The 72,089-nt window shown below is 42.4% G+C and overlaps 1 protein-coding gene across 1 annotated transcript; it reads left to right on the top strand.

Annotated features, from left to right (window-relative positions):
• The first annotated feature begins 19,881 nt into the window (after nt 1-19,881).
• On the top strand, nt 19,882-67,900 carry LOC145158746 (uncharacterized). Its single transcript, XM_079077598.1, has 2 exons — nt 19,882-21,281; nt 67,732-67,900. Exons 1-2 carry the CDS (start codon nt 19,882-19,884, stop codon nt 67,898-67,900), a joined length of 1,569 nt encoding a protein of 522 aa, XP_078933724.1.
• The last annotated feature ends 4,189 nt before the right edge of the window (nt 67,901-72,089 follow it).

The raw sequence follows: 72,089 nt of genomic DNA, 5'->3' as shown, positions 1-72,089 counted from the left end.
AATGAAGTGTGGGTGGGAGATGGAGAAGGGTAGGGTTGTGGTGGGTCCAATATTATTTCCACTTATTAAAACGTTTAAATAATATAAAATAGTGTCTAAAATAAATTAAAAATGATAAGAAAGTAATTTTACATTCGTAAAGGACCAACAAAAGAAAATAAAAGACAGAGATCCATGTCACAAAAAAAGATAAAGATTGAATGCACGATATTTTGTAAACCTCAATGACCTAAACCTCAATAACCAGTGTGATTTCATCTTGAATATATAATCCTAACTCATCTAAATTTAGTGAATCTTTGACTAATGATGATTACAAAGGTAACCCAAAACTATTAGGAGTGCTGAAAAATTGTATGTTAACATAAAATATTCAACATGAGTACAAAGTTATCTTAAGTATGGATTTCAAATTGATTCTGTGAATAGGTTCAACAATTTTTGTAATTTAATACATGTCCCATTTGACATAAACAAAACAATATTATAACAAAATAGTTATAACTGAAACACCATAAACCATTATACTTATATATGAACCTGAGTAAGAAAATTGGTATGCAACTAGAAGTTGGAAACAAATTCATTAAAACATTACAGAGGAAAGGTCTTCTACGTCTAGAAATTTTAATGCAAAGTATTGAAAATTGATATGGATTTTCAAACATGTATCATAAATTAAGTGACTTTGGTAACTGACTCAAATTCCCTTCTTGGTTCTTCTTCTAGAAAGTTTCTATATGCTTCTCGATGTATAGAGGTAGAGCGTACAAAAAAAAATGGAGAAAAAAATTGTATTTCAACCAGTAATTTAAAAGGATATAACATAGTAAATTTCAAATAAACTGTTATATTTTAATCAATAATATAAACTTTAATAAGTTAGTACGTACAATTAAAACGATGATATATACATTAGATATAGATTATTATCTATGTATAATGTTACTTGTTTGCTAAATTCATGTTGGATTGACGCATAACCCTACAAGAAAATTAGAAGTCCATCTTCCACATAACAAACCAAAAAATGAATAAAAGAAAAAAAATCACTATCAAAGTCAATACACCATATAAATTGATGACCGACTTAACTAGTTAACTTCTTCCTATTAATTGGTTTGACGCGTATCGTTAGTGGGTTTTTGACTTTTTGTTCAAAGGGTTTAAAGAGTCAAATAATAAACACTTGGGGGTTGGATTTTGCCAGTTATAGGTGAATGGCATAGATTAAGAAGGAATTTATTTATTTATTTATTTATTTATTTTGTATGTGTAGCAACACAATATCTAAACGCATAATAATTTACTTATCGAATAAATCTAACTTTTGTAAGTAGTTAACACATTACATATGATTAAAAATGTATTATTAATTTAGTAATTATTTAGCTGAATAATCGGATTTTCAAAGTTATGCATTTCAATTTTTCAACACTATTTGGACATGAAATATAGTTATATCACTCAATTTACATGTTCATTGATGGTTTATTAAATTAAAATTGCATGCTTGAAGGTTAATGGAAGCTATCTTTTTATTCATATTTTAAACTTTATTTTGGTTTTTTATTTTTTATTCACCCACTTAAAAGTAAGGTGTTTTGAGTTTAATACCCTTAATTTTAATAGAAACGAAAGAAAATATAAAACTCAACACTTTTTTGAAATACATTAATAAAAACAAAAATAAAAATTTCATCTCCCTATGAACATACACCTAGGTCATGCTACTAGAAACAAAGGTATAAGCGACTGATAATTCCGTCATTAAAGTCTATCAGCAATGGATGAACGATAAAAATGTCAGTCGAAAAAACTCTTGTTGCTAATTGTTACGGACGACACAAATTACTCATGGAACCTTTAGATTCCTTCGTTAATCCGTCTTTGATGTCCGTCACAACTTTGTATTTTGATTAGACTAAACTGCACAAATGGTCCCTGTGGTTTGCTCAAAATTGCCAGTTTGGTCCAAAAATGTTTGGACTAGCACCAGAGGTCCAAAGTTTTCATTTTGTTGCTTGTTTAGTCCAATATGTTCTCATTTTTTTCAAAATGACGGATTTGCCCCTGTTAATATGATTTTCTTTTTTTTTCTTAATTGTTTTTTCAGATTTTCAGATTTAAAAAAATAAAAAATAAAAATAAATAAAAATCTCTCTCTCTCTCTCTCTCTCTCTCTCTCTCTCTCTCTTACTTTACTGTGTTGTCACAAACACGCAAACCTAATTTGTGATTATACCAGAGATCAGGAGGATCATTGATGATCTCATTTTTCTTCTAGCTGAAAAAATCAAACGATATCCTAGTTGAAATCAAGCCACCTCGAAGCACCAATCGTTTGTATTTCTCAGTCGATCGAACCTAAGTTCCAGTACCCGACCCAGTTTTGTTCATCAACGGGTCCGGTCATGGCATCGTTCTCCACCATCACCTTCGTCGTTCTCGTCCTCAAACACATACAACAACAAAGAAACATCATAACAATGAATTCAATCAAACCCACCTCCGATGACCACATTCAAATGTCATAAGAGCCTCCAAACTTTGATTCGCCAATGTCAAAACTGCCCTTCATGATTGTTTCTGTAAAAATCAAAAGAAGAAAACAACATAAAAACTCAAATGGGTGTATTCGAAGAACCCTAAATCAACAAATTGTAGCATATAAACATACTGATCTTACCCTTAGATGATTTTGACGAGACCTAGTTTCCAGATCCATGATAAGACGAAGACCCAATCGAAGAAAAGCAGCAGAAGCAGTCATCGATCTCGGTTGTTTCTCTTCTGTCCAGCAGAAAACACGAAGAACAGGGGAGGGTGAAGCAGATCGAAAATAGCATAGCAGGTCGGGTGAACACACGAGTTAGGGAGAGAAAACATGGCGATGGTAGGAGGGTGGATCAAACATAGCAGCAGGTGGTGGTGATCGGAGTTAATGGCGGCGATAAGGCAATGGGTGTTTGGTGATTGTAGCGGTGGCTCTAGCTGCCCCGTTTCTTTTCTTCCAGTAGCGAACGAGAGGGGGGGGGGGGAGGAGGAGTAAGGGGTTGTTAGTGATTGGAAACAACAACAAGGTAGTAGTGGTGGCCGTTGGAACTTCCCCAGCAGCAGTGGTAGGCGACGATGGCAGCCGATGGTGATTGAACTCACGACAACAACATCGATCGGTGGCAGCTTTGCCTTTTCCTTCCTCTTCTTCGGTTGTGAACAACGAGTGGAGAGAGTGAAAGGTGACACCGGTGATGGAGGTGAACGGAGATGGGGACGAGAAAGGAGGTGAACGGAGATGGGGACGACGGAAGGAGGAAGCAACAGCTTTGATCGATGGTGGGGTGTTTGGATTGTTGAGTATTAAGAGAGAGAGAGAGAGAGAGAGAGAGAGAGAGAGAGAGAGTCTTTTTTATTTTTCTTTTAATCAGAAAAAACATTTAAATAAATAAAAACATAGAAAAAGAAAATACCAAGGGTAAAATAGTCATTATGAAAAAGTTTATAGAAAACTGGACCAAACTCGCAACAAAATGAAAAGTTTGGACCTCTGGTGCTAGTCCAAACCTTTTTGGACCAAAGTGACAATTTTCAGCTAACCACATGGATCATTTGTGTAGTTTTGTCTTTTGATTATTAGTAAATAAACAATTTTTGTGTTTTAAAAACGGTCTAGTAGGTGTCGAATATGTCACTATTCCATAACAAAAATTCACAAATGTAATTCAAACTATATATCCCAAAATCAAAACATTAACAACTAAGTACCAAAATAAATATTAACATTTTTATAGAAAAATAAAAATTCGTGTTCGATTTAAAAGTATCAAATCCAAATCATAAAAATAAAAAGTGTCAAAATATAGTTTGGTGGGTAATCTTAACAATTTCTTGTTTTTTGTTCATTTCTTCACGTTCTTCCTTAAGCTCTTCCTTCATCTCATAACAATTTCGATCAGCAATAACCTACAAAGCAACAATAACCAAGTTTACACATGATTAAACATCAAGTCATATCATTCGGTTAATAGCAACACATTTTCAAATAGAAAAATAAAACTATAATCAACTAATAGCAACATACTTTCAACTTATAAAAAACATGTAAATACCCAACAATATTAGATAAAAAATGATAACAAAAATATAAAAATGTCAAAGAAATTCTAATTAAGAAAACTCGAAGGATGTTCTTGAACCTTGATAGCTGAAGCACATAAACCCTAGAGTCGTGAAACCTGAAAAAGACAAAGAACTACCTGCATGAAGATGAAAGGGGTACAAAGGTCATTTAGAAGTCTTTTAAATGATATAACATAACTAAAAATAGATAACAAATAATAATAAACTTAATCTTTATGGTTTTCATGTAGTTCACAAGGTCACACAAAAGCCCTCCTTTTAGTATCTTGTGAAGTTTTGCTCACTCGGAATGGCATGAAAGATAATTACATCATCTAGGGAAAGTTCTTTTACGCAACTTTTGATGCCATTCCTCCCTTGCATTAATGATTCTTTTTAATATTAGGCATAAGAAACAGAATATTAGCTTTATGAAAATATATTGATGAAAATAAATTTAAGAACTCATGTATAATATTCTTAAACAATCAGATTTTCATCTCGGATGTGTTGATCGACGTCCTCTTCACCTCCACGTCCAACATTTGACAAGATTATACGAAGATGTTCACTATATTGTGGCTAAATTTTAGAACATGAAATGCAATAGCTTTCGTGTATGGCAACACCACAGAAACAAAAAAAGTTTATCAAAAGCTCGTTCTCACAAAGTCTGTCGTATTGTTCAGAACATCACTTTGTTCAAGGTCTATAATTTAGGTACCATTACTAGTTTGTTTTTTGTCAAAAAGAAGATAACGACGGTGAGTATACTAGAAATTATAATGGTAACTGAATTACCACTTTGTTTCAAGTTAAATAGAAAAAAGATATTTACTAATTAGGTGTTGAGTTAGCATATATGTTTTAATAGACGTGGGCTTAGAAGAATATAAATAACATTTTTATATTTAGAAATGTTAATTAATATTCAACTAATGTTCATATTTTGATAAATTCTGAACATTAGCTTTTAAGCACACAAAGTGAGGCCTTAAACTGTAAATCGATGTATTGCACTGTCATAATACAAACTACTTGCTAATTATCTCCAATCTATGACTTAAACTAAACTAATTAATAAAAAATGGAAATTAAATCAACAATTGATAATAATTTGAGTTAAGTAAAATAAAATCTAAAATACACAAAATTTGCTAACTATTTAGAGTGAATGAGCTATTAACCCTTGAAATCCAGAATTGTAAAATAATAACTGATCTAATAATAAGAAGTTAAAAAAAGGTGTGTAGTGCAACATCGAAAACTCAGATTCATCATGTGCAACTTAGGATTGTTCAGTAATATCCGAATCGAAAAATCCGATCCGAAATTTCGGATATCAAAAATTCGAATATCTTTTTTTTCGGATTCGGATGTAGATAATAATTTTGTTAATTTTCTAATATTTTAGATATCGGACATCCGAAAATAATAAAAAGATTTATTACAAAAGATTAAGCTAACTGCTTCAATTTATGTTTTTAGTTTTTACATGATTAGCATTGAAACCCAAGAGAACAAAAGATGAAGCTAACCAAAGGGCTTCTAGCCCATCAATATCAGGTTGTGTGTTCTTTTTTTGAGGTTGACGGTTCAAGTAAAAAAAATGTTGTTAATTTTTTGTTCCTAATATTAAATATACTTAATGGTTGTTTTTGGGTATTTATTGATACTCTGATTTAGTTACATTTTACTTTATTTTTGATAAGAAAGAATTCAGAAAATCCGTTTTATTTCGTATAGGCAAGGTTAATTTTTTTTGTTTGTGTTGACGGATATAATGCTAATCATATTAGTCCAAGAAGTTTAAAACGAAATTAAGGTGTTGTTTGTTTTTTTGAAGCAAAAATCCATAAAGTCTGCGGACCACCTCTGCAACCCTCTACAGTAGAAGAGGTGGACCAAACGGCTGCAGACTGTAATAAGAAGCGTGTTTGTTTTTTTTTAACATCTGCATGTTGCTGCAGATATTAAAAAATTAAAATAAACTGATTTTATAATCCGAAAATAGTTTTTTTAATACCGAAAATTTAATAATGTATGACATTTCGGCAAAAATTTATGATATTTCAGCAAAAAATAATTATATTTTAACAAGAAATAAAGATATTTTAGCATAAAATAATGATATTTCATCAACAAATTATTATTATTCAATATAAAAAAATAAATTTTTTTTAACAAGAATAAACAAAAAAAAACGCAAAAAAATGTGAGATAAGATTTCAGCAATACATAATCAATATTTTAGCAAGAAAAAAAAAAGAGGTAGGAAGAGGCAAAACAAGTGTTGCGCCAAGAAAAACACGCGCAGAGGTTTTTTAATCTGAAAACTTCTGAAAAACAAACAGCCGCGAGATGAAAAGTGTTGCGTGTGTGCTGCGCCATGCAGCATTAGGAGGTCTGAAGAGGTTTTTTCCAAAAAACAAACAGCACCTAAGAGGCGATAACAATTCTATGGGAATAGTTTTTTTTTATTATTTTATTTAACATTTAAAAAAAAACTATAAATTTGGTCCCTATGCTATGTCAAAAGTTGTTATTTTAGTCCAAAAAAATTTGGACTAACACCACAGGTCAAAAACTTTCTTTTGTTACGTTTTTTATCTAACTTGTTTTGAATTTTTTCTATAATGATGATTTTACCCTTAATTTTTCTTTTCCAGATTTTTTATTTATTTAAATACTTTGGTAACATCTGTTTCTCGAGGTATTGATTAATTATGCAAATTAATATTGGTTTTGGATTAAGGTTTGGGCAATGACCATTGTTGGAATGGACCTTAGAAGATTGGACCTAGGAGTGAGCATCCCACAAGCCGTACGCGGGGCGTAGTAACCACATTGGATGCGTGGGACTCGGGGGCGTAAGCGCAGCGTACCATGAGGTACGCCCAGCGTACGCGGGTAGATGCCAAACCCTAATTTTTAGGGTTTAAGACATATATAAACCCCATTATAGCCACCCCTTTGGCCTCCTCACCTGTCCCTCACTCTCAGAAAACTCTAGTTCATCCCCTTACTCCATTTCTTTGTGTGCTTGACCTTTGAAGTTTATTTTGGTGAAGAAAGGCTTGGAAGAAGTGAAGCAAGGTGGAAGGACGAAACACTTGAGTATCTTGAGATCAAGGATCTGGAACAAGTTCACCTTTAGGCACTCTAGGGAGGTATAAAGCTCCCATCTTTCCTTCTTGAATCATAGATCTAGGTTTTGGAAGATTTGGACCTTTTTAGGTCCAAAGATTGGATATTGATCATGCAACTTCGATTTTGAGCTTAGGGTTGCCACCCATGAAGCTCAATGTGTCCCTTCAGCTGTAAAGTTGCAAGCTTTGAGGCTTTTATGAAGCCATGCAAGAGATCTAGCTACTTCCATGGTGATTCTTTGTCACTTTTTTGTGTTGGGCTCATTTGGTGGCTTGCAAGCCACCAAGTGATCGACTTTATGGGCTAGGATGAAGTATTGGACTCAGATCTGTAGTTTGGACGTTCTGTCTTAAGAGATTAAGTCGTTTGGAAAGGATGGCTTAACAGGAGAGTACGCTGGGCGTACACGCCAGTATGCGCAACGTACAAGCCATTTAAGCAGTACGCGCAGCGTACAGAAGAGTACGCTCAGCGTACGCTCAGCCAGTGGACTTTTGTTATTGGGCCTTGGCTTGGCCCAAGTTTTGGACATAGTGGTAATGGGCTGTGATGGGCCTTTAGAAGTCAGTTAAGGGCCCAAGGATTAGTGGGCTTGGAAGGGAAGCCCATTTGAAGAGTTGGGCCCAATTCAGAAAATTAGGCCATTTGGGGACTTAATGGGCCTTAGAGAGGACTAGAAAGGGTTGGGCCTAGGTCATGGCCCAAGATAGATCAGAGGGGTAGAATGGTCATTTTACCCATGGGAGAGTTATCAGTTTTTGACTAAAGGTTTATTTGGTCATTATAGCCAGAGAGTAGTTGGAGCAGCAGACGGTGTCACCTTTGCACGAGTTTTTCAGCAGTCAGTTGAGAGGTGAGTTTCCTTCCAGTAGGAATGGTTTTACGGCCACAATTCCAGCCCGTTTAGATGATAGTAGTTCTGGACTTCGGTCCGATGCCGGGGTGGTCCCGAGAAGTAGTTATGTATGCTTGATGTCTTTGTGATTCATGCATGTTTATGTTATGTGTTATATGTTCCGGACTTCGGTCCGATGTTGGGCAAGCCCGATGCAGTATATATGATTATGTTATATGTTTATGCTCATGTTATGTTCAGTTTATTCCGGACTTCGGTCCGATGCCGGGCGGGGCCCAAGTTATTCCGAACTTCGGTCCGATCTCGGGCAGGGCCCGATGCAATGGGCGGGGCCCAAATTATGCCGGACTTCGGTCCGATGCCCGGCGGGGCCAGATGCAGCGGGCAAGGCCCAGTATCTGTTATATGTCTTATTGTATGGTATGTGGTAGTTTGGGGGAGCTCACCAAGCTTCGTGCTTACAGTTTCAGTTTTGGTTTCAGGTACTTCAGCTAGCAAGGGAAATGGCTCGGGATGATGGCATGGCACACACCACAGCTTTTCTTAGCCTGGGAGTTTACTCTGATATTTTATACGAGATTGTGATATGATAATAGTTTTATGAGATTTTGAGATACATGTTTCATGTTTTATACTATGGTGATGATATTTATACTGTTAAATGATTTTGAAAAATGAAATTTTTGGCTAGTATTTTTGGGATGTTTCAAGTTGGTATCAGAGCCTTGGTTTGAGGGATTCGGGCACACTTTCGGGTGTGTCTGAAATCAAACTAAGGAAGTGGTATGAAATTTTCAAAAGGAAATCATTTTTACAAAAAAAAGGATTTTGAAAATATAAAAGAACTTTGAAAAGAGAAAAGGGTGTGGTGCATGCAATCAGCCGAGCTCAAGTAAGTACTCCTAAATTACCCATACAAGTTTATGCTATGTTATGATTATCAGCTTTATTAGAGCAGCATGCTAGATTAGGACTAAGGATCTAGGGAGGATGCCTTATGTGCCTGTTATATGTGTTCAGCTTTGTGAGAACTGCATGCTAGTACAGATTAGTCAGTATGATAGCCAGAGTAGTAGACGTTTGATTATGTGTACTCGATGCTTGAATGCTGCTTGCTTTGTGCTTTTAGGAGTCTTAGTTATCTTTTACTAAGTAGTAAACGAATATGTTACGTTGCATATTGCAAAGACTAAATAATTTCAGAAGGTTAAGTCTAGCTCTATTTCACAGCTCTTGTCTGAGTCCAACCGTTGTAGAGTAGGATCTCTCATTCGAAGAACTATCTAGTATGACTAATATGTAATAGTATTCGCGAGCTGGTTAGGAAAAGAAAGCAGGGACTTCTTACGCAACTGATGGCGGAGAGTGGGTTGGTGATTACCCTAGGGAAAGCCTAGGAAGAGTTTAGTATGAGATCAATAGTAGTAGTAGTAGTAGAAGGGACTTGGTGGAGTCGTGGCAGTTCTTGAGGAAAGTATGGATAGATGTGGAAGGTAGTATGGGCCCGTACTACTGAAAGCAGAGGATCCGTACTCGAATCAAGGAAGGCTGAGATAAGACCAGGGAACTTGTAGTGTATGTGATCCCTCTAGTTATATTACTATTCTGATGTTTGTTATGATGTGTTTCAGAATGGTGGTTTTACGCTCTAGACCAGCAGTGGGTAGCTCAGGTGCAGGAGAGGAATCGAGCTCAGGCTCTAGAGTCGGGCAGTTATATGAGCATACCAGGAAGTTTATCTCCTCGGAGGTCACACGCAGCATATTAGACCAGACTCCTCTGATTTTCGGGTCGGTCAAGGCGGTCATCTTAGAGCTTCTGGATGAGAAGCTGAGCGCGTACCGTACTAAGATAGCGTCCATGATGGGATCGCACACATTGACTTTCAGGGAGTTCAGAGCTTGTGGAGCTCCCGAATACCATGGGGCTCGGGACCCCATTGCGAGTACCAGATGGTTGGCGGATGTCGCCAACGCGTTCCGCACCAGCAGATGTCCCGAGGGGGATAAGGTCAGACTAGCATCTTGTCTTCTGAAGGACAGGGCACGAGATTGGTGGGAGGAGGTCGGGAGAGCCATTGGAGATGACACTGTGTTGGACGCGATGACCTGGAGTGATTTCACGACTACGTTCAGGGCCGAGTTTGCACCTGGCATTGAGGTGCAACAGCTTGCTAGGGAGTTTCAGGACCTCCAGCAGACGACAGAGACTGTGGCGGAGATTACCGCCAAGTTTAGGGAGAGGGCCCTTCTCGTTCCACAATATGTGGCGGACGAGGAGATGAAGAAGGCCCGATATCATGAGATGTTGCAGAGTGATATCCGCCAGTTTGTGAGCCGCTCCCACTGCAAGACGCTGGAGGACATGATTGTGAGGGCTCGTGAGAGGGAGATTGACCTAGAGATGGAGAGGAAGAGGAAGCCAGAGGTGGCATCTGGCACAGCAGGTTCGGGTAAGAAGCCCAAGGTGTCTGATCATAGGTCTAGGGGACAACAGAGCCACAGTCGGTGTGGCAAGTGTGGCAGGTTGCACGATGGTTTGTGCAAGGCGGGGAGTTCCGACTGCTTCAAGTGCGGTCGGACAGGGCATATGAGTACGGATTGTACAGCTACTACCACTATCACCGCAACATCCGATCTGATTTTCTTTCAGTGCAATCAGAGGGGCCACAAGAGGTCCCAGTGTCCGAGTTTAGCAGCAGCAGGGAAGGTGTCGGCACCCGCCCCTGCTACTTTGAGGATTACCGATGGCCGCCGCCAGGGTCGTGCTGAGGCGCCAGTGGCGAAGAGCAGAGCCTTCCAGTTAACAGCAGAGGAGGCACGAGCGACTCCTGATGTGGTTGTTGGTATGTATTTTTCTCCATCTTCTCTTTATTACTTTTAATTATTACTCATGTTTATGTGTTGTTTATAGGGTCGTTCCTAGTGAACGGCATTTCAGCTATGGTATTGTTTGATTCGGGGGCTAGCCGATCGTTTGTGTCGCTTGCACTTAGCAAGCGATTTAGGAGAGCTCCGGGGGAGCTGGATTGTCCACTTGACGTTGAGATAACAGATGATAGGACCATCAGGGTCGCGAGAGTTCATAGAAGATGCACACTTCGATTATTTGATGAGCAGTTTTCGGTGAACTTGGTCCCTATTCCCCTGCGAGGGAATAAGGTTATAATAGGTATGGATTGGTTGAGCCCCAACGGGGCGATGATTGATTGCGAGCTGCAACTAGTGAGGGTTCGCGCTCCTAGTGGGGGAGAGTTAGTTATTCAGGGTGAGAGACCACAGCACGAACAGATTCTCTGCTCAGCAGCGAGAGCGAGACGTTACTTTCAGCAGGGTTGCGCGGGATATGTTGCTTACGTCATGGATAACCGAGATAAGGGTAAGGCGACGGTCGATGATGTACCAGTAGTGCGAGAGTACCTGGACGTATTCCTGGAGGATTTTCCTGGGATACCTCTAGAGAGACAGGTTGAGTTCCGGATTGACCTGGTTCCTGGTGCAGCTCCTATAGCCAAGGCACCCTATCGATTGGCTCCTCCCGAGATGCAAGAGTTGTTTGCGCAGCTGCATGAACTGCTAGACAAGGGTTTTATCAGGCCGAGCAGTTCACCATGGGGAGCCCCGATCCTGTTTGTGAAGAAGAAAGACGGGTCGCATCGTATGTGCATCGATTACCGGGAGCTGAATAAGGTAACAGTGAAGAACCGTTACCCACTCCCGAGGATAGACGATTTGTTCGACCAACTTCAGGGAGCATCTTGGTTTTCCAAGATTGATCTACGGTCCGTATATCACTAGATGCGGGTCAGCGATGCGGACGTGCAGAAGACCGCTTTTAGGACCCGCTATGGTCATTACGAGTTTGTGGTGATGCCGTTTGGGCTCACCAATGCTCCAGCCGCGTTCATGGATCTCATGAACCGCATGTGCAGACCGATGCTGGATCGGTCTGTGATAGTATTCATTGATGATATCTTGGTTTATTCCAAGACTGAGGAGCAGCACGAGGAACACCTGAGGGAGGTGCTTGAGACCTTGAGGAGGGAGAGACTTTTCGCAAAGTTCTCCAAGTGTGAGTTCTAGTTGCACGAGGTGCAGTTTCTGGGGCACCTTGTCAACCGGAAGGGTATATTAGTAGATCCGGCCAAGATTGAGGCCGTGATGCAGTGGGAGGTCCCGAGGTTTCAATCGGAGATTCAGAGCTTCCTGGGATTGGTAGGGCACTACAGGAGATTCATCCAAGATTTCTCCAAGATAGCAGTTCCGCTGACCCGACTAACCAAGAAGTTGGTGGTTTTTCGTTGGGGTCCTGAGCAGCAGATAGCCTTTGAGACGCTTAGGTAGCGACTGTGTGAGGCGCTGATTCTCACCCTGCCAGAGGGAGTAGATGACTTTGTAGTCTACTGTGATGCTTCGATCACAGGTATGGGAGCGGTATTGATGCAGCGAGGTTATGTGATAGCTTACGCGTCGAGACAGCTGAAGCCTCACGAGGCTAATTATCCGACGCATGATTTGGAGCTGGGGGCCATGGTGGTCGCCCTCAAGATTTGGCGGCATTATCTTTATGGGGTCCGGTGTACCATTTACACGGACCATAAGAGTTTAAGGTACCTCATGGATCAGCCGAATCTGAACATGAGGCAGCGTCGGTGGTTAGATGTGGTGAATGATTACGATTGTGAGATCCTTTACCACCCGGTCAAGGCCAACGTAGTGGCCGACGCCCTGAGCCGCAGGGCGGTAGCGGTTCCGATTCGAGATATCTGGTTAAGGATGACAGTAGTTACTCAATTGTTGGAGAAGATTAGGGAGGCGCAGGTTGAGGGCCTGAAGGAGGAGCGCCAGAAATGATTACGATAGTCGAGGATTGTTGACCCTGCATGGGAGGGTCTGGGTACCGTACTGGGGAGGAGTACGACAGGTGTTGATGGATGAGGTCTACAAGTCTCGGTTCTCCATCCATCTAGGGGCGCCAGGGGCGACGAAGATGTACAGGGATCTTCGACCCGATTACTGGTGGCCCTGCATGAAGCGGGACGTAGCTTGGATGTGGAGAGGTGTCTGACCTGTAGGATGGTCAAGGCAGAGCACCAGAGGCCTCACGGCAAGATGCAGCTGTTAGAAATTCCCGTGTGGAAATGGGAGGATATCACGATGGACTTCATTACTAAGCTTCCCAGGACCGCGGTTGATTCGATATGGGCCATCGTGGATCGGTTGACCAAGAGCGCCCATTTTATACCGATCCAGGAGAGCATCTCGCCCGAGAAGTTGGCCGAGATTTATGTGCGAGAGGTAGTGGCACGTCATGGAGTGCCTGTCTCGGTGGTGTCAGACCGAGATGTCCGGTTTACTTCCAGGTTTTGGAAGCGGTTTCACGATGAGATGGGTACTCGTCTCCATTTCAGCACCGCTTTCCACCCTCAGACGGACAGACAGAGCGAGAGGACGATTCAGACTCTCAAGGACATGCTTCGAGCATGTGTGCTAGACTTCGGTGGTAGTTGGGATACGTATCTTCCGTTAGCAGAATTTTCGTATAACAACAGCTATCACTCCAGTATAGACCGACCTCCCTTCGAGATGCTCTACGGGAGGAAGTGCAGGACCCCAATCTGTTGGGTTAAGGTCGGTCAGAGAGTCATGGGGAGTACGGACGTAGTACTCAAGACCACGGAGCAGATTCAGCAAGTCCGGAGCAGGCTTCAGACTGCTCAGAGTTTGCAGAAGAGTTATGCCGACAAACGGCGTTCAGACTTAGAGTTTCAGGTGGGCGATATGGTCCTCCTGAAGGTGTCACCCTGGAAGGGTGTTATCAGGTTTCGAAAGCGGGGCAAGCTGGGCCCCAGGTTCATTGGCCCATTTAGGGTTTTGGCCCGAGTGGGTCGGGTTGCCTATCAGCTAGACCTTCCAGCAGAGCTCAGCCAGATCCACAACACGTTCCATGTCTCTCAGTTGCGGAAGTGCTTAGTGGATGATTCATTAGTGGTACCCATTAAGGACATTCAGGTGGACGATAGCCTGAACTACATCGAGAAGCCAGTGGCGATCCTGGATCGCAAGACGAAGGAGCTGAGAAATAAGAAAGTCGAGTTAGTAAAGGTTCCGTTGCAGCACATGAAGGGTTTGGAGTGGACGTGGGAGTCCGAGGAGGAGATGAGGGAGCACTACCCGGAGTTGTTTCCAGATTCAGCAGCAGCAGACTTCGAGGACGAAGTCTGAAACAAGTGGGGGTGAATTGTAACATCCGTTTCTCGAGGTATTGATTAATTATGCAAATTAGTATTGGTTTCGGATTAAGGTTTGGGCAATGGCCCTTGTTGGAATGGACCCTAGAAGATTGGACCTAGGAGTGAGCAGCCCATAAGCCGTACGCGGGGCGTAACCCGGCGTGCGCGGGGCGTAGTAGCCACATTGGATGCGCGAGACTCGGGGGCGTACGCGCAACGTACCATGAGGTACGCCCAGCGTACGCGGGTAGATGCCAAACCCTAATTTTTAGGGTTTAAGACATATATAAACCCCACTATAGCCACCCCTTTGGCCTCCTCACCTGTCCCTCACTCTCAGAAAACCCTAGTTCGTCCCCTTACTCCATTTCTTTGTGTGCTTGACCTTTGAAGTTTATTTTAGTGAAGAGAGGCTTGGAAGAAGTGAAGCAAGGTGGAAGGAAGAAGCACTTGAGTATCTTGAGCTCAAGGATCTGGAACAAGTTCAACTTTGGGCACTCTAGGGAGGTATAAAGCTCCCATCTCTCCTTCTTGAATCATAGATCTAGGTTTTGGAAGATTTGGACCTTTTTAGGCCCAAAGATTGGATCTTGATCATGCGACTTCGATTTTGAGCTTAGGGTTGCCACCCTTGAAGCTCAGCGTGTCCCTTTAGTTGTAAAGTTGCAAGCTTTGAGGCTTTTATGAAGCCATGCAAGAGATCTAGCCACTTCCATGGTGATTCTTTGTCACATTTTGGTGTTGGGATCATTTGGTGGCTTGCAAGAGACCAAGTGATCGACTTTATGGGCTAGGATGAAGTATTGGACTCAGATCTGTAGTTTGGACGTTCTGTCTTAAGAGATTAAATCGTTTTGGAAAGGATGGATTAACAGGAGAGTACGCTGGGCGTACACGCCAGTACGCGCAGCGTACATAAGAGTATGCTCAGCGAGTGGACTTTTGTTATTGGGCCTTGGTTTGGGCCAAGTTTTAGACATAGTGGTAATGGGCTGTGATGGGCCTTTAGAAGTCAGTTAAGGGCCCAAGGATTAGTGGGCTTGGAAGGGAAGCCCATTTGAAGACTTGGGCCCAATTCAGAAAATTAGGCCATTTGGGGACTTAATGGGCCTTAGAGAGGACTAGAAAGGGTTGGGCCTAGGTCATGGCCCAAGATAGATCAGAGGGGTAGAATGGTCATTTTACCCATGGGAGAGTTATTAGTTTTTGACTAAAGGTTTATTTGGTCATTATAGCCAGGGAGTAGTTGGAGCAGCAGACGGTGTCACCTTTGCACGAGTTTTTCAGCAGTCAGTTGAGAGGTGAGTTTCCTTCCGGTAGGAACGGATCTACGGCCACAATGCCGGCCCATTTAGATGATAGTAGTTCTAGACTTCGGTCCGATGCCGGGGTGGTCCCGAGAAGTAGTTATGTATGCTCGATGTCTTTGTGATTCATGCATGTTTATGTTATGTGTTATATGTTCCGGACTTCGGTCCGATGTCGGGCAAGCCCGATGCAGTATATGTGATTATGTTATCTGTCTATGCTCATGTTATGTTCAGTTTATTCCAGACTTCGGTCGTATGTCGGGCGGGGCCCAAGTTATTCCGGACTTCGGTCCGATGCCGAAAAACTATAAACAACCACCAACTCCACCTGTCGGAAACCACCGCCACTCACTCTCTCTCTCTCTCTCTCTCTCTCTGTCTCTCTCTCCTGATGAATACACACTCTCTCCAGATAAACACACATATAGATGAATGCACAAACAAAAATCAGAAATCTAACATACAATAACACATACAAAAATAAGAAAATTTATATACAAGACCACACGTGTTCCTGGTTCAAGATGTGATATACAAAACCAAAAATCTAATATATATATATATATATATATATATATATATATATATATATATATATATATATATATATATATATATATATATATTGATGACGCGCCCCTTAGTACGGGCCCGAGGCAGGCGAGCCTCGACAAAGCGCCTCCGATGGGGAGCCGACTTAGCGACCCCGGACTCCCACGAGGCGATCGCGCAGAAGGCTCGCGCTCACCAGAATATTGTCTTTTAGCCACAGTCCAGAGTCAGCAGCTCCAGGCGACAAAACGTCTAGACAGAGCACAATCGCCTGGACCTATCACTGGGCTGAACACGAATGTAGAGCAGAACTCCCCAATAAGAGCGACGGATACTGTCGGGATTGCAGTACCGGTCTCTAGTACGGACCGAGGAAGATCTCCACTATACAAGGACCTCAGCCTGGTCCCGATAAGGCAAGTCTTTCCTTCTCCGGTCTTATACTTCCTCTATCACCTTCAGCATACTAACTTGACCGTCGGAGCATCTTTCCGGGACCTCCTCCCGGAAAACGGCTGACGTGCTTCTTCCTTGTGTGACCTTGCAGGCATAATAACCGGCGAATCTCTCTCACGACAAGTGGTTCGAAGCCAGGTCGCAACATTTGGCGCCATCCGTTTGCGTGACAACAGATACGCAAACCCCTCACTCTTTGTCCCCTCGTGCAACCAACCATGGTGAAGAAAGCAACCGGAGAACCATCGGAGCCACCACAGTCCGATACATCCAATGGGACCACTGGAGGCAGTCGACACCCGAGTCGTCTCACTCCCCGGAGAACAACCGCATGTTCTCGAAGCACCATCGTCATCAGGGGACCCGTCGCCAAACCTTCAAGCTATGCCAGCTCCCGGCGGCCCGCCGCCACACATTGCAACGGCTACGCCACGAGATTCACCCTTAAATCCTATCACCACCATTACACATGCTACCTTACCCCACAACCAGCCAATATTCACCACGACGTTTCCATTCCTCAACACCGTTACCCCTCATGGCACCCAAACAACAACCGTCACACCTCCCGCAAATAACCTATACGCACACAACACCATGTTTAATACGAGCGCTGCATCACAACCACGAAACCACCAATTACTAACATTAGGCGCCACACCAACGATGCCATCTTCTTTTTACCAGCAAACACCCATAGCCCAACAGCCAATATCCATGGCCCAACAGGAAACACCCATTGTCCAACAACCAATACCCATGGCCCAACAGCAGACGCCCTTAATCCAGCAGCAAATCCCTTTGACATATAATCTCCCAACTCTGAACCAGCCACTTAAGAAGTACGGCTTACCAATACCAGATCTGAGTGCCTACAACAACATGCTCGTACAACCTTTCATAGAAATGCAACAACCAGGATACCATTTCAATCAGCAAATCCCAACCCAAGATTGCTCGTCACGAAGCGTTCTGTCGCCGTTCGTCAAGGAACTCTTTGAATATGAAATCCCCAACACCACTAAACTACCCCACCTTAAGACGTATGACGGAACTACCGACCCAGATAGTTATATCGACACGTACGAATGGACCATGACGTCTCTCAAGTTAGATGAGAGATTCTGGTGTACGTATTTCCCCACTACCCTGGACGGTAACGCAGGAACATGGTTCAAAACGCTACGACCGGGCAGCATTAGCAACTTCGGCCAGTTGAAATACCTGTTCCTAACGAACTTCATGCAACTCCGGAAATACAAAGGCGATTGCCACTCAATCATTGGGTGCAAACAAAGGGAAGGAGATTCAGTCAAGGACTACTTCGCCAGATTCACCAAGGCTACGTTAGATGTCCCAGGTCACGATGAAGGGCTAATCGCAGGCGCATTCACCTGGGGACTGTTGTCGGGATCGTTTCCCAGAAGCTCATGGGCAAACAAACCAAAACAAGGGTCGAACTAAAAGAACGAGTGGAGCGCTATCTACGCCAAGAAGAAGGTGAAGCGTCAAAGCAGGCGTACCTCAATGCCATGACAACTTCTGCTGGGAGGCGTAATAACTACCCCACAATCCCTCTCGACCCCCGGGGAAGTAACAGATTCATGAGTCGATACAGGCGACCGCCAGGCCATTTCCGACCTTTCTCTAGGGACGACAGGCGGGGTAGACGGGCAGAAGTATACACGGTCGACGAGAAGCCAGCAGCAAAAGGCACTAAAACGCGATACTGCGAGTACCACAAGAGTCGAATGCATGGCACAGTCAATTGTGCGGTGCTAAAAAGGGAAATCGAAGAAAAACAGCTGAAAGTCAATGTGATAGAAATCGCCAAAAGCCAACGAGCCAAGTTTGACGCAGACAACCCAAAAGACGCTCCCAGAAAAATGGAGCAAAAACTGGAGATTCTAAAAATCCACCGCAAAAGGGGGAGGGCGGAGCATATGGAGGGCATGCGAGACATCACAGAGGCAATGCAGGGGCTGACATTCTCCATGCGCGACCCACGCCTAATCGGGTGGAATGGGAACGACCCCCTAGTCATTTAGGGATCAATCAAGAATGCAGTCATCCACCGGGTATACATCGACACCGGAAGCTCAACAGACATCATCTGTGAGCACTGTTTCAGACTGTTGCCAAGTGCGTGGAAAGAAGGCTTAAGGCCAGCCACATGCCAGCTCACGGGATTCACCGGGCACAGCCTATGGCCTCTAGGTACGATCCACTTACCATTCACACTAGTCAGTCATGACAAAACAAGACGACAGACTGCCCTAATCGACTTTGTAGTCATACGACACCCATCAGAACACAACATCATATTGGGGCGCCCAACCCTATTAAGATTCGGAGCAGTCTCATCGACGGTCCATGGGATAGTCAAATTCAGCACAAGTCAGGGGCCGGGCGTAGTTCTGGCCACACCACCGAAGGAACTCGAATGTTACGAAATCATGCAACCAAAAGACATATCAGAAGAGACCAAAAGGCCAAAACCAGATCTGTCGGACGGGGGAGAAGTAATCAACATGGAGCACCCAGACCAACGGGTGACCGTAGGGACGTCCCTCCCTGCAAAAACAAGAGAAGCAATGGTCTTACTTCTACAAAGGTACAAGCATGTGTTTGCATGGACCCCCGCTGACATGGTAGGGGTCGATCGGGGTATTATAGAACACAAGCTGATGATAAAGCCGGGAACCAAGGAGATGAAGCAAAAGAAGCGGGTACAGGGAGGGGATCGAAACAAGGCAATCAACATGGAAGTGGCAAAGCTAACCAGCGCAGGAATCCTCAGAGAAGCAATCTTCCCCACATGGATCGCCAACCCAGTAATGGTGAGGAAAAATGACGGTAGCTGGCGCATGTGCATTGACTACTCCGACCTGAACAAAGCATGCCCCAAAGACTATTACCCGTTACCAGAAATAGACCAAAAGGTAGAGTCTTTGTAAGGTTTCCAATTGAAGTGCTTCCTAGATGCATACAAGGGATACCACCAGATACTGATGAATACAAACGATGAAGAAAAAACGGCTTTCTACACGGATCACGGCACTTTCTGTTATACAAAAATGCCGTTTGGACTAAAAAATGCAGGGGCGACCTATCAGCGGCTCGTGGATTCCCTGTTCATCAACCAAATCGGTTGAAACATCGAATTCTATGTCGATGATATGGTCATAAAAAGCCCGGACGAGAACATGCTGCTACGAGATGTAGAAGAAACGTTGCAGACACTGGAGAAGGCTAGGATGAAATTAAACCCCGCTAAGTGCACTTTCGGAGTCGAGGAGGGTCAATTTTTGGGATACTATGTGACGAAGGAAGGAATCCAGCCAAGCCTAATCAAGGTAAATGAGCTAGAGGAAACACCTTCACCCTCCTCGCTGAGGGATGCACAAGCCTTGAATGGAAAGCTGATCGCGCTCAGTCGGTTCATCTCCAAGTCGGCTAAAAAAGTCATGCCACTATTCAACATGCTGAAAGGATGCATAGAGAAAAACAACTTTAAATGGACCACAGAAGCCGAATCAGCACTACAAGAGATAAAGAAAGTACTCCACACATTCCCCACTCTGGCCAGCCCGATACCCGGAGAGGTACTGCAAGTGTACCTGTCCACGTCAAAAGATGCGATTTCGTCGGTGCTAATGGTCGACAGACAGGGACGCCAACTACCAGTTTATTTTGTGAGTCGGGCACTACAAGGACCAGATATGAACTACCCGGTCATCAAAAAACTGGTGTGCGCCTTATTCTATGCAGCACGGAGAGTCTGTCGATACTTCCAGGCCCACCAAATAGAGGTATTGACAAATTTCCCGATCAAACAAATACTCCTGAAGCCGGAGACGTCAGGACGACTTGCAAAATGGGCCATAGAGCTAGGAGAACACGACATCACCTACCACCCCAGAGCAAGCATCAAAGGGCAAGCCCTAGCGGATTTCCTACTTGAAGTCCCAGGAGAACTCCAGCAGGAGGCAACCAAGGCAGACAACCAAGTACGCTCGAAGAAAGAAGACAGCCAACGGTGGACCCTTTACACAGATGGGGCCTCCAGCAAAGAAGGATCAGGTGCAGGGCTGATCCTAACTAGCCCAATGGGAGAAGAACTCACATACGCCTTACACTTTGATTTTCACACGTCCAACAACGAGGCAGAATATGAAGCCCTCTTGGCCGGCCTCAGATTGGCGGTAACCATGGGAGCGGAAAGAGTCATAGCCATGACCGACTCGTGCTTGGCAAATAACCAGGTGTCAGGGGAGTTCGAAACAAAAGACAAGCGAATGGAGAAATATGTCAAAGCAGTACAGCAAATTACGAGTACCCTAAAGAGCTTTGAGATAAAACAAATCTCAAGGGGAAGTAACAAGAGAGCAGATGCCCTCAGCAAACTGGCGTCAACATGCTTCGGACATCTCTCAAAGGAAGTATTGGTGGAAGTACTGAAAGAAAGGAGTATCGACGAGCGGCAGGTCAATTCCCTGTTAATAGCACAACCCAACCGGATGACGCCCATCATAGACTACCTACAGTATGGCATACTTCCCGACGACCACGCGGAGGCTCGAAAGACAATGATACGAGCTCCACAGTACGCGATGATAAAAGGGACGATGTACAGGAAGGGCCATACGGCCTGTAACGACGTAAATTTTAAAAACAATTTTTCATTTTTAAAACATGCTTCCATTCATAAAATATCAGAGTAATCCAATGTATCACATGTTATCATAATACAAATCCCAAGATCTCCAAATACATAAATCCTCTCCATGTGTACGAATCATGCCGGCGCCTTCCCCCGGTCCTCGCTAGTACCTGAAACACATATCACCACAACTGTAAGCATAAATGCTTAGTGAGTTCCCCAAAATACCACATACGACACATACGCCACTCGAGGCTACAGCAACGAGTCACCTCCCTGCGGCCTGGCAGCAGCAACAGCTGCGGTGGCTGCAGCAACAGCAGCCTCAGTAAGAGCGGCGTACCGCTCATCAAAAGTCTCGATCAACGTGGTCTTGATAGACCCGAACATCTCTGGTATCTCAGCTCGAATGGCCGCAGCCACCTCCTCATGAATCAACCTACATATCTCCTCATCACTGGTACCACTGCCTCCTGGGTGGGGGCACGTCCCAACCATGATGTCTCTGAAGTACAACACAAAAGAAATCAGAGACTCGCTCGAGTACACTCGCACTCGATACTCAACCCTACTTGCTCTTTAGTACCCTAAGGATTCTTACTTAGAGTGCGCACTGCTCCGGTGTTTTCAGTAGTACGGGCCCTATACTACCATCCACATCGCATCAGTATTCACCCTAAGTCCTCCTCCTTGGATCCCAGATCACAAGTACTCTATATCTCACTGGCATAGGCTACCCTTCGGTAGACCTCTCATCAGCTCCTCCCCGCTACCTACTCGCTCTCAAGCATCACATAGCAGCAAAAATCCTTCCTAGGCTAAGGCATCACAAAATTTGGCCACTCTAGTCCTAATATGAATGCCTAGCCAACTCTAGCATGCATATCATATCATAACATATCTCATGACACATAATGTAAGGGTATTTTGGGAAATCACCGTTCGGGCGCTGGCTGGTCGTACACACTACTCCGTTCTGCTTTTCTCAAAATCTTTTACTCTTTTAGAAAAATTGTTTATTTTATGAAAACCTTTCTCATTTCCTCAGTTTGAGTTCAGATTCATCCAAAGATGCACCCGAATCCCTCAAACCAAGGCTCTGATACCAACTTGTAACGACGTAAATTTTAAAAACAATTTTTCATTTTTAAAACATGCTTCCATTCATAAAATATCAGAGTAATCCAATGTATCACATGTTATTATAATACAAATCCCAAGATCTCCAAATACATAAATCCTCTCAATGTGTACGAATCATGTCGGCGCCTTCCCCCGGTCCTCGCTAGTACCTGAAACACATATCACCACAACTGTAAGCATAAATGCATAGTGAGTTCCCTAAAATACCACATACGACACATACGCCACTCGAGGCTACAATACGACCCTCCGGTCGATGTGTCTCAGCGGGACCCTCCAGTCCCGTAGCTCGTTGGACCCTCTGGTCCGGTCATAGCTCGTTGAACCCTTCGGTCCGGTCTCTATCGTTGGACCCTTCGGTCCGGTCTATATCGTTGGACCCTTCGGTCCGGTCTATATCGTTGGACCCTTCGGTCCGGTCTATACAACACATAACATGCATATATCACATAACACAAAATCTCATACATACACATAGCACACAAGACCCTCCGGTCTACACATAGATACCACTCTAGGTAATCACGCTACTCGTGTATCCATCATCAACAGAACTAGGTCTCTCCGCTGCTACTCGTGTATCCATCACATAGGCCACAAACCCACTACAACCCTGCTGTAGACTCTGCCTCGCTCTAGCAGCCGAACAGAATGCTGACCCTGAACTGGTACCCTCGCCGTACACCGTAAGAACTCCCCCACTAGGGTCTCGTATCGTCACCAACTGTCGCTCGCAGTCTATAACTGCCCCAAAACGGCTCAACCAATCCATACCCACTATAACACATACGTCCCCCATCGCAATCAGGACCAGATCGATCGGAAACTCAACCCCGAAGATCTCGAGTACACATCCCCGAATCACCTCCGTAGCATATACCGCTTGCTCGTCCGCTATGGAAACTCGTAGAGGTCGACTCAACGCCTCTCGCTGGATACTGATGTGCTGACTAAACGCTATCGACACAAAAGACCGACTCGCACCCGAGTCAAATAACACCAAGGCAGGTACAGAACTCACAAGAAAAGTACCTACGCATATCATAATATAAGCACAATATCTCAAACTCAGCATAAATAAATGAAAGAATACATACCAGCCACGACATCGGGCGCTGCGCGGACCTCCTCCGCTGTCAACTGAAAAACTCTCCCGCGAGACCTCGGTGCCTCGGCCTTCACTGGCCGGATCTCAGTAGCTCGAGCAGCTGGCGCAGATCCCTGCGCTGATCCCTGCAGTAGTTGTGGGCACTCGGCCTTCCGATGGCCGGTCTGGTTGCAATGAAATCAAACCGTGAACCCCTTGGGGCAATCCCTCGCATAGTGCCCCTCCTTCCCGTATTTGTAACATACCCCATCTCTACACACTCCCTCTTGGCTCTTGCCGCACTTCCCGCATGTGCGGCCCTTCGGACCCCCAGATCTCGAATCAGCGGGCTTTGCCCGCTTGGCTGCCGGCTGCGCCTGTGCCGGTCGCCTGTCCCTCCTCTGAGACTCGGCCTCCTCCCTGACCTGAGTCTCCAGCTCGATCTTTCTTTTCCGGGCATTTTCCTAGAGCTCGGCAAATGTCCGGTACGATGAGTTCGCCACGAACTCACGGATATCCCTCCTCAGTATGCTCAAGTACCGGCTCATACGTGCCTGCTCAGTCGACACGTGCTCAGGGCAAAACAACGCCCTCTCATGAAACATCCTCGTAATCACTGTCACAGACTCAGTTCCCTGCTTGAGGGACAAGAACTCCTGGGCTAGACGTTCCCTCTCCACAGAGGGAACATAGTCATCTCGAAACATCATGGTGAACCTCTCCCAGGTCACCGTAGTCAGTTCTGCCGTAGTGAAGTCTGCCGTCACAAACTTCCACCAGTCCTTCGCTCCCAAGCGAAGCTGGTTCAGCGCAAACCGAACCCTCATATGCTCTGGACACGAGCAGGTGTAGAAGCATCCCTCGATATCAGAAATCCACCTCATCGCAGCATTCGGGTCCTGCGTCCCATCATACTCTGGTGGCTTCGTGTTGTTGAACTCTCGGTACAGCAACGAGTCACCTCCCTGCGGCCTGGTAGCAGCAACAGCTGCGGTGGCCGCAGCAACAGCAGCCTCAGTAAGAGCGGCGTACCGCTCATCAAAAGTCTCGATCAACGTGGTCTTGATAGACCCGAACATCTCTGGTATCTCAGCTCGAATGGCCGCAGCCACCTCCTCATGAATCAACCTACATATCTCCTCATCACTGGTACCACTGCCTCCTGGGTGGGGGCACGTCCCAACCATGATGTCTCTGAAGTACAACACAAAAGAAATCAGAGACTCGCTCGAGTACACTCGCACTCGATACTCAACCCTACTTGCTCTTTAGTACCCTAAGGATTCTTACTTAGAGTGCGCACTGCTCCGGTGTTTTCAGTAGTACGGGCCCTATACTACCATCCACATCGCATCAGTATTCACCCTAAGTCCTCCTCCTTGGATCCCAGATCACAAGTACTCTATATCTCACTGGCATAGGCTACCCTTCGGTAGACCTCTCATCAGCTCCTCCCTGCTACACACTCGCTCTCAAGCATCACATAGCAGCAAAAATCCTTCCTAGGCTAAGGCATCACAAAATCAGGCCACTCTAGTCCTAATATGAATACCTAGCCAACTCTAGCATGCATATCATATCATAACATATCTCATGACACATAATGTAAGGGTATTTTGGGAAATCACCGTCCGGGTGCTGGCTGGTCGTACACACTACTCCGTTCTGCTTTTCTCAAAATCTTTTACTCTTTTAGAAAAATTGTTTATTTTATGAAAAACTTTCTCATTTCCTCAGTTTGAGTTCAGATTCATCCAAAGATGCACCCGAATCCCTCAAACCAAGGCTCTGATACCAACTTGTAACGACGTAAATTTTAAAAACAATTTTTCATTTTTAAAACATGCTTCCATTCATAAAATATCAGAATAATCCAATGTATCACATGTTATCATAATACAAATCCCAAGATCTCCAAATACATAAATCCTCTCAATGTGTACGAATCATGCCGGCGCCTTCCCCCGGTCCTCGCTAGTACCTGAAACACATATCACCACAACTGTAAGCATAAATGCTTAGTGAGTTCCCCAAAATACCACATACGACACATACGCCACTCGAGGCTACAGTACGACCCTCCGGTCGATGTGTCTCAGCGGGACCCTCCAGTCACGTTGCTCGTTGGACCCTCTGGTCCGGTCATAGCTCGTTGGACCCTCTGGTCTGGTCATAGCTCGTTGGACCCTTCGGTCCGGTCTGTATCGTTGGTCCCTTCGGTCCGGTCTATATCGTTGGACCCTTCGGTCCGGTCTATATCGTTGGACCCTTCGGTCCGGTCTATACAATACATAACATGCATATATCACATAACACAAAATCTCATACATACACATAGCACACAAGAACCTCCGGTCTACACATAGATACCACTCTAGGTAATGTATAGTGAGAAGACTCACCTCGTATGATGTCTAGTAACTCACATGCTCGAAAATCCTGAATCTTGAAATAACGACCTAGCCCCGCCTAATCACATAAAGTAATTATTTCAAATCATTAACGGCTCTCAAGGCTAGACTAAATCCCTTTCTACAATCCTACAGAAGGGTAAAAGACCATTTTACCCCTCCCTGACCCAAAAGCCCACATGTTGACCAAAACCCTAAAAGTCAACGAAAATCAATAGCAAGCAGTACGCGGGGCGTACCAACTCTTGTACGCGGGGCGTACTCCAACGATCCAGAATCGGGGTCTCGGACCCTTACGCTGCGCGTACTGAGAGTTATGCCCAACGTAAGTCTCAGTTTCAGTCATTCCAAGGTTTTTGGTCTTAAACGGTTAAGACACTTCTTCAACTTCCAGATCTGACTCTCCTTAAGCCTCTTATCCCATAAAGTCGGAACCTTTAAGCCTTTGCATGGCTGTAAAGGTCCCTACACCCTCTAACACCTTTCCTTTCTCCTCCAAAGGTCTAGATCTAATGCATGGCTCAATATTTACATCCAAGATTGCATTTTTATTAACATACAACTCATCTAGTCCTAAAATATGATAGATCTAGGCCAATGGAGACCATTTGCTCATAAAGTCTCCATCTTGGGACCAAAAACCCTAGAAATTGGTCCAAGAAGCACACAACACAAAAGACAAGGCAAGTTTTGAGCTTTTTACCTCAGGAAGAAGCTCCAACCTCTGAAAATCTCGGATCTACTCTTTCCCACAAACTTCTAGCTTCCAAAATGGCCTCTTCTTCTCTTCCACCACCTTGAAATGACACTTAGAAGCTTAGAACACCAACACACTAGCTAGAAACGAAGGAGGACTCTCTTTTAGGGTTTCACTCTCTGGAATGGAGGCTGAGGTCAAGGCCATAACATTCCTTTTATAGTGCACAAGCCCCAAATTAGGGTTTTCACCTGGGCCGGTTACGCCCGGCGTAACCTTGGGTACGCCCAGCGTACTCATTTGCTACAAATTCCACTTAAGGGCTAATCTTGACAATTTGACAAAAGAGAAGGGTTAAATAGTTGTACCTGAATTTCGGGATGTTACACGGCCCCATGGCTCAAATGCATAGATGGCGTAGCAGGAAAGCTGGCCCTAAAGGAAGCCCATGCAGGGTCGGCCGGAGCTCACGAAGGAGCAAGAGCGCTCACAGGAAAGGTATTACGCATGGGCCTCTACTGGCCAAATATACACCAGGATGCGGTCGAGCTAACACGGACCTGCGTGGAGTGCCATACGTTCTCACCAACGCAAGAAGTTCTGCCATCGAAGTTAACAAGCATAGTTATCTCCTGGCCTTTCTACCAATGGGGAATCGATATAGTCGGTCCTTTTCCAGAAGAACCTGGGAAAGTAAAATTCTTAATTGTGGCGGTCGACTACCTCACAAAGTGGATAGAAGCAGAACCAATGGCATGCATCAATGGGAAACAAGTAATCAAGTTTGCCTGGAAAAATATCGTGACAAGATTCGGGACACCAAGGGTCCTAATCAGCGACAATGGCCTGCAGTTCGCGGAAAACCCCTTTAGGGATTGGTGTAAAGAAAAGAGAATAGAGCAAAGGTTCACATCTTTGGTGCACCCTCAGGCTAACGGACAAAACAGAGGTGTCTAATAGGACACTGGTTCAAGGGATCAAAAAAGGGTTGGGCAAAGCAAAAGGCAACTGGGTAGATGAACTGCCGGAGGTTCTCTGGTCATATCGAACCACACCACGAACCAGTACGAAAGAGGCACCATTCTGCCTAGCCTATGGAGCCGAAGCGATGCTACCGGTAGAAATAATGGTAGGGTCAATATGCACGGAATACTGCATGGAACAGGAAAACAGCGAAGGTCTAAGGGAAAACTTGGATCTCTTGGAAGAACGACGCGAATGCTCAAGCATACGCCAAGCCGCCTATAAGAAGGCAATAGAAAGATACTACAATCAGCGAGTAAGAAATAAGGCGTTCCGAGTAGGAGACTATGTTTTATGGAAAAACGAAGTTAGCCACGACCAACCCCGGGAGAAGTTAAGCCAAACCTGGGAAGGACCATACAAGGTAATCGAGGCGCACCACAATGGCTCCTACTCGAGGAACTTAAGGAAGTTCCACATCTAAGCAATGATAGAACCCTATGCAGAAGAGAAGACGGAGCCACACTACCTCCAAGCAAAGTCGTAAACCCCTAAGTAGTAGGGAAAACATCTCAGGGCCGGACTGATCACCGGGACCAATAGGTGGACTCTCAGAGAAGACCAATAGGAAACCATTGTATGAAACAACCATGTATCAGAACTACATAAATAAAAGAACATGCATTATCTTTAGCACGTAATGCAGTGAGCACATTTAACATTCTAGTAAATATAACATAAAGGATACTCAGTGAATCCAAGATACAGCATACATAGAAAACATAATATAGAAGAAGGCCTAACAAATGACCAACCTACATAGAAGGTTTGATACAATTGATAAAAAGCAAAACAGTTCAACAATTAAAGATAGACCATTGTCTGTTTACACACAAAAGCCTTAGAGGCCGCAAGCTAAGAACATCAAAAAACAAAGGCCTCAGAGGCCATAAAATGACTAAAAGACAACAACTCAAAAACTTCAACAAGATTTTTCACACCCCAGAAGGGTAGCTCTAGACAACTCCACCGCCATCCCCACCAACACCATGACCGCCACTACCACCAACACCATCACCGCCATCCCCACCAGCACCACCACCGCCAGTTGGGACTCATTCTGACACCAGCAAGAATCACCTCAGACATCATGTTAACATCCACCTGAAGAGAACGCATGATATCTGTAGTCGCCTGGGTATGAGGAAACAACTTGGGAATAGTATCCGAAGGCATCGTCGCCCGTGGATGCTCACCGCCGAGCAACTCCCGGTTAACCCACAGCCACCGGTCTTGCCAATTCTTGGGAGGCTTACTATCAATACCAAGATTATTGTTGGATTAATGTCTAAGTCCATAACTATATTTGGTATGTACTTGACCCGACCCGGCATGGTCCATTTGGGTTGCACTTCACCGGCACAATTTATATGGATAGTCTTTTGAGAATAGTATATTTATGATTTATATTAATATATTATAAGTTCTAATATATTAATATGGAATCATATTATTTAATTAGTATTGATCAAGAATTAATTTAGAATTAATTAAGTGATCAAAAAGAACTAATTAAATATGGACTCTTATATATATGGAATGGGCCAAGTTCATTTAGGTTGGGCTAAGCTTTGATGGATGGTCCATGGAGCTTTTAACCCATGGATCCTATGTAAATGAAAGGTCATGGGTATTAGGGTTTACATGGATGTAACCCTAATCCTCCATAATATATAAAGGGGTCCTTGGCTCACAAAATTGGCACAAGTGTGTGAAAATAAAAATGTGGGCCGATTTTAGTGTGCATACATATTCTCTCAAGTTCTTCCAAGGTGTTTTGGTGATTTGTGATTCCATTTGAGGCTTCCACACTATTGGGGCTAAGCTCTTAAAGCTTGAAGACATCAAGCTACATCAAAAGGTATGTCATCTAACTAGAACTTTGTAGTATAGGTGCTTCATAATATGCTAGTTAGGATGAACCCTTGGAATAGTTAATATTTGCATGTATAATAGAGAAAACATAGATCCAAGGTTTATAGGGTTGCATGTACACCATAGGAGTGTTAGAATGCTCAAAACCCAACAGTGGTATCAGAGCCATGGGTTGATTTCTGTTATATTGATGCAAATGTTTTATTTTCAAGTTGGAAAAAAAAGAAAAAAAAACATGACGTTTGTCAAATTTTAAGATAATTACTTGTTTTGTGAAAAACGAATTATTTGTAAAATTTGAATCATTTGTTATATGAGTTGAATTAGGTCAAATTTAGTAAAAGATAAAATGATATGATTATTTTATTAGTTTTAAAAGTTTGATCTAAATGTTTTAAGGAGTTACATATTTTGTCATAAAATTTTGGAGCTCAAAAGTTTTTTTAAAGTTGTGATCTTAAGGGTTTTTGAAACTTCCATAAGTTATGGATATGAAAGTTTTTTAAAAAAAAAATTGATTCAAAGTTTTTATGGAGTTACAAAATTTGGTGTTAATGTTTTAAAGAATTCCATAACTTGTTCTTAAGTTATGGAACATGGAAAGTTTCATCATAAAACACCATTAATTCCATAAGTTATGGAATCCAAAGGTTTTCAAGAATTACAAAACTTGCCCTCAAGTTTTGGAATTTGAGAAAAGTTTTTTATGAAAAAAAAAGAATTGAATTCTAAAACTCTTGGGTTCATAACTTAAACAATTAATTAAATGGTTTTAATTTTGAGTTTAATAATTGGAATTATGATGTTTTGTTGAATAGTTCAAATTAACTCTTATGGACTTTATTAATAGTTAATTAAAGCGTTTAATTAAAAGAGTATTATTAAATCCATAAATATATGGTTTGAGTTTAATTAAATTAAAAGTCTAGTTTAATTAATAGATTAAACCACCAAGTATTTTAAATGTCTAAAATACACCCTTATACTATTATAATATTAAAAGTTTAATATATTATATGTATAAGAGCAAGTCGTCTTACCATTAGTAGGCCTCATTCACGAAGCCGGTCTATAAGGGGGGTATAAGGTTACTGCCTATAAAATGGCAGTTTAATGGGTGTCCACTCTCACTCACCGCTTCCTTGACCGGTGGAGGGTCGTTAGCCGAACAGGTAGGACAAGGACTATAATTCTCCCTTCATTATAAGTATAATGATAAATACGAAGTAACTAAACACTTATAAATTCCCAATCTTAGTTACTTAGGAAAATGTGAATAAGGTGCTAATCCATGAAATTACACTTTGCACTTTGTTTAAGCTGTTAGTGGAGCGTGTGTGGTTAACCGGCACACTAACCTGGACTTAACAAGGTAGGCAAAGGGTAACTTAATGTTTATCATAGTATCGTTGGAGCGTATGTGGTTAACCGGCACATCGATTGAGGGGTAAATATTAAGGGTACCAAGTATATTTGCATGGTTACTTCACACCTTGTTTTGTGATCCTCGGCATCCCAGTCACAAAACCTGAAGGGCACACTCGAGATTAAAACATGCCATTGAAAAGTTCAATGAATCTCAAAAGAATCTAGGAGTTTCAAAACCAATTAAAAACTAATAATACATTTCGTTTATCTTGGTGGAAATTGGTGAATCGTCATTCACCTACCTTTAAATATTTTATAGCTTGGATTACGGCATCCCTCTTCCAAGTTATAAAATAGTTTGTTGGGTCCTAGCCTTAATATATCATATTGGGTGTTATATTAAGGACTTAAATCAACTTTACGTGAATTTCTCCCATTGTTGATGTCTGGTTTAGGCAACAATGATCTTCCCAAACCAAGCTTTCCTAATGAATATGACTTCCCGAGTTTGGCTCATGGAAGTCATAGTTCTCTTCCTCCACCTCCTCCAATTATTCTCCCTAACCCACAAGTTCAAGGTCACTCAAGCCCTAATGGCAAGAAAGGTCTATGTGTGATCACATCTTAGAGATGAAGTCACATATTGACAAGCCGGGAGAGTTGGGTGTCAAAGTCTTGAGAAAGTTGGATGTTCAATCACTTTCTAAGTCACATAGTGAGTTCCTTTGGGACTACTATGAAACAGACTATGACATGAACCTTAATGATCATATCTATTTGCTTGGTGCTGCTGAATCAACAATGATTTGGAACGATCGTAAAGCAAATTTGATTAGAAGATCAACTTCCCAAAAACTTTATGGACAGTGACAATGGTGACACTGGAAATCCAGAAAAAACATTCTCTTCCCAATGGAAAGGGATTGGCCATAGTCAACCCGGTTGACCAAATGGTAAAGAGAAAGGCTAAGTCTGAGATAGTCCCATTACCAAAGGGTCCATATGTTTATTTTGCCGAAGGAAAGGGCGTTGATTGCAAAGCTGCCAAAGTTACCTAAGGATGTTAAAGTCAATAAGTTTGACTCTACATCAGGTAGAGCCCATTATCTAACTCTGTTAAGTTCTATTCTGAGATCCTCATTACATGATGTGACTGGGTCACATGTTGATGTTTTAAGAATTAAAGAATAGAAAGAAATCTTAAAGGAAGTATATGCTGATTCTGATTGCGAAGGTGGATTTCGATCGCATCAGAATTTTGAGCAGTTGCTTAAGAAGTTATGATATATTGCTAAGGAATAGATAACAACAATTTTCCATGTGGATTGTAAGGATAAGTTTTTCCGCAAAGTTTTAAAATAAAAGAAAATTGTTTAATTTTATTTATTTGAAGTATCCATACAATGGCATTTGTGGAAAATTGTTGCTTATATGATTCCACTGACAGCAATATTGGAAAATGGATTTGATTCTTTCATTTGTGGTAGTGTCTAAATTTACCAAATCAGGAAAGTTCCTCATCGCCCAAGTTTCAATTGGACCGAAACTTGGAATCATGCAAGTTGAATAGTATGATGAATGAGAACTTTCAAGCATTGGAAAATCAAGACTAATTACTTGTTCACATGGATGTGTGAGTCAAGTGAAGGACTAAAGGGATCGAGTACACATTCTTGTGCACTGGTCATGTCCACCATAAAGCTCGTTAAGACTATTTGATTTACTAAAGTTTAGTAAATATGGTTATACTTACAAGTTTAAGTATAATTCTGAAACATTGGAAAAGTCTCAATGTATGGCAGAACGAATGGGAAGAATCAAATTAGGCAGAAAGATAAAAGTTTCTCAAATCTGAAAAGATGGGAGAGTACTTTAGTATCATGTTTGTGATCATCTTAATGATTTAGAAATCATATCACAATTAGTCCTCTAAAGGTCATCTTAGTGCATTCTTATGACTAAGAAGAGGAGTCATGAATTGTTGAAATGGTTAGATCAGGAAGATGAGTCATACTTCGTTCCAAAACAATTCTTAGAGTCATACTCCAAGATTGTAACTTGAGTGACATATCTTAAAGAAAGGTTTAAAACACTTGTCAAATGTAAGAGTAAAAGTGTCCTACTCTTGTACATTTGAAATTGGTAAGTTGTGATGTTTTGGATAAAACAAAGACCAACTAAGGCCAATTGTGTGAAGTGTTTGTCTTGATAAAGAATCCGCACTATCTTTTGAATATTTGGCAAGATAGTCTTATATGTCAAGAGGATAGTGGGAGTCTTAAAGATCCTAAAAAGAATTTCAAGAACTAATCAAGAATAAAACTTGAGGTTCTTCACTAGCACACGACTTGAGGTTTATAACCTATCGTGTTGACATATTCTGTGCCCATTCCAGTTAAAGTTGGCTTTGCATAGGAGTTCTGAAAGTTCTCAATTGGTTGCATAACAACTTGGAAGCAATGGCAGGCCCTGTACTGCCAGGTGGCAAGAAGTTAAGATTGCATAAGTTCAGTCCATATGAGTTTGGATTTGTCATTATCCTTGTCTTGTGACTATGGTTTTGACGATTCACATGGATAAGAACACATACACCATAAAATCTAAGGGTCATAAGGTTTCTCTCCGATTCATGAAAATGATGGTGAGGAAACACTTCCACCAAGTAGATTTGAAGCAGATGGCAAAAGGTCTAAACAATTGAGACTATGATTACGGCATCCCTTTTCATAGTTCTGAAATTGTTTAGACACGCATGCATGTTATCTAAGGAAAGGTGTATGATTTTGATAAAGTTTTATCAAAGCATCTCGTATCAGAAATCTGAACTTTGGTAAGAAAGTCAATAAAGTATTGATTTCTAGAAGTCCAGCTGATTTCTGAGTACATGTCAAAGCTAGTGGGAGCATAAGTGTTATGCTAATAATCATCATGTTAGTGGGAGCATGATAATTATTGTTAGTGTTGCAAGTTAGCAATGTTAATTATAGAAAACAAAAGTTTCAATTCGTGAGGCTGCAGGGATTGAAAAAGTTGTTTTGCTATAATTAAGGGAGAGGATATACTTCATTTCAGTTCTAAAGGCTTAGATTGAGACCTTAATCATCTTTAGTCAAGAATATATATATATATATATATATATATATATATATATATATATATATATATATATATATATATATATATATATATATATATATATATATATGAATTTCATGTTGGATTGGTTCAACTTAAGGAAATTCTATATATTGCATTCTCAAAATTCGATTATGATTACGGCATCCCTCTTCATAGTCAAATTTTGAAAACATGGCAAATAAAAATATTGTAGCAAAAGACTGGTCTAGAATCATGTCTTTATGTGAGACATCATGAATCGTGTACCATTTGCTTTGGGTACAGGATCGATTGCATGTGCTATAATATTTGTCATTTCTAAATTTTTCCAAATGCCCAGAGGCATTAAGAAGGGAAAAGGTCTAGAATTGGATATGACTAAAATGATTAAGCAATTGTCGAGGACAATCTGAGGTTTACCAAAGATTGGTTGCTCAGTGACAGTTGGAAGTATAGTGCTAATTTTGGAAGGACCATATTGACATATTCTGAAAAGAGGCATCTCTTATTCAGAAGTGATAGTCAAAATGAGAATATGGAGTTGTCTCCATAGGTGGAAGTTATCTGTGTAAGATTAGAAAACTTAATGCAAGAAGCATGTCCAAAGCAATGTACTTTGAATATGAGACTTAGTTTCCATGGAGTTGATCTCCATTGGAATACCTTATAATGACTGTTGACAAGTCTTTGTGACTTTGTACATATTCATTACAGGAGGGTCAGTGCATATAAGTTTAAAATCTAAACAGATTTCGATAAATGATAGGAATTTGAAATTCTCACACTTTTCGATAAGGATTTGGGAGTGTGAAATTAGAATCATTGAAATTATGTTCAATTGGTTTATTTCACAAAGTAAGGATCATAGACAAACATAGAGTGCATACTTGGTGTATGGCAAAGCTATTGTTTAAGGAAAACATAGTGTACATGCTTGGAGCATGGGACAACTAGTGTTTTTAATTCAAGTATAAAGTTGATAAAACCGAAACAATGAATAATGCGTAATCAGTATGGTGATAAATAAAAGTGTTTATTTATATTCATAGGGTTTGATACCATATTTGATTCATTTATTCTTGTGTTTCACTTTGCATATTTTGACTTCCAGAATAACTAAGTCGCTCTTCCTGAATGATTAAGTTATTCAAACCATCCACAGTCGGTCATATGTTGGAAGTAGATATGAATCAAGACTGTCATGGGTTGGTTTGTAGAGGTCCAAGTTGGTGGACAAAGTGGTGCTACAACACTCATGAGTGCTCATAAGTTCTGAGTATTGGATTCAACCCGCGCTCATTTGAATCACTTCATGGATTTTATCACGAGTGATCTTAGACGATAATATCTTATATTCTTCAAACCTAGAGATATGAGTTGTTACTATGAGTTGGTTATACATTGATTGCACGAAAACGCATTTGGTAACTCGATGTTATAAAACGTGCCTTTGTGTATGATTCAACAAGTAGTAGAACAAGCCATATGAGTCGAAGTTTATCCATTCCTTTTACCTTCGGGATAAAAGCGATATATGTGGGCCCCTCGATGATTTAGCGATGACACATGTGAGTGCTTGGCCAAGCCAGGACTGATTTGATTTGTTCAATCAGTCAGTCATCATAAATCGAAAATCGGGAAACAACAAATGGACAGAGAGAATGATTATAATCCATGTCTCAGTCCATATGATATCTAGAATGGAGGAATATATGATCCCTTATCTAATGGACAAGTCATTGGCAAGGTCAGAGTTCGACAGCGGCTTTAAGAACTACGATTGCCAGTTAGGTTTTGAAGTCATACTCAATAATAGTTTTAGACTTATCCAAGTGGGAGACTGTTGGATTAATGTCTAAGTCCATAACTATATTTGGTATGTACTTGACCTGACCCGGCATGGTCCATTTGGGTTGCACTTTACCGGCACAATTTATATGGATAGTCTTTTGAGAATAGTATATTTATGATTTATATTAATATATTATAAGTTCTAATATATTAATATGGAATCATATTATTTAATTAGTATTGATCAAGAATTAATTTAGAATTAATTAAGTGATCAAAAAGAACTAATTAAATATGGACTCTTATATATATGGAATGGGCCAAGTTCATTTAGGTTGGGCTAAGCTTTGATGGATGGTCCATGGAGCTTTTAACCCATGGATCCTATGTAAATGAAAGGTCATGGGTATTAGGGTTTACATGGATGTAACCCTAATCCTCCATAATATATAAAGGGGTCCTTGGCTCACAAAATTGGCACAAGTGTGTGAAAATAAGAGTGGGCCGATTTTAGTGTGCATACATATTCTCTCAAGTTCTTCCAAGGTGTTTTGGTGATTTGTGATTCCATTTGAGGCTTCCACACTATTGGGGCTAAGCTCTTAAAGCTTGAAGACATCAAGCTACATCAAAAGGTATGTCATCTAACTAGAACTTTGTAGTATAGGTGCTTCATAATATGCTAGTTAGGATGAACCCTTGGAATAGTTAATATTTGCATGTATAATAGAGAAAACATAGATCCAAGGTTTATAGGGTTGCATGTACACCATAAGAGTGTTAGAATGCTCAAAACCCAACAATTATGTCCTCCTCGACGGGCGGAGAAAGTATACTTATCATTGTTGGAAGAAAACCGGAAGAAGTACTTGAAGATGAAATAGTCGGGCATGATGCCGTTAGCACGGCATATCATTTCGAAAGCCACCACTTTGTGAACAACACCAGGAGTCAGCATCAGCACGCTACACCCACAGCGGCGGAGTATCTCCTCCTGAAGGTCGGTCAACGGAATACGAAGACCAGCGTCAAAAGTCTTCAGGTAAACACCCACCTTCCCATGAGGAGGTCGAGTAATCAAAGAGCCGGGGACAGGAAATTCTACCCCGTCAGCCGGAGTGAGACCGTACGCCTCTTGAAGTGTGACGAACTCAGAAGAACTAGGGGTTGAACCTTGAGCGATAGCCATGGTGGAAAATAGACAGAAAAAGAGAAAGGAGGGTGAAAAGGCAGAAGGAGAAATGAAAGAGGAAACCGTTTGAAGAGCAATAAAAGAAAAAAAGGCGGGGTCTGCGAAAATCTCTGACACATGACGTAAGCCGCCGCGCGCACGTCGAAACGTCACATCGCCGGAAATGAAGCGACAGCCTAGTGAGACAACGACGCGTGTACCAATAGTTCAGTCCAGAACATCATAGCTAGGTAGCATACGCTATGACTACTGGACTGGGGGACTTGATGACGCGCCCCTTAGTGCGGGCCCGAGGCAGGCGAGCCTCGACAAAGCGCCTCAGATGGGGAGCTGACTCAGCGACCCCGGACTCCAGCAATGCGATCGCGCAGAAGGCTCGCGCTCGCCAGAATATTGTCTTTTAGCCACAGTCCAGAGACAGTGGCTCTAGGCGACAAAACGTCTAGAAAGAGCACAATCGCCTGGACCAATCACTGGGCTGAACACGAATGTGGAGCAGGACTCCCCAAAAAGAGCGACGGATCCTGTTGGGATTGTAGTACCGGTCCCTAGTACGGACCGAGGAAGATCTCCACTATAAAAGGACCTCAGCCTGGTCCCGGTAAGACAAATCATTCCTTCTCCGGTCTTATACTTCCTCTATCACCTTCAGCATACTAACTTGACCGTCGGAGCGTCTTTCTGGGACCTCCTCCCGGAAAACGGCTGACGTGTTTCTTCCTTGTGTGACCTCTCAGGCTTAAGGACCGGCGAATCTCTCTCACGACAAGTGGTTCAGAGCCAAGTCGCAACATTTGGTGCCATCCATTTGTGTGACAACAGATACGCAAACCCCTCACTCTTTGTCCCCTCGTGCAACCAACCATGACGGAGAAAGCAACCGGAGAACCATCGCTTGGCATCGGATCGTAATCCGGAAAACATATAAACCTACATCGCGCAACGCCCCGTAATCGGACCTTAGTCCGAAATAAATACAATCATACATACTGGTTGACATTGGTGCCTTCGACCCGTTCAAACAGGAGGAAAACTCACCTGAATATTGAATCTCACGGTAAGGAATCTTTAATGGCTGCTCCGACGACTCCCCAAGCTATCATTACCAAAATAGCACTTAGTCAAAACCCAACAATCCTTCTTAGGGTAAAATGACCATTTTATCCCTAATCTAATCTAGTCCATGACCTAGGCCCAAATACATACACAAAGGCCCAATCACTAGATAGCCTTCCTAAGCCCACTAGTGGCCCACCAATAACCCAATTTTCTGAATTGGGCCCAACTCTTCAAATGGGCCTTCCTTTAAGCCCAAACATATTTCTAGCCCAAAATCTGATTTCTGATGACCCAATAAAGCCCAAAGCTAAGAAGTCAAATAAATGGCCCAAACCGAGGCCCAAAACAAAAACTAGCCCACTGTCTGAGTACGCAGGACGTACTCATCTGTATGCTAAGCGTACAGGCTGCATGGCTTGGACGCTGCGCGTACGGGATTGTACGCTCAACTGTCACACCCATAAAATTCAAGCCAATTTAAAACTTTTTAAATCATTTGAAACCATTCAATTATTACAATTTGTTTTCAAAATAGTTTATACATCAGAGTTCCCAGAAATCATAATCATCAATCGAGGAAGTGTACGGTCACGCCATCGCCTCCCCGCGGCCATCCGCTGAACCTGAAACAATAAACTGAAACTGTAAGCCTGAAAGCTTAGTGAGTTGCCCCCAAAATACCAACCCCATATAACCATAATCATATCATATCAACGATTACAGAACAACATGCATACTGAACCCTCAGCTTGACTGGACCGCCTTGTAAGGCCTACAGTCTACCTGGATCTATCTCGAGCCTTCGGTATGACTGGACCGTCATGCAGGTTCACAGTCTATCCGGACCGCTCGTCGGGTATGTTGGCCTCAACCGCACGAAGCAGGACCCCGCCTCAACCCACCCATCAACAATAACCATGTGCATATAAATAACATATACTGGCATATATATAACAGTCATACCGATCTAACAGATCATCGATCATAGCAACATCCTATAACCATGATACCGACCTAACCAGGTCACTAACATAGCATCATCCTATATACCAGGATACCAATCTAACAGATCATAATAGCATAGCAACATCCTAAACAGGATACTGACCTAACCGGTCACTAGCATAACATGATCCTATATACGAGGATACCGATCTAACAGAATCATAATAGCATAGCAACATCCTAACCAGGATACCAACCTAACCGGTCACTAACACAACACCGTCCTAACTACCAGGACGCAGATCTAACAAACCCATAAGTATATCATGCGAATACCCGAATACAAATCCGATAAAGGGTCGGCCTTGGTGCCGTAGACCCTGTTGATATAGTGAGGATAACTCACCTTGCAACTGCCGAACCGCAACACGAGAACACTAGCCCGAAGCACTGCTCCAAACTCCAACACCTGATGCCATCAATGAACCATGACATAAATATCCAAAATACCATAACACCCCTGAAGGTCAAACAGGTCAAAGTCAAAGTCCTAGCCAAAGTCAACCTTCCTGATTGACTCTACTCGCCGAGTCAACCCGTCGACTCGCCGAGTTCCCAACTTCAGAAAACTCTTATATCACAACTCGACTCGCCGAGTCACTCCATGACTCGTCGAGTTTAACGGTCTCTAAGTCCCATCATGACCAACTCACTGAGTCACCACTCAACCCACTCATCTGAGTCTTAACTAGAAGAGGTTGGGGTTTCGCGTTCTGACTCGCCGAGTCCAAGAACAGACTCACCGAGTCCACGGCAATCTTCAACAGACTCGCCGAGTTGTTCCTCCAACTCGTCGAGTTCATGCCTATCTTGAACAGACTCGCCGAGTCCAAGAACAGACTCGTTGAGTCTCTTCAGTCCTTTATTCATGCAGAGACTTTTCGAGTCATGCAGGGGCTCCAAACTGTAGATCCACACTTCTAGGTCATGACTCCCACGTAAAGTTGCAAAGTTTACGTGAATACAAGGTGTTATAAGCCCAATCCACTCTAGGGCTAAGGTTAAAGACAATGATGCTTCACCAACAAGCCAAGGGCTAATACTTTGTGAGGTTCTGGACCAAGACAAGTCTAGATCTGAAGTAGCAACCTCAGATCTAGACCCCTAACCCGAATTAGATCCTTACCATGCCAAAATGGCCCCAAATATCATTCTAGAATAGATATAAATGCAATAGAGTCAAGGTAACAGCTTGTTACCTCTAAAATGTGCCCAAGCTGAAGTAGATTCTGGATCTACGCAAATCCGTTGATGCTCTACACTTTGATTTACGAGCCTTCTTTGCTAGAATGTCCTTCCAAAGCTTCCAAGTTCACTCCATAGGCTCACACACGATTCTAGAGTTTTCTGACTCTCAAGGGGTGACAAGGAGGCTGAGGTGAGGACTTAAGGTCCTTTAAATAGGATGCAAGCCCTAAGATTAGGGTTTTTTCTTCCCAGCACCAACTCGTCGAATCCAACTTCCGACTCGGCGAGTTGGTCACTTAATTCGCGACCAAAACCCGATCCGACTCGACGAGTACTCGCACCTACTCGTGGAGTAGCTTCTTCAATGTACACTTTAAGCCCTTATATCATATTTCTGAAATTTGGGATGTTACAACTCTCCCCCACTTACATTAGGCTTCGTCCTCGAAGCCTACTGCAGTATACGCTACCGAACAACTTACTCGCACTGCAGACTCCGATTTCCCAATTATCTCAGGTCCTCTCAGACCCGACCACTACACCCCCTTTAACATATCTCCTACTCGTGAGGCACCCTTGCCAACACTCCAAGCCGACCATCGGCCTTTTCTTCTTGCGGACAACACATAATAGCCAAGTACCACCCGATGATACTATTCCTTCCTGTTAGGAACACACTTCCGTGACTTGCAACTACTAGGTACCACCATGACCCACTGGGTCCTCCCACAGTGTCAAACTACCCTTCCCTTTCCAAACTAGAGATAGCCCGAGTAACTCACAATGTTGGGACCCAATCCATCCTCTTCTTGAATCCATTCTCTCTCGTGCTGACAGGATACTGCATCCTTCAGCTTCTAGAAATTCCCATGAATTAACCAGCTATATCTCATAACCACTCGCACCTGACCCAATCAGCCTCGGGCTGGAATACCAGGCACACCTATAACGGGTCCAGTCATCCCTAGGGTGGAATACCCACTCATTCCTACGCATGTTTGGCCCAATCAACCCTCGGGTTGGAATACCAAACGCACCGGGTCCAATCAGTCATAGGGTCCGGTCATCCTCATGATGGAATACCCTAGGTTGGAATACCACTACTCACATAACCCATGCCTACAACCATACTTGAAGCCCAAGGATCCCAACCTTGCAGCTGTTGGATATAGTGTCTAAGTCCATAACTTTATTTGGTATGTACTTGACCCGACCCGGCATGGTCCATTTGGGTTGCATGGCATTGCAATACTTGGATAGACTAAATGAGAGAATAAGGCACTTATGATTATTAATATATTATAAGTTCTAATATATTAATAATAGTATTATTTAATTAGTATTGATCAAGTATTAATCTAGTATTAATTTGGTGATCAAAGTGAGACTAATTAAATATATAGGGTTGATTATGACAATCATCAATTCTTTTATGGTGGATTAATGATCCATGGTTTATGGGTTTGGTTATAACCATATGGAGCTCCATGGATAGTCCATGGGAGTTACAAACCCATGGGTCATGAGAAATCAAGAGTCATGACAATTAAGGGCATTCATGTGTAAACCCTAATTGTGACAACACTATAAAAGGAACCCTATGGCTAGCAAAATGGTGAGCTAGGTGACCTAGTGTTACTAGAGAGGGCATAACCGATTTTGAGGCTAAGTGACATTCTCTCAAGTTATTCCAAGTCTTGTGGTGTTGTGTGAAGCATTTGAGGCACAACATTTGGGGTGCTAGGCTCACAAAGTCTTGAAGGAATCCAAGCAACAACAAGGTATGTATTTCTACTAGTTTTATGTTTTATGTAATCCCCATGCCATGCTAGTTAGGAAATAACCTTGAAAAAGAAATTTGCATGTATATAGAGAAAACATAGATTCAAGGTTATTAGGGTTGCATGTACACTTAGGAAGTGTTAGAATGCTTAAAAACCCATCAGTGGTATCAGAGCCTAGGATTGTTTTCTGTATACTTGATGCAAAACTGCTTAAAAAACGAAAATTCTGCACTCTGACGACTGGACTCGCCGAGTCCATGGGGAGGACTCGCCGAGTCCATGAACAAATTCATCCTACTCGACGAGTAGAATAATGCACTCGGCGAGTAGGATCGTGCTGGGCAGCTTTTCGTGTTTTGTTGCTGGAAATGGATTAAAATCATTATCCCAATCTGTTTTGGACTTGTAAAATCTGTTTTTCAAAATGATAATGATTATGTTAACCCATTTTACATGACTTTTATCAATTTTCAAGTATTGTATATGTTTATATGATTTCCTTGAAATTGTTTGATATGAATATTTGTTCTTATGAGTTATTAGAAGATCATAGGAATTTTGTGTAACTTACATGCTTGTTTAATTCATGATCTTAATGCTAATGATGGTGTCCATAACTTGTCCTCAAGTTATGGATAACCAAAAGTCACTTCTTTTAATTATGATTAAAGAACTAAAGAGGTTTCATAAAATGAAGAGTCTTCATTTTATGAACCATTAAAACTCATAAGTTACAAATTGAAGAGACTTGGAATAGTTTCAATTCTTGCCCTCAAGTTTTGGAATTTGAAAAGCCTTACACTTTAATTCCAAATTGAACTCTTAGAATTTTTTAAAGGTAAAATTCAAGCTTTATGGACTTCATTAAATTAATTAAAGTGTTTAATTAAAAGAGTTAATAATTCCATAAAGACATGGTTTAAGTTTAATTAAATTAAGTATAGTTTAATTAATAGATTAAACCACCAAGTATTTTAAATGTTTAAAATACACCCTTATACTATTATTATAATTTTAATTATATAGATATGTATAAGAATATGTCATTCTTACCGTTAGTAGGCCTCATTCACGAAGCCGGTCTATAAGGGGGGTATAAGGTTGTTGCCTATAAAATGGTGACTTAATGGGTGTCCACTCTCACCCACCGCTTCCTTGATTGGTGGAGGGTCGTGAGCCGAACGGGTAGGACACGACTTTAAATACTCGTTAAAAGTATAATGAATTATAAAGTAACTATACATTATAAATTCCCAATCTTAGTTACTTTAGGAAAATGTGAAATTGGTGCTAGCCCATAAAATTACACTTTGTACCTTACCAAGTCGTTAGTGGAGCGTGTGTGGTTAACCGGCACACTAACATGGACTAGTAAGAGTGGCAAAGGGTAACTTGACTTTATTATAGATCGGTGGAGCGTGTGTGGTTAACCGGCACATCGATTAGGTAATATTGTTGAGGGTACCAAGTCAATTTGTATGGTTATTCACACCTTGTTTGTGATCCTCGGCATCCCAGTCACAAACTTGAGAGGGCACAATCGAGATTCAAACATGCCATTGAAAGTTCAATGTATCTCAAAAGATCTAGGAGTTTCAAATCCAATTAAAAACTTAATTATATTTCGTTTTTATGGTAGGAAATTGGTAAATCGTCATTTACCTACCTTCAACTATTTTATAATTTGGATTACGGCATCCCTCTTCCAGTTATAAATAGGTTGTTGGGTCCTAGCCTTAATATTTCATATTGGGTGTTATGTTAAGGACTTTAAATCAACTAACTTGAATTTCTCCCATTATAGATGTCTGGTTTAGACAGCTATGGTCTTCCCAAATCTTTAGGAACAAGCTTCCTAATGAAGATGATATCCCAAATGGCAACCAAGGTGAAAGATCAATCCCTTTGTTGTGCATTAGTGGGACTGGAAATCATACTTCACTTCCTCCACCTCCTCCAATAAATCTCCTTATCCCACAAGTTTCAAGACATGATAAGTTCTAAGTCACTCAATCCCTATTGGCAAACAAAGTCTATATGTGCTTAGGTCTTGGAGATTAAGTCACATATTGACAAGCCGGGAGAGTAGGGTGTGGAAGTCTCAAGGTAGCTGGCTGTTGACTTGGTCACTCCCTGATAACAGATCACGACATGACCCTTAATGATCTTACATATTTGCTTGATGATGCTGAATCAGCAATGATTTGGAGCATTGGTAAAGCAAAATTTGATTGGAAGATGAACTTCCCAAACTTCCATGGACATTGACAATGGTAACATTGGAAGTCCAGAAAACTTTCTCTTCCCAATTGAAAGGGATTAGCCATAGTCAACTCGGTTGACCAAATGGTAAAGAGAAAGGCTAAGTCTGTGATAGTCCCGTGTACCGTTTCCAAAGAGTCCATATGTTTCTGTTGCCAAAGGAAGGGCATTGGTTGCGAAGCTGCCAAATTTACCTAAAAGTCCATAAGGATAGTAAAGTCAAATGTTTGACTCCACTTCAGGTAAAGTCCATTGTCTAACTCTATTAAGTTTCTATTCTGAGATTCTTATTGCATGATGTGACTGGGTCACATGTTGATGTTTTAAGAATCAAAGAAAAGTGAAGAAACTTAAAGGAAGTATATGCTGATTCTGATCGCGAAGAGGGATTTTGATCTCATGGTTCGGTGATCAGAATTTTGAGCTATTACTTAAGAGTTGAGACATATTGCTTAGGAATAGATAACAACAAGGTTTTCATATGGGTTGTAAGGATAAGTTTTCCGCAAAGTTTTAAAATAAAGAAAAGTTTTGATTTTATTTTAAGTATCCTTACAATGGCATTTGTGAAAAAATTGTTGATTATATGTTTCCATTAATAGCAATATTTGAAAATGGATTTGATTCTTTCATTTGTGGTAGTATCATAATTTACCAAATAAGGAAAGATTCTCATCGCCCAAGTTTCAGTTAGATAGAAACTTGGAATCATGCAACTTGTATTGTATGATGAATGAGAAGTTTTCGTCTTTGGGAAATTAAGACTAATTCCTTGTTCACATGTACATGTGAGTCAAGTGAAGGACTAAAAGATTGGGTACACTTGGTTGTGTGCTGGTCAGGTCCACCACAAAGGTAGATAATATTATTCGTTATGATTTACTAAAGTTTAGTAAATATGGTTATGCTTACGAGTTTAAGTGTAATTCTGAAACATTGGAAAAGTTTCAATGTATGGCAGAATGAATAAGAAGAATCAAATAAGGCAGAAAGATAAAATTTTCTCCAATCTGAAGAGATGGGAGAGTACTTGTGTATTTTGTTTTATGATTATCTTAGTGATTATGGAACCATATCACAATTGATCCTCTAAGGACACCTTAGTGTGTTTGTTGCCTGAGGAGAGGAATCGTGAATTGTTGAAATGGTTAAATCAAAAGATAATTCATACTTCGTGCCAAAAACAAATCCTGGAGTTATACTCCAATATTGTAACTTGAGTGACATAGTCTTTAGAAAGTTCATAACACTTGTCAAATGTAGAGTAAGATGTTTCCTATTCTTGTACATTTGAGATTGGTAAGTTGTGATGTTTTGGATAAAACAAAGACCAGCTAAGACCAATAGTGAGAAGTGTTTAACTTGATAAGAATCCGCACTAGATCTTGAATATTTGTTTTGTCAAGGAATGGTTCTTGACAAAGAGAAGTCTTATATGTCAAGAGGATAGTGGGAGTCTAAATGATTCTGAAATAGTTTCAAGAACTAAATCAAGAGTTTTGTTAATCACTAGCCCACGACTTGAGGTTTGTAACCTATCGTGTTGACATATTCTTGTTTCTGTGTCTGTTCCAGTTGAAAGTTGATTATGCTTGTGAGTTCTATGAGTTCTCAATTGTTTGAATAACAACCCGGAAGCAATGGTGGGCATTGTGCTACGAGGTGGCAAAAAATTAAGATTGCACAAGTTCAGTCCCTATGAATTTGGAAGTGTCACTAACCTAGTCCTGTGATTATGGTTATGACAAATTCACATGGATAGGAACACATACACCATAAAATCTAAGTGTCATAAGGTTTCTCTTCGATTCATGAAAATGATGGTGAGGAAACGCTTCCACTAAGAAGATTTTAAGTAGATAGCGGTTGTGATATTTGCATTCTCATATAGTTAGTGGAGCGTGTGTGGTTAACCGGCACACTAACTAGTGAGAATTGCAAAAGGTCTAGACAAACATGTGAGCTATCTAAGGAAAGGTGTATGTTTTTGATAAAGTCTTATCAAAGCAATCTAGTATCAGAAATATGAACTTTGGTAAGAAAGTCAATAAAGTATTGATTTCTATAAGTCCAGTAGATTTCTGAGTACATGTCAAAGCTAGTGGGAGCATAAAGTGTTATGCTGGTAATCATTATGCTAGTGGGAGCATGACGATTATGTTAAATATTGCAGGTTAGCAATGTTAATTATAGAAAACAAAAGTTTCAATTCGCCTTGAAAAAGTTGTTTTGCTATAATTAAGGGAGAGGATTTTATACTTCACTCCAATTCTACAAGCTTAGATTGAGAATTTAATCTACTTTAGTCAAGAATATATATGAATGTTATGTTGGAATGGTTTAACATAAGGAAATTCTATATATGTTGCGTTCTCAAAATTCGATTATGATTATGGCATCCCTCTTCATAGTTCGAATTATGAAAACATGGCAAATAAAAAAATTTATAGCATAAATCATGTCCCATATGCTTTGGGTATAGGTTTGATTACATGTGCTATAATATTCATCCATTCTAAATTTTCCAAATGCCTAGGGCATTAAGATGGAAAAAGGAATAGAACTGGAAATGACTAAAATGATTAAGCAAAGTTGTCGAGGACAATCTGAGGTTTATCAAAGATTGGTTGCTCATGGACAATTAGAAGTATAGAGTAAGGACCATATTGACATATTTTGAAAAGAGGCAACTCTTGTTCAGAAGTGATGGTCAAAATGGTAATATGAAATTGTCTCCATAGGTGGAAGTTATTCTTTGAATCTGTGTAAGATTAAAGAACTTAATGCTAAGAAGGATGTTCAAAGGAATGTACTTTGAATTTGAGACTTCATTTCCATGGAATTGTTTTCCATTGGAATACTTTGTAATTTCTGTTGCCAAGTCTTTGTGACTTCTGTGCATAGTCATTACAAGGGGATCATTGCATATAAGTTTAGAATCTAACAGATTACAGTAGATGGCAAGAGTTTGGTATTCTTTCATTTACAACGAGTATTGGAATTGTGAAATGAGCATCATTGGAATATTGTCAATTGATCTATTTCACAAAGAGAGGACCATATGTAAACATAGTATGCATACTTGGAGTATGGCATAATTGTTGTTTGGAAAAACATAGTGTACATGCTTGGAGCATGGGACAACTAATGTTTTAATTCAAGCATAAAGTTGATTAATCGAAACATAAATAATGAGTAATCAATATGGTGCTTAAATAATAGGTGTTTTTATTTACACTCAAAGTGTTGGGGCCATATAAGATTAGTATTATTCTTATGTTTCACTTTGCATGTTTTGACTTCCAGAATAATTGTGTTATGGTATATATCATATTATTCAAACCATCCACAGTCAGTCATATGTTGGAAGTAGATATGAATCAAGACTGTCATGAATTTGGCTTGTATGATTTGTCTAAAGTGCTTTAGACAATGCAATGGTTGCTACAACATTCATGAGTACTCATAAGGGCTGAGTATTGGATCCAACCCACGCTCACTTGCATCACTTCATGGAATTTATCTCGAGTAATCGTGAGACGGTAATATCATATAAATCTTCAAACCTAGAGATATGAGTTGTTGACTATGAGTTGGTTATTCATTGATTGTACGAAAACGCATTGGTAACTCAATGTTATAAAATGTGCCTTTGTGAATAATTCAACAAGTAGTTAGTACAAGCATATCAGTCAAAGTTTATCTGTTCCTTCTAGAAATAGAAGCGATATCTGGGCCCCTCGATGATTTGGTTTTGACTTATGTACCGGGCCCGGTCAGAACCTAATTGATGTGTTCAATTTAGTTCTATGTCGAAACAAATCAGAGATCGAGAAACAAATGCTGGATAATAAGTAAGACCATGTTCCATGTGTTTGTCCGGCTGATATCATGAGAACAGAGGATTATATGATCACTTATCTTAAATGGCGTATCATCATCATCTCAGTTCCGAGAGACTTTGAAAGAGTTACGATTGCTAGTCGGATTTTGAAGTCATATTTGCAAATATAGTTATTAGACTTATCCAAGTGGGAGACTGTTGGATATAGTGTCTAAGTCCATAACTTTATTTGGTATGTACTTGACCCGACCCGGCATGGTCCATTTGGGTTGCATGGCATTGCAATACTTGGATAGACTAAATGAGAGAATAAGGCACTTATGATTATTAATATATTATAAGTTCTAATATATTAATAATAGTATTATTTAATTAGTATTGATCAAGTATTAATCTAGTATTAATTTGGTGATCAAAGTGAGACTAATTAAATATATAGGGTTGATTATGACAATCATCAATTCTTTTATGGTGGATTAATGATCCATGGTTTATGGGTTTGGTTATAACCATATGGAGCTCCATGGATAGTCCATGGGAGTTACAAACCCATGGGTCATGAGAAATCAAGAGTCATGACAATTAAGGGCATTCATGTGTAAACCCTAATTGTGACAACACTATAAAAGGAACCCTATGGCTAGCAAAATGGTGAGCTAGGTGACCTAGTGTTACTAGAGAGGGCATAACTGATTTTGAGGCTAAGTGACATTCTCTCAAGTTATTCTAAGTCTTGTGGTGTTGTGTGAAGCATTTGAGGCACAACATTTGGGGTGCTAGGCTCACAAAGTCTTGAAGGAATCCAAGCAACAACAAGGTATGTATTTCTACTAGTTTTATGTTTTATGTAATCCCCATGCCATGCTAGTTAGGAAATAACCTTGAAAAAGAAATTTGCATGTATATAGAGAAAACATAGATTCAAGGTTATTAGGGTTGCATGTACACTTAGGAAGTGTTAGAATAGCCAAGTACCACATAATAGCCAAGTACCACCCGATGATACTATTCCTTCCTGTCAGGAACACACTTCCGTGACTTGCAACTACTAGGTACCACCATGTCCCACTGGGTCCTCCCACAGTTTCAAACTACCCTTCCCTTTCCAAACTAGAGATAGCCCGAGTAACTCGCAATGTTGGGACCCAATCCATCCTCTTCTTGAATCCATTCTCTCTCGTGCTGACAGGATACTGCATCCTTCAGCTTCTAGAAATTCCCATGAATTAACCAGCTATATCTCATAACCACTCGCACCTGACCCAATCAGCCTCGGTCTGGAATACCAGGCACACCTATAACGGGTCCAGTCATCCCTAGGGTGGAATACCCACTCATTCCTACGCATGTTTGGCCCAATCAACCCTCGGGTTGGAATACCAAACGCACCGGGTCCAATCAGTCATAGGGTCCGGTCATCCTCATGATGGAATACCCTAGGTTGGAATACCACTACTCACATAACCCATGCCTACAACCATACTTGAAGCCCAAGGATCCCAACCTTGCAGCTCCCTCTATCTATTCTGACTCGACACAACCGAGTACAACTTACCCAAATCTCAACAATACGCTTACCTCAAACTTGCTACAGCAGGGAATATAACTATCATGATCTCTACGCCCACGACCTATGACTGGAATACCCTTACGTGGTCCTCAACATAAGTCTGGATTGCTTCTGAGCCCACCTCACGAGTCTGGTATGCCCTCCCCGGCCCTCAGCTCATGACTGGAATGCTCCCGATGACCGATCGACACTACTGTCGTCACTTTCGTTTCCCAACACTTCGACCCTACAGATATCCACTTTCCTCCGCCACTCGAAGGGCCTAAATGGCGCTCCTTTCATCAACGCACAACATACGATGTGAAAATTACTACCACACACGAGTCACAATGGCTCAAATCAGCAACAACACACCTACCACTACCGGCCAACCAGCACGGCCCTCATACCTAACCCATACCGCTTCCTTCGGGTTAACATACCAACATGCCTAATCAATCCAACTATCGAGTCGAAAACTCTCAGGTTTTGCTGGCCTACCGCCTCAACCCTACTACTCCTTTCGAGCCTCCGTGCCTACGACTTACAGTCGGCCCGCATCGGGTATCTTGGCCTACTGCGTAGAGAAGGACCGCCTCAACCCTATCCAAATGCTATAGACATTCATGAGAAAGATCTAACCCGGTTCCCAGAACCGGAATGACAGGATATTCTAATTCCAAACCTTCCCAAAATTGACGAATACCCATTCAGATCCACTCTCCGTCTCCAACTGGAGTATCACCCGATCCAAGATGATGAAACCTCGGAGACACTCCGAACTGATGAGATCACCAAGATCCTTTAAACTCCGTCCGACCACTAATAACACTTCCGATCAACCAAAACACACCAGAGTCCTCGGCCTACTCCAACCGCAGGTTTAAAATTTGGAACAAACCCATTGATTGTTATAGCATATCAGCCTACTCAATACCCGAACATAGATCTACTAACATATCCAGAGTCTTCAGCATGACTGGACCGCCCTACTAGGCCTTCAGTCTATCTGGACCACTCTTAGAACCTTCAGCATGTCTGTACCGCCTCTCTGGGCCTGCAGCGTGTCTGGACCACTCTGAACTGTTGAGTATCTCCCTGGACCACCCCTCTTGATGCTCTCTCTCATGCATCCTGTTCTCACCCACTTGCGGCTTCGAACTTCTGATCTACTCTGTGGACTATATCCCCAGCCCAACCCTAGGCCTCATGTCGATTGTCCACCCTCTCGGAAATCCGTGGTCTGTTCCCTGACCTGCGTGTCTACCACACACGCTAAATAACCCGTACTCCTGTGCTGAGTGTATTGTCGAGCCCTGGCAGCTAACAAAACCCTCAATCTATCAATCCAAAAACCCTCAGAGTCGAGTACACCCTCGACCGAATACTCGAACTGAACTCAAACCATGATCGAAACTCCAACCTGATTTCCACGAATTCTGTTATCTATTGTCGAGAAGACGTGATACACATGCTGGGGAGTTTTACCAGACTCCCAACTCACACAATCCTCCAACCAAACAGCCACTTGGTTTGTCTTCCTTCCTGCCAACGATGCGAGACTTATCCCATTTTCAACACCGCTCTTGCTTCTGTATCCCGGGACGATTCTCCCCCACGTAGATTCGTAAGTCTTCACAATACATGGACATTGGGGAAATTCCCAACCCTTATCACTTTCCACAATTGATCCGATGACGACCAACTCTTTCCCAATTTGTTATACACTTCTAATAACCAGATGGACACTTACTGCATCCCAGTGCAACCGACAGTCACTAATGCTTGAATGGCCCCACCCTCATGTCCTGGAGACCAAGAGATAAATTCAGCAAATAATACCCTAGCCACGAACCACTTCCCTTGTCGCGTTCCTCCGCCAACCGATAATGCTTACTAAAACCACTGAATCTTGACAATGATGAATAACCATCTTGTGGGACCCTGTCCACAGACCTCCCACATAATACCCTTCTTCCCAAATCATTCCAACAATCCTCCCGCTTTCGACTCTAGAACTCATCATTCAGGGCCTCGCACCCTGACTCACTCACCAGCTCAATCATCCACCGCTGAACTGCAGTAGCTGAAACAACCTTTGCCCTAAACCAGGCTACAATCACTTCCAAGACATAGTCTACAATCCCGAAAGTGCAATAGATCGCACCAAAAATCCTTAGCGTCTGATACACGAGATCTAATGCGAAATGGACTTCCAAAACACTTATGCTACATCGACCCACCCGTGCTTACCAGCGCTAAACCATTGTCGCCAATCCCGGCGACCAACTAACCCCGAGTTAGAATACAACCTGATCTTGGGGTCACAAGCCTGCTTAATTCTTCGAACTTGTAAACTGAAAGGGCACAATCCTTGCCCTAGAAAATAAACCATTTTAACTCCAGTTGCATAACTCCAGCTGAACATAATCATTACTCCTTTCCGGAGTCCCCGCGACTCACATTCCGGCCTCGAACAAAACCCTCGAAGCCTCAATCTAGAATTGCATGTTCTAGACTCTCCCGCTTAACTCGCAGACTGTAACAAGTACAGAACACCTCACTGATCCCAAGTAGTTGCAGCTTTCTGCTCCTCAGAATACGTCCCAATAACAAGTCCCCACCAATTCTTTGCCCCGGACCTTAGCAGGTTCCGAGCGTGCCTGACCTTCTGGTCAGTAGAACATGAATATGTGAAGCAACATCCCTTCACGTCATATGGTACCTCATGGCTATGACCGGGTCCCGAACCCTATCAAAAGTCGGGGCTTCGCATCATCGAAGTCCCGATACTAGAAATCCTAACTGGCTCCTCCCCCTGCCGTTGTTTCAGCTGCTATTGTTGCCACGACAATCGTCTCGGCACTAGCTGCATAGCGCTTGTCGAAATACTCGACCATAACGGTCTTGATAGACCCAAACATCTCCGCCAACTGTCCCCGAACAATCTCAATCACCTCCTCCCGGATGATCTCACGGACACGACCCTCTAACAATGCGGGCCTATCCTAGCTACCAACCCCCGACCCTAACCTGGATCCGGTCTCAAGACGTCTCGTAACCACCATTCTAGTAAGACACCAGAAAGATCTCTGATAATGCATAATATAACAGGGGACCAACTCCTTACCCAACCCTAGGGCTTGTGACTTCCTTGCTACGCGTATGGGTCCTGTGCTTTCAGTAGTACGGGCCCATACTACCTTCCACACCTACCCATATTTGTCTCAAGTATCACCACAACACCCTACTAATACAGATAGTGAGCGCTCAATCCTCACCCCTAGAGGAATGCTAAATATCTCATAACTGGCCTCCTGGCCTCACACAACCCATCCATCCATGAAACTTCCACCAACCCCTGCAGCACTAGTGTATGCTAGCCATACATAACGCTGGACCCTATAGACTTTCGAATATCCAATCCTACCCTATACCCTAATCAATAAGAACAGAACATAAGGGCATATCAAACATTCTCAGGCTATAAGATCTTAATTATATACAGCTGTGATGCATACACAAGACAACTACAGTAATGATGTCAATTTCACATATGGGAAACCCTAGGCTAGCAGGCATCATGTAATCAGACAATTCTATCGTGCAATTCCTGAAGATCCCTAGCCTAGTACTAGCATGTTGTTCTAACATATCACAATATCAAATAACTGTATAGTATTTTGGGGTCTAATTATTGGCTCCGGCTGATCGTACACTTTACATCCTCTTTTACTTATTTTGAAAATCATTTTAAAAATCATTTCCTTGGTTTGAGACTGGATTCACACGAGTGTTCCTCCAATTCACTCAAACTAAGGCTCTGATACCAACTTGTCACACCCATAAAATTCAAGCCAATTTAAAACTTTTTAAATCATTTGAAACCATTCAGTTATTACAATTTGTTTTCAAAATAGTTTATACATCAGAGTTCCCAGAAATCATAATCATCAATCGAGGAAGTGTACGTCACGCCTTCGCCTCCCCGCGGCCATCCGCTGAACCTGAAACAATAAACTGAAACTATAAGCCCGAAAGCTTAATGAGTTGCCCCCACAATACCAACCCCATATAACCATAATCATATCATATCAACGATTACAGAACAACATGCATACTGAACCCTCAGCTTGACTGGACCGCCTTGCAAGGCCTACAGTCTACCTGGATCTATCTCGAGCCTTCGGTATGACTGGACCGTCATGCAGGTTCACAGTCTATCCGGACCGCTCGTCGGGTATGCTGGCCTCAATCGCACGAAGCAGGACCCCGCCTCAACCCACCCATCAACAATAACCATGTGCACATAAATAACATATACTGGCATATATATAACAGTCATACCGATCTAACAGATCATCGATCATCGCAACATCCTATAACCAGGATACCGACCTAACCAGGTCACTAACATAGCATCATCCTATATACCAGGATACCAATCTAACAGATCATAATAGCATAGCAACATCCTAAACAGGATACTGACCTAACCGGTCACTAGCATAACATGATCCTATATACCAGGATACCGATCTAACAGAATCATAATAGCATAGCAACATCCTAACCAGGATACCGACCTAACCGGTCACTAACACAACACCGTCCTAACTACCAGGACGCAGATCTAACAAACCCATAAGTATATCATGCGAATACCCGAATACAAATCCGATAAAGGGTCGGACTTGGTGCCGTAGACCCTGTTGATATAGTGAGGATAACTCACCTTGCAACTGCCGAACCGCAAAACGAGAACACTAGCCCGAAGCACTGCTCCAAACTCCAACACCTGATGCCATCAATGAACCATGACATAAATATCCAAAATACCATAACACCCCTGAAGGTCAAACAGGTCAAAGTCAAAGTCCTAGCCAAATTCAACCTTCCTGATTGACTCTACTCGCCGAGTCAACCCGTCGACTCGCCGAGTTCCCAACTTCAGAAAACTCTTATATCACAACTCGACTCGCCGAGTCACTCCATGACTCGTCGAGTTTAACGGTCTCTAAGTCCCATCATGACCAACTCACTGAGTCACCACTCAACCCACTGATCTGAGTCTTAACCAGAAGAGGTTGGGGTTTTGCGTTCTGACTCGCCGAGTCCAAGAACAGACTCGTCGAGTCCACGGCAATCTTCAACAGACTCGCCGAGTTGTTCCTCCAACTCGTCGAGTTCATGCCTATCTTCAACAGACTCGTCGAGTCCAAGAACAGACTCGCCGAGTCTCTTCAGTCCTTTATTCATGCAGAGACTTTTCGAGTCATGCAGGGGCTCCAAACTGTAGATCCACACTTCTAGGTCATGACTCTCACGTAAAGTTGCAAACTTTACGTGAATACAAGGTGTTATAAGCCCAAATCACTCTAGGGCTAAGGTTAAAGACAATGATGCTTCACCAACAAGCCAAGGGCTGATACTTTGTGAGGTTCTGGACCAAGACAAGTCCAGATCTGAAGTAGCAACCTCAGATCTAGACCCCTAACCCGAATTAGATCCTTACCATGCCAAAATGGCCCCAAATATCATTCTAGAATAGATATAAATGCAATAGAGTCAAGGTAACAGCTTGTTACCTCTAAAATGTGCCCAAGCTGAAGTAGATTCTGGATCTACGCAAATCCGTTGATGCTCTACACTTTGATTTACGAGCCTTCTTCGCTAGAATGTCCTTCCAAAGCTTCCAAGTTCACTCCATAGGCTCACACACGATTCTAGGGTTTTTTGACTCTCAAGGGGGTGACAAGGAGGTTGAGGTGAGGACTTAAGGTCCTTTAAATAGGGTGCAAGCCCTGAGATTAGGGTTTTCTCTTCCCAGCACCAACTCGTCGAGTCCAGCTTCTGACTCGGTGAGTTGGTCACTTAATTCGCGACCAAAACCCGATTCGACTCGACGAGTACTCGTAACTACTCGTCGAGTAGCTTCTTCAATGCACACTTTAAGCCCTTATATCATATTTCTGAAATTTGGGATGTTACATCAGCGTACTCATCTGTTAACCCATAATCTCAAAAAGAACTAAATCCTTTAAGACCTAAAGCTCTAAACATAGATCTGAGTCCATTAAAGCGTCTTAACCCATAAAGTCGATTACTTGGCGGCTTGCAAACCGCCAAATGGGCCCAAACTTGGAATATGACAATCTACTTTTATGGAAATGGCCAAAACTCATGCATAAACTCTCCAAGACCTTCAAGATGATAACTTTCTGACTTAGGGACTCAAATAGCACCAAGGGTGGCAACCCTATGCCTAGGAATCGATTTTGAGTAATAAAGCTTCATCCTTGGGACCAAAGAGGTCCAAACACTCAACATAAGAGATCTAAGCACTCATGGATCAAATTCAACACTTTATACCTTGAAAATTTCCGAAATGAAGCAACAATCCCAGATCTACAACTTCTCCTTTTTACCACCACCTTGCTTTGATCTTTACTTCCTTGGAAAATGGTTCCAAAACGTCAAAATGCTCTCAAGAGACCTTACAAGAAAAAGAACACGCAAAATATGGATTAGGGTTTTGTGGGAGTAGCTTAAGGGTGAGAGGGAGGTTGGACTTTAGGGCATAATGTTCTTTATATAGGGATCAAACCCTAAACTTAGGGTTTTGGGGACTGCACACGTACGTTTTGCGTACTCTTCAGTACGCTGCACGTACGTGCATAGCATGCGCGATCAACTATCATCAGTACAGTGCGCGTACATAGGGTGGTACGCGCAGCGTACGGAACCCCTTAAGCCCATTTTTCAAGGATCCAATGGATTCAATCCCAATAAATATAAAATAATTAATCCAATACATAAATAATACCTTGGAGAATTACCGAGCGTTACAATTCTCCCCCACTTGAATAAGAATTCGTCCTTGAAGTCCGTCACCACAACCAACTCGGGATAATGCTCCCTCATTTACTCCTCCAGCTCCCGCGTCCATTTCGAACCAATGCGGTGCTACCACAACACCTTCACCAACTGTACAACCTTGTTCGTCAAGGTTTTCGTCTTCCGATCGAGAATCGCTATCGGTTTCTCAATGTAGTTCAGGCATTCGTCCACCTGAATGTCCTCTAAAGGCACGACTGCGGAATCATCCACTAAGCACTTTTGCAGCTGGGAGACATGAAAAGTATTGTGGATCTGACTAAGCACGACTGACATATCCGGTCGATACGCAACCCGGATCACCCGAGCCAAAACCCTGAACGGAATGATGTACTTGGGACCCAGATTGCCCCGCTTCTTGAATCGGATGACACCCTTCCAAGGTGACACCTTCAGGAGAACCATGTCATCCACCTAAAACTCTAAGTCTGACCGGTGCTTGTCGGTATAGCTTTTATTCCGACTCTGAGCAGTCTGAAGCCTGCTCCGAACCTGCTAGTTCTTCTCAGTGGTCTTAAGTACCACCTCGGTACTCCCCAAGACTCTCTGACCGACCTCGACCCAACAGATTGGGGTCCTACATTTCCTCCCGTAGTGCATCTCGAAGGGAGGTCGATCTATGCTAGCGTGGTAACTCTTGTTATACGAAAATTCCGCTAACGGAAGATACGTATGCGGCTACCGCCAAAATCTAATACGCATGCACACAGCATGTCCTCGAGAGTTTGGATCGTCTTCTCGCTCTGCCCATCCGTATGAGGATGAAAAGTTGTACTGAAATGAAGACGAGTGCCCATCTCGTCATGAAACCGCTTCCAGAATCTGGAAGTGAAGCGAACATCTCGGTCTGACACAACCAAAACCGACACTCCATGACATGCCACCACTTCGCGATCGGGATGAAATGTGCACTCTTGGTTAACCGATCCATGATGACCCAGATAGAATCCACTCCACGTGCGGTCCCGCGAAGCTTTGTGATGAAATCTATAGTGATGTCCTCTCATTTCCATACGGTAATCATTAACGATTGTATCTTTCCGTGAGGTCGTTAGTGCTCGGCCATGACTTTCCTACAAGTCAAACATCACTCCACATACCAAGCTATGTCCCGCTTCATGCATGGCCACTAATAATCAGGGCGAAGATCCTGAAACATATTCGTCACCCTGGGATGAATGGAGAATCTCGACTTGTGAGCCTCCTCCATCAAAACCTGACGTACACCTCCCCATTAAGGAACCAAGACCCTCCAATGCGGGGTCAACAGCCCACGACTTTCATAATCGAATGAAGCTACCTGTCCTATGATCCGCTCACACTTCCGCCACTCGTCCTTCATACCCTCGACATGCGCCTCCCGAATCCGTTCCAGCAATTGAGTAATCACTGTCATCCTTAGGCATATGTCCCCAATCGAAACCGCGACCGCCTTACGGCTAAGAGCATCGACCACCACATTGGCCTTCCCCGGGTGATAAAGGACCTCACAATCATAATCCTTCACCACATTCAACCAACGACGCTGCCTCATGTTCAGATTTGGCTGGTCCATCAAGTACCTCAAGCTCTTGTGGTCTGTGTAAATGGTACAATGAACCCCATAGAGGTAGTGTGGCCAAATCTTGAGGGCGAAAACCACAGCCCCCCGTTCCAAATCGTGCCTCGAACCATACGCTATCACGCGACCCTGCTGCATCAACATTACACCCATACCCGTGATCGAAGCGTCACAGTAAACCACGAAATCGTCGACGCCGTCCGACAAAATCAGAATCGGTGCCTCGCACAACCGATGTCTAAGAGTCTCGAAAGCTGCCTGCTGCTCAGGCCCCCAGTAGAATGTCACCGACTTCTTCGTCAGTCGGGTCAATGGAACAACAATCTTGGAAAAATCATGGATGAATCTTCGATAATAACCCGCCAGACCAAGAAAACTCTGAATCTCGGATGGAGACCTCGGAACCTCCCACTGCATCACGACCTCTACCTTGGGCGGATCAACCAGAATAACCTTCTGGTTAACAAGGTGCCCCAGAAACTGCACCTCGCGCAACATGAACTCGCACTTGGAGAACTTTTCGAAAAGTCTCTCCCTCCTCAGTGTCTCCAGCACCTCCCTCAGGTGCTCCTCGTGTTGCTCCTGAGTCTTCGAATACACTAAGATGTCATTGATGAAAACTATCGCAGACCGATCCAGCATCGGTCTGCACACGCGGTTCATGAGATCCATGAATGCGGCAGGAGCATTGGTGAGCCCAAACGACATCACCACGAACTCGTAATGACCATAGCGAGTCCGAAAGGCTGTGTTCTGCACATCGTCGTCCCTGACTCGCATCTGGTGATAACCCAATCGCAGATCAATCTTGGAGAACCAAGATGCTCCATGAAGCTGGTCAAACAAATCGACAATCCTCGGAAGGGGATAACGGTTCTTCACCGTTACCTTATTCAGCTCCCAGTAATCTATACACATCCGATGTGACCCGTCCTTCTTCTTCACAAACATAATCGGGGCTTCCCATGGAGAACTGCTCGACCTGATAAATCCCTTATCTAACAACTCCTGCAGCTGTGTAGACGACTCCTGCATCTCGGTAGGAGCCAACTGATATGGTGCCTTGGATATCGGAGCCGCACCAGGAACTAGGTCAATCCTAAACTCTACCTGCCTCTCAGGAGGTACCCTAGGCAAATCCTCTAGGAACACGTCCAGGTACTCCCGTACGATCGATATATCATCCACAGTCACCTTACCATTATCCCAGGTATCCATGACGTAGGTGACATAACATGTGCAACCTTGCTGTAGGTAACGTCTCTCCCTCGCTGCTGAACAGAAAGTCGGTCCACACTGCGGCTTCTCGCCCTGAATCACCAAGCCTCCCCCACGTGGGGTCCGAACTCGCACTAGCTGTTGCTCGCAGTCGATCACTGCCCTATTGGGGCTCAACCAATGCATACCCACGGTAACCTTATTCCCTCGCGGGAGAATGGGGACTAAATCCACGGAATACTGCTCATCGAACAACTGCAGTTTACATCCCCGATGAACCCCCGCGACTTGAACGGTCCTATCATCCGCAATCTCTACATCAAGGGGATAGTCCAGCTCCCCCGGAGCTCCAACAAATCGCTTGCTAAGCGCGAGCAATACAAAAGATCGGTAGCCCCTGAATCGAATAATACCAGAGCAGATATGCCATTCACTAAGAACGATCCTATAATGAAACACATAAACATAAGCTACAAATCAATATAAATAAAGAAATAAGGATAAGATACATACCCCTCACAACAACGGGAGCTGCACGTGCCTCCTCTGCTATCAGCTGGGAGGCTCTGCTCTTTGCCACGGGCGCCTCTGTCAAGCCCTGATGGCCATCGATAATCCTCAATGTAGCAGGAGCGGGTGCCGCCACCTGTCCTGCTGTTGCTAAACTCGGGTACTGGGACCTGTTGTGGCCCCTCTGATTACACTGGAAGCAAATCAGGTCAGATAATGTAGTGGTGGTGGTGGTAGCAGTACAATCCCTGCTAGCATGCCCAGTCCGGCCGCACTTAAAGCAGCCCGAACCACCAACCCTGCATGTTCCCTCATGCATCTTGTCGCACTTGCCACAGCGGCTGCGGCCCTGCTGGCTCCTCGATCTGTTATCTGATACCTTGGGCCTCTTGCCTGAACTCCCTGTCTGAACCCCATCTGGTTTCCTCTTTCTCTCCATCTCTAAATCCAACTCCCTTTCCTGAGCCCTCGCTATCATATCCTCCAGCGTTTTGCAGCTGGATCGGCTCAAAAAATGTCGAATGTCGCTCCTCAACATCTCATGGTATCGGGCCTTTTTCATCTCCTTGTCCGCCACATACTGCGGAACAAGAAGGGCCCTCTCCCTGAACATGGCGATGATCTCAATCACAGGTGTGAACTCGACCCTGAACCTGGTCGAGAAATCACTCCAGGTCATCGCATCGATAGCGACATTATCTCCAATAGCTCGTCCAACCTCCTCCCACCAATCCCGCACCCTGTCCTTCAGAAAGCAGAAAGCAAGTCATACCTTGTCCCCCTTGGGACAATGGTTGGTGCGAAAGGCATTGGCGACATCCGCTAACCACCTGGTGCTAGCAATGGGGTCCCTAGCCCCATGGTAGTCTGGAGCTCCACAAGATCGGACCTCCCTGAACGTCAACGTGTGCATCCCCATCATGGCCGCCATCTTAGTGCGGAATGCACCCAGCCTCTCATCCAAAATCTCCAAAATGCCCTCCTTGACCGTACCGAAGATCACATGAGTCTGGTCAATGATAGTGCGCGTGATCTCAGATGAAATAAACTCCCTCATATGATCATCGAGCTGCCTGGCTCCAGAGCCCGAGCCTGATCTCTCGTCGGCGCCAGAACTGCCAACTGGTCTAGTGCATAGCGTCACCATACTGAAAATACACCATAACAAACATCAGAATACTCATCATAACTCGAGGGGTCACACAAACTAGAAGTTCCTTGGGTTCATCTCAGCCCTCCTTGACTCGAGTACGGATCCTCTGCTTTCAGTAGTACGGGCCCATACTACCTTCCACATCTATCCGTACTTTCCTCAAGAATTGCCTTGACTCCACCAAGTCCCTTTCACTACTACTGCTCTCAACGCTAATGTCATCCTAGGCTTGCCCTAGGGTAATCTCCGAACCACTCTCTGCCATCAGGTGCATAAGAAGTCCCTGCTATATCTCTCTAACTAGCTCGCGAATACCATTACATATTACTAAGACCAGATAATTCTTTGAATGAGAGGTCTCTCCCTACAACGGTTGGACTCTTACAAGAGCTGCGAAAAAGGCTAAACCTAACCTCCTAAAATAATTTAGTCCTCGTAATATATAACTTAGCGTATTCGTTTACTAGTTAGTTAAAGATAGATAGAACTCCTAAAAGCACAAAGCAATCAGCATTCGAGCATTGAGGAACCATAATAAAGCATATCCTAATCAGGCCAACATATCACTGACTAATCAGTCCTAGCATGCAGTGCAATAAGCTCATATAATAGGCATACAAGGCATCCTTCCTAGATCCTTAGCCCTAATCTAGCATGCAGTTCACATATTCGCAATTCATATCATAATATAAACATGTATGGGTAATTTGGGAGAACTTACTTGAGCTCGGCTGATTGCATGCACCACACCCTTTTCTCTTTTCAAAATCCTGTTTATAAAAATGGTTTTCTTTTGAAAAATTTTATACCAAGTCCTCAGTTTGAGTTCATACATACCCAAGAGTATGCCCGAATCCCTCAAACCAAGGCTCTGATACCAACTTGTAACATCCCAAAAATCATGACCATAAATTTCATTTTTAATTATTAAATAAAAACCATAGTTATCAAAACATCCGTCAAAAGCATAATTCAAAGTATCCAAAACATCACAATCAGAGTATCCATAATAAAAATATCAGAGTAAACATCCCAGGCTAAAACATCATGGTGTGTGCAATGCAGTCATCCCGAGATCTTCCCTTTGCTACCGGAAGTACTTGAAACAAAAACTGAAAACTGTAATCACGAAGCTTAGTGAGTCTCCCCAAACTACCACACACCATACACATAATCACATAATCACATATAAACAAATCGTGGGCCCCGCCCCTACATCGGGACCTGCCCGTTATCGAGCAAAGCTCGGTATACATATAAACATATCAACAATTACACAAAGAATAATCACATAACATAAGCATATAAACATTCCTCAGGCCCCGCCCGACATCGGACCGTAATCCAGTAGCATACATACATTCCTCGGGCATTGCCCGGCATCAGACCGTATTCCGAAAAGCATACAAATACAGATACATGCAAAAATCACAAAGACATCAAGCATACAAACATTCCTCGGGCATCGCCCAACATCGGATCGTAATTCGGAAAACATATAAATCTACATCGGGCACTGCCCGACATCGGACCTTAGTACGGAATACATACAATAATACATACAGGCCGACATTGGAGCGTTCGACCCTTTCAAACAGGAGGAAAACTCACCTGAATGATGAATCTCAAGGTAAGGAATCTCTAACGGCTGCTCCGACGACTCCCCAAGCTATCATTACTAAAATAACATTTAGTCAAAACCCAATAATCCTTGTTAGGGTAAAACGACCATTTTACCCCTGATCTAATCTAGTCCATGACCTAGGCCCAAATTCATACACAAAGGCCTAATCACTAGATAGCCTTCCCAAGCGCACTAGTGGCCCACCAATAGCCCAATTTTCTAAATTGGGACCAACACTTCAAATGGGCCTTCCTTTAAGCCCAAACATATTTCTAGCCCAAAATCTGATTTCTGATGAACCAATAAAGCCTAAAGCTAAGAATTCATATAGATGACCCAAACCGAGGCCCAAAACAAAAACTAGCCCACTGTCTGAGTACGCAAGGCGTACTCATCTGTACGCTAAGCATACATGTTGCATGGATTATACGCTGCGCGTACAGGATTGTACACTCAACGCACTCCTTTGTTAAGCCATAATCTCAAAAAGATCTTAATCCCTTAAGACCTAAAGCTCCAAACATAGATCTGAATCCATTAAAGCCTCCTAATCCATAAAATCGTTTGCTTGGTGGCTTGCAAACCACCAAATGGGTCCAAACTTGGAATATGACAATCTACTTTTATGAAAATGGCCAAAACTCATGCATAAACTCTCGAAGACCTTCAAGGTGATAACTTTCTGACTTAGGGACTCAAATAGCACCAAGGGTGGCAACCATATGCCTAGGAATCGGTTTTGAGCAATAAAGCTTCATCCTTGGGACCAAAAAGGTCCAAAAACTCAACATAAGAGATCTAAGCACTCATGGATCAAGTTCAAGACTTTATACCTTGAAAAGGTCTAAAATGAAGCAACAATCCCAGATCTACAACTTCTCCTTTGTACCACCACCTTTCTTTGACCTTTACTTCTTTAAAGAATGGATCCAAAACATCAAAATGCTCTCAAAAGGCCTTACAAGAACAAGAACACACAAAATATGGATTAGGGTTTTGTGGGAGTAGCTTAAGGGTGAGAGGGAGGCTGCACTTTAGGGCATAATGTTCTTTATATAGGGATCAAACCCTAAACTTAGGGTTTTGGGGACTACACACGTACGCTGTGCATACGTGCATGACATGTGCGATCAACTTTCATCAGTACGTTGCGCATACATAGGGTGGTACGCCCAGCGTACGACACCCCTTAAGCCCATTTTGCAAGGATACAATAGATCCAAGCCCAATCAATATAAAATAATTAATTCAATACATAAATAATACCTTGGAGAATTACCGAGTGTTACAATATATGTATATGTATATATATATATATATATATATATATATATATATATATATATATATATATATATATATATATATATATAGAGAGAGAGAGAGAGAGAGATGTTCAAATGTTTCTACTATCTTTTGTGTGCATGTAAGATTGATTGTGGACCAATCATTTTAGTTATTTAAAGAAATTAAATAATACATATTAAATGCTGAAGATTTAATTAATACTCATTATATCTTCAACATTTTATATGTATTAATTACTTTCTTCAAATAGCTAAAATGATTGGTCCATGATCAATCCTACATGAACACAAGAGATTGTTAAAACACAATATATATATATATATATATATATATATATATATATATATATATATACATATATATATATATATATATATATATATATATATAAGAAAACACATGAACTTGATTCATCTATATGTTGCCCAGACTAAGGGTTTTGATATCCATATTTTGTTCTTCATGAGAACCAACATCTCACCAGATCTGTTCGTCGTGAGGAGTTAGAGTGACTGCTCTAGTGGTCATTCGACGACAAAAAAATAGATAAATAGGGTGACAACAAATCTGAAAAGCTAGGGTTTTGAAAAACTAGAAGGTTGGCGGCGTTAGGGTTTTGCAAACACTGACACCTCTCCAGAGAGAGAGAGAAATAGAGAGAGAGAGAGAGATATGGGCGATTAAACCCTAAACGATAGTAGATCTGAAATCCAGATCGATGAAGAAAAGGGGTAGTAGTGATGGATTAAGGTGTCTAAGCTCATAACTAAATTGGTAAAAACTTTTAATTAGAAGCAAAGTCTTTTTTAGGTTGCCCTCATAACTGGAACTTGGTTAGAATAACATTTGTAGAGAGAGAGCAATTTATTAGATTATTATATGATTAATAAACTAATTGGAAATTATGAGGAAATGATTTGTTAATATATTATATGATTAATATATTAATTGGAAATAGATAATTGGTTTGTTAATTTATTATATGATTAATAAATTAACATGAGATCTATTATTAAATAATTGATTTGTTAATTTATATGGTTAAATATATTAATGTGAAATCAATTAGGATTGATTTGTTAATCTGAATTAATCTGGAATTAATTCAGGATTTATTTGAATTAATTAAAGGTGCAAGGAGTGAATTATAATTGTTCATAGTTGAGCAAGGAAAAAGAATTTGTAACACTTGTTTTAGGTGAACATTTTACCAGGTTTAAAATTTGGGAAATTAAACTTGGCTAATGACGTAGAGGATGCTTGTCACGTCGTGAGGAGAATAATGGAAACACGCATCACCTTTGGGCTCACGACGTGAGGCCGGTCTGAGAGGAAACCCTAATTTTGGGGGGTTTTATTTTCGTATTTAAAGGAAGTGATGGTTAAGGTGAGCCCACCCTCATCCCTCATAACCTCCTTGCACTCCCCTTTGAAACTCAAGCATCCATATTTGATCTTAAGCTTATTTGTGATGATTCTAGCCAAGAAGAAGAAGAAGAAGAGAAAAGGCATATAATCCATCATTTATGCATTCAAGCCTCATCATCAATCAATTTCACACCTTCTGGAGCTTTTGTGATTTTCAAGTTCATTGCTTTATGAGTTCATAAGCTTAGATATAGATTTTTATGCTTTATCCTTCATACACAAGATGATGTAATAGTTGGAATCCATAAAATTGCCAACTTTATGGATCTCGTGTCCCTTAAGCAGTATAGATGCTAGATCTGGAATATGGTTGAGTTTTATGACTCTTGCATTAGATTTGGTACCATTTCCTCCTTTTGTGCCCTAGTTAGTGTTTGGGAGATGCATTGGACATGAATTCCAAAAACCCGTGATTTAATGATTTTTGGAGTAAATAAGACATAATGGAGGATTTGTTTGCTCGTCTAAAAAGGGTTTAACAGTTTTATTAAGCACTTCTGTCCAGAGCGTCCTCACGATGTGAGCACTTGGGTGTCACGGCGTGAGGATGGTGTTCCTCGTCTATTTTGTCTTATTATGTCACGACGTGACCGCTACAGGGTCACAACGTGACAAGTGGTTGTGGCACTTTCGAGTGTGGATTCGATTTTTACTTTAACCAGATTTTGACCAGGTTTAACTCATGGGTATTATGGGCAATTTGAGTAGTAAATTAAGTTGGGTCACTATTTTCGTATAGGAAATCAGTAAAGTTGGTATCCAGAGCGGTGATTTGTTCAGCTATCATTTCAGACCGTGAGGTGAGTTTTTCCTGACTATACTTATGGGTCGAAGGCACCAATGTCGGCCCACTAGATTATATGTTCTGGTATACATGAAGTTGTTATGTTGTACTGATCGATAGATCTGCATGTATGTATGATTATTGGTTATATGATTATCTGTTTAATGAGTATCTGTTATTCGTTATGTATATATCGTCATGGTATGGTGGGGTTGAGATTGTACTGCTTTGTGCTGTCAATTAACAGATCGGGTCATTCCAACCAAAAGATTGTGGGTCGGGGCATACCAAACGAAAGGTTGTGGGCCAGGGGTAATCCAACCAAGAGGTTGTGGACCCAGTATGTATTAGACAATCCAACTGGCAGGTCATGGGCCGGAGCATTCCAACCGGAAGGTTGTGGGCCAGGGGTAATCTAACAAGGAGGTTGTTGACTCAGTATCTGTTGGTTATATATTTTGTGTGGTGGTACCTTGAGAGACCTCACTAAGCTTTGGCTTACGGTTTTGGTTTATTGTTTCAGGTATTTCAGATGATCATGGCAAAGCGAAGGCATGATCATGCACATCGTTCAGATGATATGTTATTGGATTTTGGGATTTCTCTGATTTATGAATTATACTTTTGAAACAATGTTTTTGTAAACAATTATTGTCTTTGGGTTGTTTTGGAAAAAAAAATTACTCTGATTTTGGGATGTTACAAGTTGGTATTAAAGCCCTGGATTGAGAGAATTTGATGAACATCCGTGTGAATCCATACTCAAACTAAGGAACTGCAAAAGTGTTCAAATGGTGTTCAAAATATTTTTCAAAAGTAACCAAGGAAGGATGCAATGTGTACGATCAACCGGAGTAAGAAAAGTATACCCCAAGTTACCCACACTATTATTTGTTATTTGATGAGTATGATAGAACTTCATGCTAGTGATATGTTAGGGATCTTTAGGGATTGCATGATAGAATTCCTTGATATATGATGCTTGATAGCCTAGGAGGACTTCTTGTACGTTAGATGGAATTGATATCATCACTATAGCTGCTTAGTGTGTGCATCATAGTTGTACATAATTAAGATTCTATAGTCTGGAAATGTTTGATTTAGCCTTATTTCCTATTATTTTATGATTAAGGGCTTAGGGTAGGGTCAAGTATTCGACTATCTATAGGAACTAGCGTTATGTATTATTAGCATGCACGAATGACTGTAGGGTTGGTGGAACTTTCATGAGTGAGTATGTGGGTAAAGCACATCGGTTTAGGAATGATTAGCCACTCTCGAGAAAGTGAGGATATGATGTATGTGTATCCTAGTTGTATATTTATTTCGTGTGTTTGTGATGATCCTTGAGACAAATATGGGTAGGTGCAGAAGGTAGTATGGGCCCGTACTAGTGAAATCATAGGACCCGTACGTGTAGCAAGGAAGTGGCAAACCTCGAGGGTTAGTATTTTCATCATGGTTATAGCAGTATGAATTATGGCCTTTCTGATGTATATCTTCGTTTATTTTTAGTATGGTGTTCATGAGAGGATCTGGATCCGGATATGGAGCGAGTGGCCAGGATAGGCTAGGGTTGACTGACGTTCAGATAAGAGAGATTAGTGATGCTGAGGTGGCTACCGCTGTATGGGGATCCATTACAGAGCTTTTTGGGTCTATCAAGACCGCCATGATTGAGTAATTTGATGATCGTTATTCTACACTTTTTGAGGCTGCTGATGTTGCAGCTACTGCGGCTATTTGATGGGGTTAGGGACCCGACTGTAACGATGAGGTGGTTTTCTGATGTGGAGGGTTGTTCCTTTACATGTCTTTGCCTTGCTGACCAGAAGGTCAAGTGCGCCATGAACCTTCTCCAGTTAGGGGTGAATGATTGGTGGAGATTGGTGACTAGTTTGTACACTCCTGAGCAGAGGGTTGCAGTTACTTGGGAGCAGTTCTCGTAGATGTTCCGTATGAGGTATGTTACCCTGGTGGAGAGAGAGAGAGAGAGAGAGAGAGAGAGAGACATAGATAGATTAGCTCAAGAGTATCTAGATTTGAGGCAGACGACTGAGACGGTAATGGAGATCACCAAGATATTCACGGAGAGGGCTCTTTTCTGCCCATAGTTTGCTGCCTCAGAGCCGGCTCAGATTACCCGGTACTTCAGCATGCTCAAGACAGATATTCGGCAGTTTGTATCTACGCAGCGATATAGTACCCACGCTGAGCTCCAGGAGGCTGCGAAGAGGCGAGAGATTGAGATAGAGACGCAGAAGAGAGATCAGGCCAGGCTCCGGTTCAGTCGCAACCTACAGCAAAGGGTTCAAGCCCACTGATTCACAATCAGGAGGTCTGAGGGGCCGCACTTGTGGCAAGTACGGTAATTTTCAAGATGGGGTTTTTTGACCTTCTTCTAGGTGCCACAAATGTGGCAAGGAGGAGCATTATGCCAAGGATTTTCGTCAGCAGGTCGCTGTACCGAGCGCCAGGATTTGTTACCATATTGAGCAGGTGGGCCATGTGAGGGCTCAATGTCCCTTACTTTCCGCCAGGACTGTACAGGCACCAACTATACTACCCTTAGGATCACAGATGGAAGCCTGGGAAGGGAGGAGCCCCTGAAGGCTCGGGGTCGTGCTTTCTAGCTTACGACAGAAGAGGCCAAAGTGGCACCAAACGTCATTACTGGTATGTTTCTATTTATTATTTTGTCACGATATATATTTGTATGCTTATGATTTTATTTGTGTTAGGTACCTTCTTAGTGAACTCGTTACCTCCTCTTGTGCTTTTTGACTAAGGTGCGGGTCGGGCTTTCGTGTCCCAGCCTTTCAGTAGGAGTTTTGATATGACTCTTGGAGAGCTGGATTGTTCGTTGATGGTTTCTATTGCCAACGAACGTTGGGTTTCTGCATCGCGTGTCTATCAGGGTTGTGTCTTGGAGATTTTTGGGGTGCCTTATCTGATTGATCTGATTCATATCCCCATGGGGGATGTACGTATGATAGTAGGGATGGATTGGTTGAGCAGGTTTGGGGCTATGATTGATTGTGAGGGTCATCGGGTGGTACTTCGAACCACAAGTGGGGGAGAACTAGTTATTTATGTAGAGGGTACTAGAATTGGATCAGCATTTTGTTTTGCTGCCAAGACTCGACAGTATCTGTAACACGGGTGTTTGGGTTATCTTGCGTATATGGTTGACACCTGGGTTGGGAAGGAGGTTTTCGTTTCGGATGTGCCTATTGTAAGATAGTTTGTTGATGTGTTCCCTGAGGAGTTACCCAGTGTGCCACCTGAGAGGCACGTTGAGTTTAGGATCAATTTGATTCCAGGTGCGGCTCCAATTGCTAAGGAGCTATACCGATTGGCACCACCTTAGATGCAGTAGTTGTTCTCGCAACTTCAGGAACTATTGGGAAAGCAGTTTATTAGGCCGAGCAGCTCAACGTGGGGAGCATCGATTTTGTTTGTCAGGAAAAAGGATGGTTAGCACCGAATGCGCATTGATTACCGAGAGTTGAACAACTTAATGGTGGAAAACAGTTACCCACTTCTGCTGATTGATGACCTCTTCGATCAGTTACAGGGTGCATCTTGGTTCTCCAAGATCGATTTGAGATCGAGGTATCATCAGATGAGGGTTAGAGAGGAGGAGGTGGAGAAGACTGTGTTTCAGACTCGTTACGGCCATTACAAGTTCGTGGTGGTGCCGTTTGGGCTCACCAATGCGCCGACAACATTCATGAATTTGATGAACCGCGTGTGAAGGCCGATGCTCGATCGTTTAGTCATTGTTTTCATTGATGATATCCCAATCTATTCCAAGACCAGGGAGCAGCATGAGGAGCATCTTTGAGAGCTTCTGGGAGTTTTGAGGCGGGAAAGGCTATACTCCAAGTTCTCGAAGTGTGATTTTTGGTTATGAGAGGTCTAATTCTTAAGATACCTCGTTAACCAGAATGGGATTTTGGTCGACCCGACCAAGATTGAGGCTGTGATGTAGTGGGAGGTTCCGAACTCTCCCTCTGATATCAGAAGTTTCTTAGGATTAGCAGGGTATTATCGGAGATTTATTCATGATTTCTCCAAGATTTTTGTACCCCTCACTCTTCTGACGAGGAAGGGCGTGGATTTCCGTTGGGGGTTGAGCAGTAGGTTGGGTTCGAGACACTGTGGCAGAAGTTATGTGAGGCCCCAGTGTTAACCCTCCCTGAGGGTGTTGAGGATTTTGTGGTATACTGTGATGCATCGATGACCGGAGTGGGGGCGGTTCTTATGTAGCATGAGAGATTTATTGCTTATGCTTCTCGACAAATGAAGTCACATGAGGTTTGTTATCCGACTCACGATTAAGATTTGGGAGCAGTGGTGTTTGCTCTTAAGATTTGGCGGCATTATTTGTATGGGGTCTGATTTACTATCTACACGAATCACAAGAGGTTGAGATATCTCATGGATCATTCGAATCCGAACATCAGACAACGTAGGTGGCTTGACGTGGTCAAGGATTATGACTGCGAGATTCTGTACCACCTGGGAAAGGCAAATGTGGTCGCTGATGCTTTGAGTCACAAGTCGGTCAGTTCCTCGGTTGGGAGTTTATGTATAAGGATTTCAATTGATTCGCCCTTGCTGGAATTGATTAGGACCAAGCTTTCCGCATGTGCATAGACTATCGCGAGTTAAATAAACTTACCATCAAGAACCAATACCCTCTACCACGTATTGATGATCTATTCGACCAACTACAAGGTGCAAGTTACTTTTCAAAGATCGAATTAAGATCCGGGTATCACCAGTTACGAGTTTTAGAGGAAGATGTTCCCAAAACAGCCTTCCGAACTCGTTATGGTCACTACGAGTTTGTAGTGATGCCTTTCAGATTAACCAATGCGCCCGCTGTGTTTCCTAGATCACGTGAGGCCGATCTGAGAGGAAACCCTAATTTTGGGGGTTTTATTTCCATATTTAAAGGAAGTTATGGCTAGGGTTAGCCCACCCTCATCCCCCATCACCTCCTTGCACTCCCCTTTGAAACCCTAGCATCCATATTTGATCTTGAGCTTATTCATGGTGATTCTAGCCAAGAAGGAAAAGAGGAAGGGCATCTAGTCCATCGTTTCTGCATTCAAGCCTCATCATCAATCATTTTCACACCTTCTGGGCCTTTTGTGAGTTTCAAGGTCATTGCTTTATGAGTCCATAAGCTTAGATCTAGATTTTTATGTTTTATCCTTCATATACAAGATGATGTAGTGGCTAGGATCCATAAAGTTGCCAACTTTATGGATATCCAATGTCCCTTGAGCAGTATAGATGCTAGATCTGGAATATAGTTGAGTTTTATGACTCTTGCATGAGAATTGGTGTCATTTCCTCCTTTTGGGCCCTAGTTAGTGTTTGGGACATGCATTGGACATGCATGTCCAAAAAGCCATGATTTTTATGATGTTCTAGAGTAAATAAGACACTATGGAGGATTTAGTTGCTTATCTAAAAACAGGTTAACATTTTTATTAAGCACTTCTATCAAGAGCATCCTCACGACGTGAGCACTTAGGTGACACGACGTGAGGGTTGTGTTCCTCGTCTATTTTGGCTTATTAGGTCATAGCGTGAAAGCTAGAGGGTCACAATGTGATGAGTGGTTGTGGGACTTTCGAGTGTGGATTTGATTTTGCCTTTAACCATATTTTGACCAAGTTTGACTCAAAGGTATTATAGGCAATGTGAGTAGTATATTGAGTTGGGTAACTGTTTTGTCTGATGAATGGTTATGTGATTATCTATATAATGAGAATCTATTATTTGTTATGCATATGTTGACATGGTATGGTGGGATTGACACTGTACTACTTTGTGTTGTCAGTCAACAAACTGGG

Source organism: Lactuca virosa, chromosome 2, assembly GCF_052849685.1.
Source record: "Lactuca virosa cultivar CGN04683 chromosome 2, Lactuca_virosa_CGN04683_v6, whole genome shotgun sequence".
Lineage (NCBI taxonomy): Eukaryota > Viridiplantae > Streptophyta > Magnoliopsida > Asterales > Asteraceae > Lactuca > Lactuca virosa.
Note: the sequence above shows the minus strand (reverse complement) of the source record. Positions and strands in the feature narration are given on the sequence as shown.

Excerpts from the sequence above, each read along its gene's own strand:
- LOC145158746 (XM_079077598.1), top strand. The coding sequence starts at position 19,882 with ATGCTGCTACGAGATGTAGAAGAAACGTTGCAGACACTGGAGAAGGCT. Across the intron at positions 21,282-67,731 it reads ACAATGATACGAGCTCCACA|TATGGTGTTCATGAGAGGAT; the intron begins GTACGCGATGAT and ends GTTTATTTTTAG.